The sequence below is a fragment of the Callionymus lyra genome, chromosome 9 (genome assembly GCF_982586985.1).
Source record: "Callionymus lyra chromosome 9, fCalLyr1.hap1.1, whole genome shotgun sequence".
Classification (NCBI taxonomy): Eukaryota; Metazoa; Chordata; class Actinopteri; order Syngnathiformes; family Callionymidae; genus Callionymus; species Callionymus lyra.
The window spans coordinates 26527762-26597113 of record NC_141826.1 but is presented as its reverse complement, the minus strand read 5'-3'; the positions used below and the strand labels follow the sequence as shown (position 1 = coordinate 26597113).

The window sequence follows — 69352 nt, the reverse complement described above, 5'->3', positions numbered from 1 at the left end:
GTGCGTCTCACTATGAAGACTTTAGTGTTTTGTGTGTCTCTCTATGTAGACTTTAGTGTTTTGTGCGTCTCTCTATGAAGACTTTAGTGTTTTGTGCGTCTCTCTGCGAGGACTTTAGTGTTTTGTGCGTCTCTCTATGAAGACTTTAGTTATTTGTGCGTCTCTCTATGAAGACTTTAATGATTTGTGCGTCTCTCTATGAAGACTTTAGTGTTTTGTGCGTCTCTCTATGAAGACTTTAGTGTTTTGTGCGTCTCACTATGAAGACTTTAGTGTTTTTTGTGCGTCTCTCTATGAAGACTTTAGTGTTTTGTGCGTCTCTCTATGAAGACTTTAGTGTTTTGTGCGTCTCTCTGCGAGGACTTTAGTGTTTTGTGCGTCTCTCTGCGAGGACTTTAGTGTTTTGTGCGTCTCTCTGCGAGGACTTTAGTGTTTTGTGCGTCTCTCTATGAAGACTTTAGTGTTTTGTGCGTCTCTCTGCGAGGACTTTAGTGTTTTGTGCGTCTCTCTGCGAGGACTTTAGTGTTTTGTGCGTCTCTCTGCGAGGACTTTAGTGTTTTGTGCGTCCCTCTATGAAGACTTTAGTGTTTTGTGCGTCTCTCTATGAAGACTTTAGTGTTTTGTGCGTCTCTCTATGAAGACTTTAGTGTTTTGTGCGTCTCTCTACGAAGACTTTAGTGTTTTGTGCGTCTCTCTATGAAGACTTTAGTGTTTTGTGCGTCTCTCTACGAAGACTTTAGTGTTTTGTGCATCTCCCTATGAAGACTTTAGTGTTTTGTCCGTCTCTTTATGAAGACTTAAGTGTTTTGTACGTCTCTCTATGAAGACTTTAGTGTTTTGTATGTTTCTCTATGAAGACTTTAGTGTTTTGTACGTCTCTCTATGAAGACTTTAGTGTTTTGTATGATTCTCTATGAAGGCTTTAGTGTTTTGTACGTCTCTCTGTGAAGACTTTACTGTTTTGTCGTCTCTCTATGAAGACTTTAGTTATTTGTACGTCTCTCTATGAAGACTAAATGTTTTGTCCGTCTCTCTATGAAGACTTAAGTGTTTTGTACTTCTCTCTATGAAGACTTTAGTTATTTGTACGTCCCTCTATGAAGACTAAAATGTTTTGTGCGTCTCTCTATGAAGACTTTAGGGTTTTGTACGTCTCTCTATGAAGACTTTAGTGTTTTGTGCGTCTCTCTATGAAGACTTTAGTGTTTTGTACGTCTCCCTATGAAGACTATAGTGTTTTGTACGTCTCTCTTTGAAGACTATAGTGTTTTGTACGTCTCTCTATGAAGACTTTAGTGTTTTGTACGTCTATCTATGAAGACTTTAGTTATTTGTGCGTCTCTCTATGAAGACTTTAGTGATTTGTGCGTCTCTCTATGAAGACTTTAGTGTTTTGTGCGTCTCTCTATGAAGACTTTAGTGTTTTGTGCGTCTCACTATGAAGACTTTAGTGTTTTGTGCATCTCTCTATGTAGACTTTAGTGTTTTGTGCGTCTCTCTATGAAGACTTTAGTGTTTTGTGCGTCTCTCTGCGAGGACTTTAGTGTTTTGTGCGTCTCTCTATGAAGACTTTAGTTATTTGTGCGTCTCTCTATGAAGACTTTAGTGATTTGTGCGTCTCTCTATGAAGACTTTAGTGTTTTGTGCGTCTCTCTATGAAGACTTTAGTGTTTTGTGCGTCTCACTATGAAGACTTTAGTGTTTTGTGCGTCTCTCTATGAAGACTTTAGTGTTTTGTGCGTCTCTCTATGAAGACTTTAGTGTTTTGTGCGTCTCTCTGCGAGGACTTTAGTGTTTTGTGCGTCTCTCTGCGAGGACTTTAGTGTTTTGTGCGTCTCTCTGCGAGGACTTTAGTGTTTTGTGCGTCTCTCTATGAAGACTTTAGTGTTTTGTGCGTCTCTCTGCGAGGACTTTAGTGTTTTGTGCGTCTCTCTGCGAGGACTTTAGTGTTTTGTGCGTCTCTCTGCGAGGACTTTAGTGTTTTGTGCGTCTCTCTGCGAGGACTTTAGTGTTTTGTGTGTCTCTCTATGAAGACTTTAGTGTTTTGTGCGTCTCTCTGCGAGGACTTTAGTGTTTTGTGCGTCTCTCTATGAAGACTTTAGTGTTTTGTGCGTCTCTCTGCGAGGACTTTAGTGTTTTGTGCGTCTCTCTATGAAGACTTTAGTGTTTTGTGCGTCCCTCTATGAAGACTTTAGTGTTTTGTGCGTCTCTCTATGAATACTTTAGTGTTTTGTGCGTCTCTCTATGAAGACTTTAGTGTTTTGTGCGTCTCTCTACGAAGACTTTAGTGTTTTGTGCGTCTCTCTATGAAGACTTTAGTGTTTTGTGCGTCTCTCTGCGAGGACTTTAGTGTTTTGTGCGTCTCTCTATGAAGACTTTAGTGTTTTGTGCGTCTCTCTGCGAGGACTTTAGTGTTTTGTGCGTCTCTCTATGAAGACTTTAGTGTTTTGTACGTCTCTCTATGAAGACTTTAGTGTTTTGTGCGTCTCTCTGCGAGGACTTTAGTGTTTTGTGCGTCTCTCTATGAAGACTTTAGTGTTTTGTGCGTCTCTCTATGAAGACTTTAGTGTTTTGTGCGTCTCTCTATGAAGACTTTAGTGTTTTGTGCGTCTCCCTATGAAGACTTTAGTGTTTTGTGCGTCTCCCTATGAAGACTTTAGTGTTTTGTGCGTCTCTCTGCGAGGACTTTAGTGTTTTGTGCGTCTCTCTGCGAGGACTTTAGTGTTTTGTGCGTCTCTCTGCGAGGACTTTAGTGTTTTGTGCGTCTCTCTGCGAGGACTTTAGTGTTTTGTGCGTCTCTCTATGAAGACTTTAGTGTTTTGTGCGTCTCTCTATGAAGACTTTAGTGTTTTGTGCGTCTCTCTGCGAGGACTTTAGTGTTTTGTGCGTCTCTCTGCGAGGACTTTAGTGATTTGTGCGTCTCCCTATGAAGACTTTAGTGTTTTGTGCGTCTCTCTGCGAGGACTTTAGTGATTTGTGCGTCTCCCTATGAAGACTTTAGTGTTTTGTGCGTCTCTCTGCGAGGACTTTAGTGTTTTGTGCGTCTCTCTGCGAGGACTTTAGTGTTTTGTGCGTCTCTCTGCGAGGACTTTAGTGTTTTGTGCGTCTCTCTGCGAGGACTTTAGTGTTTTGTGCGTCTCTCTGCGAGGACTTTAGTGTTTTGTGCGTCTCTCTATGAAGACTTTAGTGTTTTGTGCGTCTCTCTGCGAGGACTTTAGTGTTTTGTGCGTCTCTCTGCGAGGACTTTAGTGTTTTGTGCGTCTCTCTGCGAGGACTTTAGTGTTTTGTGCGTCTCTCTCTGAAGACTTTAGTGTTTTGTGCGTCTCTCTGCGAGGACTTTAGTGTTTTGTGCGTCTCTCTGCGAGGACTTTAGTGTTTTGTGCGTCTCTCTGCGAGGACGGTTGTTCTGAGGAAGCAGGGAAGCAGAGAACAGCAGCTCAGCGTTCAGGAATGTCTTTGGCTCAATGTGAAGAGCAGGCGCTCAGTGCGGTCGAGGAAACTACCGCCTCTTCCAGGGGCCCCGGGGAAGAAAGTGGGGCGAGAGTGAGATCCAGATCCAGGGTTTCACAGAAAATAACCATTTCTTACGACTCTATGCTGTTTCAGGGAAGTAAACGTATGTTGACGTAAACAAACACATGTTGGAGCTGCTGATCCAATCCACAGATATTACACAGTAATAACAAGTATTAAAATGATGTCGTTTGTATTTAAACACAAGATGATGAAAGATGGTTCAGAGTTTGTTTTTATTTATCATTTTCTGTTCCTTCAGCGGCGATATTTGAACGATCCTACTTTTGATCCCAATTGTGTCACGAGAGACATTATACATTTATTTACTTGTTTAAAACCTGTTTCTGACTTTATTTAGTATTTCTCTAAATATATATTTCTCCATTTCTTTCCTTTTTCTTCTAAAGAAATTGTTTTTTTATGGAATATTGATATTTTTTATATGTTTCTAAACATTACATTTGCATATTTCATTATTTATAACAACCAAAAAAATCACCTGCTTGACGTCAATAATACAAATGATTAGAAGTTTTATTCCAGTTATTTTGTTTTAGGTTAAATTATTTATTCTTTGATTGATTTTGTGTGATTTTCGTTTAAACACATTTAAATCAAACTATTAAATATTGAGACACATTTAAAAAAGTATTGAAACAAATTGAAACACGTGACAGTTTGTGATGAATATTAATATATAAATATTTTCTTTCTCTTTCTCCACATGTTATGAAAAATCTTGTTAAAACAAAACATTTGTAAAAAACAACGTTTTCTAAAATAAAATCTTAATTTCAACATTTGTTGACTTTATTTTTAGAAGAAGACGTTCAGGTTAAAAATCACTAAAACGACCTAAAGTCAGAGAAAACTCTTGAAATCCATCTAAATGTAAAAATACTAAAAATAATGGTGATTAAAATCTTTTTATTTTTGTGAAGAAAATAAAGTTTACTGAAAAGAAAAAGGAAAATTATCAAACATATATTGTAAAGGATTAATACTACAATATTACGTTTTACTTCTAAATAATAATAATAATAATAATAATAATAATAATAAACCTTCACTGAAGTTAGTATTAAATTGAATAATCAATGAAACATTTAAAAAAACAACTAAAATTATATATTAGTATATAATATAAAATATTTTAGTGAAACTGTGAGTAGTTTGTAAACAGTCACAGTTCTAGATCCTCCTGTGGGGTCTCGGGTCTCCCCGGAGGTCTCTACATTCCCCTCTAATCCCTACAAGGAAGGAAGCCACGATCTAACCTGAGTCTCTCAGAGTCGTCGGAGCCGACGCTCCTGGACCAGAACCCCTGAGGTCAAAGGTTGAAGAGGTGAAACTCACAGGAGACACAAGGCGTAGGCTCCGGGGACGGACTCGCTGTCCCTCAGCAGGAAGCTCCCGTCTCTGCCCGCCCGGGCCAGCAGGTCTTCGGCGTGAACTCGGCTGATGTCGCGATGGTACCACGCCGCCGCCGCCATGGCTTCTGGGGCTGCGAGGTGTTCCCGGCGGGCGACGTCCTCATGAGAAGCTCCACGACTGGACGACCGGTCCCTGGACCCGGGTTAGATCCCACATCCTGCTACCAGAATAGACTCCCTTCTGGATGTGAAGTCGGTCCTGGACTCTCGGGTCATTCGTCTGGACTATTTCATTCTGGATCCTCCCGGTGCTCCGAGTCCAAAGTCAGAAGGATCCTCGGAGAGTCCTGAACCTCTTTCCACGACCCCAGAAGAGCGAGTCCACAAACAAGCGCCGCTCACTCGGCGCCGACTCCAGACGGATTCAAACCATTTTCCTGCTGCGCTCCCATATAAGGGAAGCGATCCACCCCTGGAAAAAGAGTTCCTCCTGCAGGTCTCACTTCCAGGCGAGCGTCACGGCGGGTCTCGAGGCTGTCAGAGAAGAACGAGGGAGGAGACGGAGAACAACGGCATCCGACCGCAGGGTAGAGGAGGTGACATTCCAGATGTGAGGGGCTCAACTCCACCAGCGTGAACTCTGGGCTCGCTTCCCTTTTTTTCTTGCTGAGGATTGTTTTTCCTCCAGACTTTTCTCTTCGCTCCTAAAAATAGACGCAACTGAAGAGCTTTGTTTTCACACTATTTTCCTCAAGTCCCTCCCCGTCGTCTCCGGTACTGTCTCAGCAGAACTCTCGCCTGCACATGGTTCTGATCAAGGCATTCTTATTGTTAACCCTCCAGGATCAGGGCCGGTCCTGAACCATGTGGTGTTTGGGTCTGTGTTGTGTTTCTCGTGACTCAGCAGAAAATCTGCCGAGCGTCGAAAACCTCAGTCGCCTCAAAACAAACAGACGTGACGTCAGTTACACTGTGAGATCAAAAGTGTTGACACGAGAGACACAATTTCCACTTCGACACAATGTGTCTGGTACCAACAAGAAGGTGAAGGTGACTTCAAGGACATCAAACTACTTTAGTTATCCTTTGCTACGGTTTGTTCCATCGACTCACATTAAAGTAGTTCATTGTGGTTTTAGTGGCAACAGTCGGCATTTGAAGGTCGACTAAAGTTTGTAAGTGTGTGTGTGTGTGTTGTTGTGATGTGTGACTCTATTGTATCATCAGTGTGTGTGTGTTGTTGTGATGTGTGACTCTATTGTATCATCAGTGTGTGTGTGTTGTTGTGATGTGTGACTCTATTGTATCATCAGTGTGTGTGTTGTTGTGATGTTGGACTTTATTGTATCATCAGTGTGTGTGTGTTGTTGTGATGTGTGACTCTATTGTATCATCAGTGTGTGTGTGTTGTTGTGATGTGTGACTCTATTGTATCATCAGTGTGTGTGTGTGTGTTGTGATGTGTGACTCTATTGTATTATCAGTGTGTGTGTGTGTTGTTGTGATGTGTGACTCTATTGTATCATCAGTGTGTGTGTGTGTTGTTGTGATGTTGGACTTTATTGTATCATCAGTGTTTATGTGTGTGTGTTGTTGTGATGTGTGACTCTATTGTATCATCAGTGTGTATGTGACTGTTGTGATGTGTGACTCTATTGTATCATCAGTGTGTGTGTGTGTGTTGTTGTGATGTGTGACTCTATTGTATCTTCAGTGTGTGTGTGTTGTTGTGATGTGTGACTCTATTGTATCATCAGTGTGTGTGTGTATGTTGTGATGTGTGACTCTATTGTATCATCAGTGTGTGTGTGTTGTTGTGATGTGTGACTCTATTGTATCATCAGTGTGTGTGTGTTGTTGTGATGTGTGACTCTATTGTATCATCAGTGGGTGTGTTGTTGTGATGTGTGACTCTATTGTATCATCAGTGTGTGTGTGTTGTTGTGATGTGTGACTCTATTGTATCATCAGTGTGTGTGTTGTTGTGATGTGTGACTCTATTGTATAATCTGTTTGTGTGTTGTTGTGATGTGTGACTCTATTGTATCATCAGTGTGTGTGTGTTGTTGTGATGTGTGACTCTATTGTATCATCAGTGTGTGTGTTGTTGTGATGTTGGACTTTATTGTATCATCAGTGTGTGTGTGTTGTTGTGATGTGTGACTCTATTGTATCATCAGTGTGTGTGTGTTGTTGTGATGTGTGACTCTATTGTATCATCAGTGTGTGTGTGTATGTTGTGATGTGTGACTCTATTGTATCATCAGTGTGTGTGTGTTGTTGTGATGTGTGACTCTATTGTATCATCAGTGTGTGTGTGTTGTTGTGATGTGTGACTCTATTGTATCATCAGTGGGTGTGTTGTTGTGATGTGTGACTCTATTGTATCATCAGTGTGTGTGTGTTGTTGTGATGTGTGACTCTATTGTATCATCAGTGTGTGTGTGTTGTTGTGATGTGTGACTCTATTGTATAATCTGTTTGTGTGTTGTTGTGATGTGTGACTCTATTGTATCATCAGTGTGTGTGTGTGTGTGTTGTTGTGATGTGTGACTCTATTGTATCATCAGTGTGTGTGTGTGTGCGTTGTTGTGATGTGTGGCTCTATTGTATCATCAGTGTGTATCTGTGTGTGTGTGTTGTTGTGATGTGCGACTCTATTGTATCATCAGTGTGTGTGTTGTTGTGATGTGTGACTCTATTGTATCATCTGTGTGTGTGTGTTGTGGTGATGCGTGACTCTATTGTATCATCAGTGTGTGTGTGTTGTTGTGATGTGTGACTCTATTGTATCATCAGTGTGTGTGTGTTGTTGTGATGTGTGACTCTATTGTATCATCAGTGGGTGTGTTGTTGTGATGTGTGACTCTATTGTATCATCAGTTTGTGTGTGTTGTGTGACTCTATTGTATCATCCGTGTGTGTGTTGTTGTGATGTGTGACTCTATTGTATCATCAGTGTGTGTTGTTGTGATGTGTGACTCTATTGTATCATCCGTGTGTGTGTTGTTGTGATGTGTGACTCTATTGTATCATCAATGTGTGTGTGTTGTTGTGATGTGTAACTCTATTGTATCATCAGTGTGTGTGTGTTGTTGTGATGTGTGACTCTATTGTATCATCAGTGTGTGTGTTGTTGTGATGTGTGACTCTATTGTATCATCCGTGTGTGTGTTGTTGTGATGTGTGACTCTATTGTATCATCAGTGTGTGTGTGTGTGTTGTTGTGATGTGTGACTCTATTGTATCATCAGTGTGTGTGTTGTTGTGATGTGTGACTCTATTGTATCATCTGTGTGTGTGTTGTTGTGATGTGTGACTCTATTGTATCATCAGTGTGTGTGTGTGTGTTGTTGTGATGTGTGACTCTATTGTATCTTCAGTGTGTGTGTGTTGTTGTGATGTGTGACTCTATTGTATCATCAGTGTGTGTGTGTATGTTGTGATGTGTGACTCTATTGTATCATCAGTGTGTGTGTGTTGTTGTGATGTGTGACTCTATTGTATCATCAGTGTGTGTGTGTTGTTGTGATGTGTGACTCTATTGTATCATCAGTGGGTGTGTTGTTGTGATGTGTGACTCTATTGTATCATCAGTGTGTGTGTGTTGTTGTGATGTGTGACTCTATTGTATCATCAGTGTGTGTGTGTTGTTGTGATGTGTGACTCTATTGTATAATCTGTTTGTGTGTTGTTGTGATGTGTGACTATTGTATCATCAGTGTGTGTGTGTGTGTGTTGTTGTGATGTGTGACTCTATTGTATCATCAGTGTGTGTGTGTGTGCGTTGTTGTGATGTGTGGCTCTATTGTATCATCAGTGTGTATCTGTGTGTGTGTGTTGTTGTGATGTGCGACTCTATTGTATCATCAGTGTGTGTGTTGTTGTGATGTGTGACTCTATTGTATCATCTGTGTGTGTGTGTTGTGGTGATGCGTGACTCTATTGTATCATCAGTGTGTGTGTGTTGTTGTGATGTGTGACTCTATTGTATCATCAGTGTGTGTGTGTTGTTGTGATGTGTGACTCTATTGTATCATCAGTGGGTGTGTTGTTGTGATGTGTGACTCTATTGTATCATCAGTGTGTGTGTGTTGTGTGACTCTATTGTATCATCCGTGTGTGTGTTGTTGTGATGTGTGACTCTATTGTATCATCAGTGTGTGTTGTTGTGATGTGTGACTCTATTGTATCATCCGTGTGTGTGTTGTTGTGATGTGTGACTCTATTGTATCATCAATGTGTGTGTGTTGTTGTGATGTGTAACTCTATTGTATCATCAGTGTGTGTGTGTTGTTGTGATGTGTGACTCTATTGTATCATCAGTGTGTGTGTTGTTGTGATGTGTGACTCTATTGTATCATCCGTGTGTGTGTTGTTGTGATGTGTGACTCTATTGTATCATCAGTGTGTGTGTGTGTGTTGTTGTGATGTGTGACTCTATTGTATCATCAGTGTGTGTGTTGTTGTGATGTGTGACTCTATTGTATCATCTGTGTGTGTGTTGTTGTGATGTGTGACTCTATTGTATCATCAGTGTGTGTGTGTGTGTGTGTTGTTGTGATGTGTGACTCTATTGTATCATCAGTGTGTGTTGTTGTGATGTGTGACTCTATTGTATCATCAGTGTGTGTGTGTTGTTGTGATGTGTGACTCTATTGTATCATCAGTGGGTGTGTTGTTGTGATGTGTGACTCTATTGTATCATCAGTGTGTGTGTGTTGTTGTGATGTGTGACTCTATTGTATCATCAGTGTGTGTGTGTTGTTGTGATGTGTGACTCTATTGTATAATCTGTTTGTGTGTTGTTGTGATGTGTGACTCTATTGTATCATCAGTGTGTGTGTGTGTGTGTTGTTGTGATGTGTGACTCTATTGTATCATCAGTGTGTGTGTGTGTGCGTTGTTGTGATGTGTGGCTCTATTGTATCATCAGTGTGTATCTGTGTGTGTGTGTTGTTGTGATGTGCGACTCTATTGTATCATCAGTGTGTGTGTTGTTGTGATGTGTGACTCTATTGTATCATCTGTGTGTGTGTGTTGTGGTGATGCGTGACTCTATTGTATCATCAGTGTGTGTGTGTTGTTGTGATGTGTGACTCTATTGTATCATCAGTGTGTGTGTGTTGTTGTGATGTGTGACTCTATTGTATCATCAGTGGGTGTGTTGTTGTGATGTGTGACTCTATTGTATCATCAGTGTGTGTGTGTGTTGTTGTGATGTGTGACTCTATTGTATCATCCGTGTGTGTGTTGTTGTGATGTGTGACTCTATTGTATCATCAGTGTGTGTTGTTGTGATGTGTGACTCTATTGTATCATCCGTGTGTGTGTTGTTGTGATGTGTGACTCTATTGTATCATCAATGTGTGTGTGTTGTTGTGATGTGTAACTCTATTGTATCATCAGTGTGTGTGTGTTGTTGTGATGTGTGACTCTATTGTATCATCAGTGTGTGTGTTGTTGTGATGTGTGACTCTATTGTATCATCCGTGTGTGTGTTGTTGTGATGTGTGACTCTATTGTATCATCAGTGTGTGTGTGTGTGTTGTTGTGATGTGTGACTCTATTGTATCATCAGTGTGTGTGTTGTTGTGATGTGTGACTCTATTGTATCATCTGTGTGTGTGTTGTTGTGATGTGTGACTCTATTGTATCATCAGTGTGTGTGTGTGTGTGTGTTGTTGTGATGTGTGACTCTATTGTATCATCAGTGTGTGTTGTTGTGATGTGTGAATCTATTGTATCATCCGTGTGTGTGTTGTTGTGATGTGTGACTCTATTTTATCATCAGTGTGTGTGTGTGTTGTTGTGATGTGTGACTCTATTGTATCATCAGTGTTTGTGTGTTGTTGTGATGTGTAACTCTATTGTATCATCAGTGTGTGTGTGTTGTTGTGATGTGTGACTCTATTGTATCATCAGTGTGTGTGTTGTTGTGATGTGTAACTCTATTGTATCATCCGTGTGTGTGTTGTTGTGATGTGTGACTCTATTGTATCATCAGTGTGTGTGTGTTGTTGTGATGTGTGACTCTATTGTATCATCAGTGTGTGTGTGTTGTTGTGATGTGTGACTCTATTGTATAATCCGTTTGTGTGTTGTTGTGATGTGTGACTCTATTGTATCATCAGTGTGTGTGTGTGTTGTTGTGATGTGTGGCTCTATTGTATCATCAGTGTGTGTGTGTTGTTGTGATGTGTGACTCTATTGTATCATCAGTGTGTGTGTTGTTGTGATGTGTGACTCTATTGTATCATCTGTGTGTGTGTGTTGTAGTGATGTGTGACTCTATTGTATCATCAGTGTGTGTGTGTTGTTGTGATGTGTGACTCTATTGTATCATCAATGTGTGTGTGTTGTTGTGATGTGTGACTCTATTGTATCATCAGTGGGTGTGTTGTTGTGATGTGTGACTCTATTGTATCATCAGTGTGTGTGTGTTGTTGTGATGTGTGACTCTATTGTATCATCCGTGTGTGTTGTTGTGATGTGTGACTCTATTGTATCATTAGTGTGTGTTGTTGTGATGTGTGACTCTATTGTATCATCCGTGTGTGTGTTGTTGTGATGTGTGACTCTATTGTATCATCAGTGTGTGTGTGTTGTTGTGATGTGTAACTCTATTGTATCATCAGTGTGTGTGTTGTTGTGATGTGTGACTCTATTGTATCATCAGTGTGTGTGTTGTTGTGATGTGTGACTCTATTGTATCATCTGTGTGTGTGTTGTTGTGATGTGTGACTCTATTGTATCATCAGTGTGTGTGTGTGTGTGTGTTGTTGTGATGTGTGACTCTATTGTATCATCAGTGTGTGTTGTTGTTATGTGTGAATCTATTGTATCATCTGTGTGTGTGTTGTTGTGATGTGTGACTCTATTTTATCATCAGTGTGTGTGTGTGTTGTTGTGATGTGTGACTCTATTGTATCATCAGTGTGTATGTGTTGTTGTGATGTGTAACTCTATTGTATCATCAGTGTGTGTGTGTTGTTGTGATGTGTGACTCTATTGTATCATCAGTGTGTGTGTTGTTGTGATGTGTGACTCTATTGTATCATCCGTGTGTGTGTTGTTGTGATGTGTGACTCTATTGTATCATCAGTGTGTGTGTGTGTGTTGTTGTGATGTGTGACTCTATTGTATCATCAGTGTGTGTTGTTGTGATGTGTGAATCTATTGTATCATCAGTGTGTGTGTGTTGTTGTGATGTGTGACTCTATTGTATCATCAGTGTGTGTGTGTTGTTGTGATGTGTGACTCTATTTTATCATCAGTGTGTGTGTGTTGTTGTGATGTGTGACTCTATTGTATCATCAGTGTGTGTGTTGTTGTGATGTGTGACTCTATTGTATCATCATTGTGTGCGTGTTGTTGTGATGTGTGACTCTATTGTATCACCAGTGTGTGTGTGTTGTTGTGATGTGTGACTCTATTGTATCATCAGTGTGTGTTTGTACAAAACTCTCTTTTCATTGAAATATTGACATTAGAAAATGATCTTAAGCTCCGCCCACTGAAAACACTTTTCTGGAGATTAAATCTTGTTGACCATAACCACACCCACTCTGCTGTGATTGGTCAAGCATTAAGGTTTGTCACTGTGCGTCATCAATGGTCTCCACCTCCAAGGTACTCTTGATTAACAAAGTGTGATTACAGCTGGAGGAGGAGTGAAGCCATTATTACGTCATAATGGACTCTCGTAACCTCTCGTTCGTCCAGATTTCAGAGCAACTTTATAATGTAATGAGTGTAAAACATGGTCATGATGAGAAGTTTTGAAGAACATTCACTACATGTCAGGAGAGTTTGGGGTTTAATTGGTTGTAATCTGATGGACTTTTTTAGTCCGACCAATTACGACGGATTCCGAAAAAGATTCAGAAGCTGCTAAGAGCTAAAAGAAGGAGGAAAACGATGAAGGACCTGCAACTAATCTAAGGATGTAACTTATCAATAGATAGATACAACTCTATTGATCTTGAGATATAATTTAGAAGAAGAAGTCGTGGGTTTAATCCCAACTCCCGACGAGAATGTGTCCCTGAGCAAGACACTTACCCTGACTGTTCCTGATGGTTGAGCTGCTGCACTGGGTCACAGCCTACTCCCATCACTGTGTGATTGTGTGTTTGAATGTGTAACTTCGTGTAAAGTGCTGAATAAGCAAAGAACAAATCTATATAAGTAAGTAAGTAAGTCATTTTTATTCATATAGCGCTTTTCCAGACCAGGGTCAAAAAGCGCTTAAACAATCAAAACGATACTCACTAAAATATATACTTTAAAGGTCAAGAACTGAACAAAAACTGATAACACAACAGGAGTTCCAGAAAATCAAGGAAAAGCCTGAACAAATCAAAGTGGCTTGAGATGTTTCTTGAAGGAGTCAGTAGATCATCAAACACAGAGATGTTTCTTGAAGGAGTCAGTAGATCATCAAACACAGATGTTTCTTGAAGGAGTCAGTAGATCATCAAACACAGATGTTTCTTGAAGGAGTCAGTAGATCATCAAACACTGATGTTTCTTGAAGGAGTCAGTAGATCATCAAACACAGATGTTTCTTGAAGGAGTCAGTAGATCATCAAACACAGATGTTTCTTGAAGGAGTCAGTAGATCATCAAACACAGATGTTTCTTGAAGGAGTCAGTAGATCATCAAACACACATGTTTCTTGAAGGAGTCAGTAGATCATCAAACACAGAGATGGTTCCAAAGCTTAGGAGCAACAGTCTGGAAGGATTTCTCTCCTCTGGTCCAGAACCGTGTGCGTGGAACCATCATTAGATTCTGATCCACAGACCTCAGAGCCCGAGCTGGGGTGTAAGTCTGGATCAGATCACTGATGGAAGGTCTGACCATGAATAGATCTGAAAGTAAGAACCGGAATTTTTAAAATGATCCTGAAAGAAACTGGAAGCCAGTGAAGAGTTTGAAGGAGAAATGTGAGTTCTTCTACTTATACAACACCCAGGTTTCTCAGGCTCAGTTTGACAGACTAATCAAAAAAGCAGTAGAGCTGGATGTCATCAGCAAAAATGTGATAAGAAACATCAGGAAATCTCTGAATGATTTTCCGAGGTGAATCAAGTACAGCAAAAACAATAAAGGACCCAGAACAGAACCTTGAGGGACTCCACACAACAGATCTGCTGATTCAGACCTCATTTGATTGGCAGATACACTAAAACTGCGCCCAGACAGGTAAGATGAGAACCATTCTAACACAGACCCAGACAGTCTTCATCCCTCAGTCTTCTCAGCAGGATCTGGTGATCAACTGTGTCAAAGGCTGAGGACAGATCCAAGAGAACCAGAACAGTGAATTTACCAGTCAGCCGACATCATGATGTCACTGGACACTTTCAGTAAAGCTGTCTCCGTAGAGTGATGTTTACGGAAGCCAGACTGAAACTGCTCATGGATGTCGCTCTGATCCAGGAACAAAGATAGCTGCTCAGACACAACCTTCTCCAAGATCTTGGACAAGAAAGGGAGCTTAGAAATAGGCCTGAAATTACTGAGGTCAGTTGGGTCTAAACCTTCACGGTTCACCATATTGGTAACCCAGGGGCCAATTACACCAAATACTTTAATAAAAAGCCTATAATGAAGGACGTCATCTGAGCAAGAGGAGGGTTTCATCTTGTTCACTAGTGCCAAAATATCACCTAAAGATACAGCAGTGAAGGAAGACCAAGAGGAGGAGAGGGGCTCAGAGACAGTAGGGGTTCCAAACAAAGGGGGAGAGATTTTCTCTTTGATCAATTTAATTTTGTCAATGAAAAACCTCAACAATGCATTGCTCTCAGCCTCACAGAAGACAGGCGTGATTTGAGGAGCAGGAGACACGAGAGAATTAATCGTGTCAAACAACACTTTGGGGTTTTTCCTATTTGCTGCTACCAGTTTTCTGATGTAATCAGATCTAGCAGTTTCCACCATCTCATTGTAAGAAGACATCAGATCCCTGAGGTGAAGTCTGTGCACCTCAAGTTTAGTGGACTTCCAGAGACGCTCAGTTTTTCGACAAAGTCTCTTCAGACTCGTTTTTTAAGTAAGAGATCATCTTTGATCTGGACGTTGGCTCTCACATGACACCTTTTTCTGTGTGACTGGATAAGATTTCAGAGCCCAATCTACTGCTGCTCATCCTCCTCCATGACATCACCAGGATCTACTTTTATTCCTCAAGAAACTCGGGAAACAAGAGGCATAAACTGTCATGTTCTTCAAAACCATGAGTTCAAAGACGGATCCTAGACCTGGTCACTTCCTCTCACCACCTTCATCTCAAGTTTCACGCGTCGTCCTGAGCCGGTGGTCCAGCCTCAAACCGTGGAAGAGTCTTAACGGATGGAATAGAACCGCGGACCGAGCACGCTTGCTGAGTGTCGCCCGGGGTCAGGGGTTAAGCCTCTTTCTCCCCGGCATCCCCCGCCTGGAGGTGGCGGTGGTAAGAAGTGGTAATTCTATGGTGTAACACCAGGAGAAGGTAGCAATCCTCAGATGGTCAGCGTCTATTTACGGAGTGGGACAGAAACAGCAGCAGCTTAACTATAAGGGGCTTATAGGACCATATGTAACCTCACAAGTGAGAATTCAAAGAGTTCATCATAAGAGACTAGAACCAGATTATGAGGAAACAACACAGAAGACGTTACACAACCGCACATCTTTCACCTTCGATGTCGACAAAATGTTGAATATCAGCTTCATTTGTAACGAATGTTTGCGTGTCACGTTCGTCCCGACGACAGCGAGTCGAGCAGAAGCTGCAGTTCATGAAGGTGAAGAACAATCAGAGAAACATCAACAGGCCAAGATGATCCGAATAAAGAAACGAGAAACCTTTGTGGAGAAATAAATGAAGTTCTGGTGATAGACGTGTTAGAAAAGGTTGATAAGGCCACAGTTTTTATTAAGAATCACAATTATTTTTATCCTTTTTTTTTTACTGTTTGTACATTTGTCCTGGATTGTAGTAGTTATTATATGGATGTCTTCAGTCATGGCAAACTGGAGACTTGACATGAATGTTTTTGCACTAAACTTGTAAGTTATTTAAGTAATTTATATTTGAAGAGCACTTTTCTAGACCAGCGTCACAAAGCGCTTAAACAATCCAAATAATACACAGTTAAAATATATACTTAAATGTCAGGATAACACTGAGACAAACACAAGAGTCTCAGAGAATCAAGGAAAAGCTCAAATCAAAGTGTCTTGAGATGTTTCTTGAAGGAGTCAGTAGAACATCAAACACAGATGTTTATTGAAGGAGTCAGTAGATCATCAAACACAGATGTTTCTTGAAGGAGTCAGTAGATCATCAAACACAGATGTTTCTTGAAGGAGTCAGTAGATCATCAAACACAGATGTTTCTTGAAGGAGTCAGTAGATCATCAAACACAGATGTTTCTTGAAGGAGTCAGTAGATCATCAAACACAGATGTTTCTTGAAGGAGTCAGTAGATCATCAAACACAGAGATGGTTCTTGAAGGAGTCAGTAGATCATCAAACACAGATGTTTCTTGAAGGAGTCAGTAGATCATCAAACACAGATGTTTCTTGAAGGAGTCAGTAGATCATCAAACACAGAGATGGTTCTTGAAGGAGTCAGTAGATCATCAAACACAGATGTTTCTTGAAGGAGTCAGTAGATCATCAAACACAGATGTTTCTTGAAGGAGTCAGTAGATCATCAAACACAGATGTTTCTTGAAGGAGTCAGTAGATCATCAAACACAGATGTTTCTTGAAGGATTCAGTAGATCATCAAACACAGATGTTTCTTGAAGGAGTCAGTAGATCATCAAACACAGATGTTTCTTGAAGGAGTCAGCAGATCATCAAACACAGACGTTTCTTGAAGGAGTCAGTAGATCATCAAACACAGATGTTTCTTGAAGGAGTCAGTAGATCATCAAACACAGACGTTTCTTGAAGGAGTCAGTAGATCATCAAACACAGACGTTTCTTGAAGGAGTCAGTAGATCATCAAACACAGATGTTTCTTGAAGGAGTCAGTAGATCATCAAACACAGATGTTTCTTGAATGAGTCAGTAGATCATCAAACACAGATGTTTCTTGAAGGAGTCAGTAGATCATCAAACACAGATGTTTCTTGAAGGAGTCAGTAGATCATCAAACACAGAGATGTTTCTTGAAGGAGTCAGTAGATCATCAAACACAGATGTTTCTTAAAGGAGTCAGTAGATCATCAAACACAGATGTTTCTTGAAGGAGTCAGTAGATCATCAAACACAGATGTTTCTTGAAGGAGTCAGTAGATCATCAAACAAAGAGATGTTTCTTGAAGGAGTCAGTAGATCATCAAACACAGATGTTTCTTGAAGGAGTCAGTAGATCATCAAACACAGATGTTTCTTGAAGGAGTCAGTAGATCATCAAACACAGATGTTTCTTGAAGGAGTCAGTAGATCATCAAACACAGATGTTTCTTGAAGGAGTCAGTAGATCATCAAACACAGAGATGGTTCTTGAAGGAGTCAGTAGATCATCAAACACAGATGTTTCTTGAAGGAGTCAGTAGATCATCAAACACAGATGTTTCTTGAAGGAGTCAGTAGATCATCAAACACAGAGATGGTTCTTGAAGGAGTCAGTAGATCATCAAACACAGATGTTTCTTGAAGGAGTCAGTAGATCATCAAACACAGATGTTTCTTGAAGGAGTCAGTAGATCATCAAACACAGATGTTTCTTGAAGGAGTCAGTAGATCATCAAACACAGAGATGTTTCTTGAAGGAGTCAGTAGATCATCAAACACAGATGTTTCTTAAAGGAGTCAGTAGATCATCAAACACAGATGTTTCTTGAAGGAGTCAGTAGATCATCAAACACAGATGTTTCTTGAAGGAGTCAGTAGATCATCAAACAAAGAGATGTTTCTTGAAGGAGTCAGTAGATCATCAAACACAGATGTTTCTTGAAGGAGTCAGTAGATCATCAAACACAGATGTTTCTTGAAGGAGTCAGTAGATCATCAAACACAGAGATGGTTCTTGAAGGAGTCAGTAGATCATCAAACACAGATGTTTCTTGAATGAGTCAGTAGATCATCAAACACAGATGTTTCTTGAAGGAGTCAGTAGATCATCAAACACAGATGTTTCTTGAAGGAGTCAGTAGATAATCAAACACAGACGTTTCTTGAAGGAGTCAGTAGATCATCAAACACAGATGTTTCTTGAAGGAGTCAGTAGATCATCAAACACAGACGTTTCTTGAAGGAGTCAGTAGATCATCAAACACAGACGTTTCTTGAAGGAGTCAGTAGATCATCAAACACAGATGTTTCTTGAATGAGTCAGTAGATCATCAAACACAGATGTTTCTTGAAGGAGTCAGTAGATCATCAAACACAGATGTTTCTTGAAGGAGTCAGTAGATCATCAAACACAGAGATGTTTCTTGAAGGAGTCAGTAGATCATCAAACACAGATGTTTCTTAAAGGAGTCAGTAGATCATCAAACACAGATGTTTCTTGAAGGAGTCAGTAGATCATCAAACACAGATGTTTCTTGAAGGAGTCAGTAGATCATCAAACAAAGAGATGTTTCTTGAAGGAGTCAGTAGATCATCAAACACAGATGTTTCTTGAAGGAGTCAGTAGATCATCAAACACAGAGATGGTTCCAAAGCTTAGGAGCAACAGTCTGGAAGGATTTCTCTCCTCTGGTCCGGAAGTTCAGGAACCATCAGTAGATTCTGATCCACAGACCTCAGAGCCCAAGCTGGGGTGTAAGTCTGGATCAGATCACTGATGGAAGGTCTGACCATGAATAGATATGAAAGTAAGAACCAGAATTTTAAAATGATCCTGAAAGAAACTGGCAGTCAGTGAAGAGTTTGAAGGAGAAATGTGAGACAAAATAATCTGTTACAATAGTGTAAACGACACAAACACATTATAAGATCCAGATCGTGTTGTGACATCATTTTACTAAGTTTAGAGATTTTTCTCAGTTGAAGTAGTTTTTGGTCAGTTTTGTGCAGTGTTGAACTAGAGACATGTCTTTGTCAAATACTACACCAGGTTTCTCAGTTTGACAGACAAGTCACTCTAGTACTGACTCAACCCTGGAACTTTATCATCAGCAAACGCAAAGTTCAGCCTCTGGGTCTCAGTTGGATCAACAGAGCAGTAGAGCTGGATGTCATCAGCAAACATGTGTAAGAAACATCCAAACTGAATGATTTGACCCAGAGGAATCAAGTACAAACAATAAAGGACCCAGAACAGAACCTTTAGGGACTCCGTACAACAGATCAGTCGATTCAGACACTTTCATTCAAGTACTGGACAATACTACACATATATACTTATTACTACACTATCACAACACCAGAGTCAAATACTCGACAATACTACACATATATACTTGTTACTACACTATCACAACACCAGAGTCATGTACTGGACAATACTACACATATATACTTGTTACTACACTATCACAACACCAGAGTCAAGTACTGGACAATACTACACATATATACTTGTTACTACACTATCACAACACCAGAGTCAAGTACTGGACAATACTACACATATATATCCTTGTTACTACACTATCACTACACCAGAGTCAACTACTGGACAATACTACACATATATACTTGTTACTACACTATCACAACACCAGAGTCAAGTACTGGACAATACTACACATATATACTTGTTACTACACTATCACAACACCAGAGTCAAGTACTGGACAATACTACACATATATACTTGTTACTACACTATCACAACACCAGAGTCAAGTACTGGACAATACTACACATATATACTTGTTACTACACTATCACAACACCAGAGTCAAGTACTGGACAATACTACACATATATACTTGTTACTACACTATCACAACACCAGAGTCAAGTACTGGACAATACTACACATATATACTTGTTACTACACTATCACAATACCAGAGCCAAGTACTGGACAATACTACTGGACAAGAAAATATTTATTGTTCTTCACATTTGTTTTTAAGGGACAACAAAAGTCTTAAAGTGAAGAACAAAGGGCAAATAAAAAGAACAAAGTTCAAATATAAAGAACCTTTATTTCACCTTTAACATGGTTAACTAATCAAAATCTATGTTTGTAAATGAGCTTCTGTTCGATGATAACGTCTGATCTTATCAGCTTTAACAAGATCTTTGGCATCAGAAAAAGATCCAGACATTCACGGGAATGAATCCGATCTCTGATCCTCGACAACACAGTTGTTTCGATCTCCTGCGATGGTGTTTAAATCCTGCCGTCAATCAATCAATTAGACCTGATCCATGGAGTGTGAAGATCCTCAGTAATCCAACGGAATTAAACCCTGGTGTTTCAACACTGACGCTCGTCTCCGCTGGTCGTCAAGGAAACACCAGAACGAAGATCGAGTTAAAAAGCTTTTTATCAAATATTCCTAATAACAAACACATAATATTAATGCTAGTTATATTGTAATTATATTTTCTCTGAGCGGATTTACAATAAATGGTCTTTGATTGAGATCATATACAATTAAAACATAACAACAACAATAATAATAACAATAACAACAACAATAATAATAATAACAACAATAATGATAAAAACAACAATAATAATAACAACAATAATAATAAAAACAACAATAATAATAACAACAACAACAACATATAGTTGAAAATTGTTTGATTATAGTTGAAAATTGTTTGATTATAGTTGAAAATTGTTGATTATAGTTGAAAATTGTTGGATTATAGTTGAAAATTGTTTGATTATAGTTGAAAATTGTTTGATTATAGTTGAAAATTGTTTGATTATAGTTGAAAATTGTTTGATTATAGTTGAAAATTGTCAGATTATAGTTGAAAATTGTTGGATTATAGTTGAAAATTGTCCGATTATAGTTGAAAATTGTTGGATTATAGTTGAAAATTGTTTGATTATAGTTGAAAATTGTTGATTATAGTTGAAAATTGTTGGATTATAGTTGAAAATTGTTTGATTATAGTTGAAAATTGTTTGATTATAGTTGAAATTTGTTTGATTATAGTTGAAAATTGTTTGATTATAGTTGAAAATTGTTTGATTATAGTCGAAAATTGTTTGATTATAGTTGATAATTGTTTGATTACAGTTGAAAATTGTTTGATTATAGTTTAAAATTGTTGGATTATAGTTGAAAATTGTTTGATTATAGTTGAAAATTGTTTGATTATAGTTGATAATTGTTTGATTATAGTTGAAAATTGTCCGATTATAGTTGAAAATTGTTGGATTATAGTTGAAAATTGTTTGATTATAGTTGAAAATTGTTTGATTATAGTTGAAAATTGTCCGATTATAGTTGAAAATTGTTTGATTATAGTTGAAAATTGTTTGATTATAGTTGAAAATTGTCCGATTATAGTTGAAAATTGTTTGATTATAGTTGAAAATTGTTTGATTATAGTTGAAAATTGTTTGATTATAGTTGAAAATTGTCCGATTATAGTTGAAAATTGTTTGATTATAGTTGAAAATTGTTTGATTATAGTTGATAATTGTTTGATTATAGTTGAAAATTGTCCGATTATAGTTGAAAATTGTCCGATTATAGTTGAAAATTGTTGGATTATAGTTGAAAATTGTTTGATTATAGTTGAAAATTGTCCGATTATAGTTGAAAATTGTTTGATTATAGTTGAAAATTGTTTGATTATAGTTGAAAATTGTCCGATTATAGTTGAAAATTGTTTGATTATAGTTGAAAATTGTTTGATTATAGTTGAAAATTGTTTGATTATAGTTGAAAATTGTTTGATTAAAGTTGAAAATTGTCCGATTATAGTTGAAAATTGTTTGATTATAGTTGAAAATTGTTTGATTATAGTTGAAAATTGTTTGATTAAAGTTGAAAATTGTTTGATTAAAGTTGAAAATTGTTTGATTATAGTTGAAAATTGTTTGATTATAGTTGAAAATTGTTTGATTATAGTTGAAAATTGTTTGATTATAATTGAAAATAGTTTGATTACAGTTGAAAATTGTTTGATTATAGTTGAAAATTGTTTGATTATAGTTGAAAATTGTTAGATTATAGTTGAAAATTGTTTGATTATAGTTGAAAATTGTTTGATTATAGTTGAAAATTGTTAGATTATAGTTGAAAATTGTTTGATTATAGTTGAAAATTGTCTGATTATAGTTGAAAATTGTTTGATTATAGTTGAAAATTGTTTGATTTTAGTTGAAAATTGTTTGATTATAGTTGAAAATTGTTTGATTAAAGTTGAAAATTGTTTGATTATAGTTGAAAATTGTTTGATTATAGTTGAAAATTGTTTGATTATAGTTGAAAATTGTCCGATTATAGTTGAAAATTGTTGGATTATAGTTGAAAATTGTTTGATTAAAGTTGAAAATTGTTTGATTATAGTTGAAAATTGTCCGATTATAGTTGAAAATTGTTGGATTATAGTTGAAAATTGTTTGATTAAAGTTGAAAATTGTTTGATTATAGTTGAAAATTGTTTGATTTTAGTTGAAAATTGTCCGATTATAGTTGAAAATTGTTGGATTATAGTTGAAAATTGTTTGATTATAGTTGAAAATTGTTTGATTATAGTTGAAAATTGTTTGATTATAGTTGAAAATTGTTAGATTATCGTTGAAAATTGTTTGATTATAGTTGAAAATTGTTTGATTATAGTTGAAAATTGTTAGATTATAGTTGAAAATTGTTTGATTATAGTTGAAAATTGTCTGATTATAGTTGAAAATTGTTTGATTATAGTTGAAAATTGTTTGATTTTAGTTGAAAATTGTCCGATTATAGTTGAAAATTGTTTGATTAAAGTTGAAAATTGTTTGATTATAGTTGTAAATTGTTTGATTATAGTTGAAAATTGTTTGATTAAAGTTGAAAATTGTTTGATTATAGTTGAAAATTGTTTGATTATAGTTGAAAATTGTTTGATTAAAGTTGAAAATTGTTTGATTATAGTTGAAAATTGTTTGATTATAGTTGAAAATTGTTTGATTATAGTTGAAAATTGTTTGATTATAGTTGAAAATTGTTTGATTTTGGTTGAAAATTGTTTGATTATAGTTGAAAATTGTTTGATTATAGTTGAAAATTGTTTGATTATAGTTGAAAATTGTTTGATTTTGGTTGAAAATTGTTTGATTATAGTTGAAAATTGTTTGATTGTAGTTGAAAATTGTTTGATTATAGTTGAAGATTGTTTGATTATAGTTCTAGTGTAGTGAAGAACATGAAGGTGGATCAAGACTAAAAGGTTCAAAAGTTCCACCAGTTCAGGCGTACAAAGGTAAAAACTAACCCAGGTTAGATCCCACCCACTTATTTTGACTCACACCAGGGACTAACCAGTAGAGTTGTAATCAACTTATCAGATTTTCTCTAAAACAGTCTTCTTTGGACGCCCTGTAAGCTGTCGGCTGAAGGTTGGAAGGTCAGGATATAAGAGAGAGACTCACCTCAGACCCCAACAGAGCAGGATTACTGCAGGTGGAGCCGACTCTCACTGACGGAGCTGACGTGTCCACAACCATCTCAGGTACTTCTGGTTCATCTTTAGTGCAATATTATTGAATTCATTCTGGCGAATTGATATCACAACATTGTGTTCATTGAATGAATTGAAATAAGATGATAATAATATGACGTTTTTGCTACTTTTTCAGGCTGAATCTCAAACCTCAACATGTCAAAGTAAGTTTTTATTTTTTAATATATTTACAGTAACATTTCTTATGATACACAAACTGGATTGTATAGGATGAACATCTGGTTATATTAGAAAGAAACTAAGGATATTAATGAGTAGAGATAAGATAATAATAATAAGATAATAACGTTCGTTTACATGACTGAAGTTAATATTCAACTAAGATTTTCAAAACAAAAGCTCATAATCTGCTGAAAATTGTTTGATTATAGTTGAAAATTGTTTGATTATAGTTGAAAATTGTTTGATTATAGTTGAAAAATTTTTGATTACAGTTGAAATTGTTTGATTATAGTTGAAAATTGTTTGATTATAGTTGAAAAATTTTTGATTACAGTTGAAATTGTTTGATTATAGTTGAAAATTGTTTGATTATAGTTGAAAATTGTTTGATTATAGTTGAAAATTGTTTGATTATAGTTTAAATTGTTTGATTATAGTTGAAAATTGTTTGATTAAAGTTGAAAATTGTTTGATTATAGTTGAAAATTGTTTGATTATAGTTAAAAATTGTTTGATTATAGTTGAAAATTGTTTGATTATAGTTGAAATTGTTTGATTATAGTTGAAAATTGTTTGATTATAGTTGAAAATAGTTTGATTATAGTTGGAAATTGTTTGATTATAGTTGAAAATAGTTTGATTATAGTTGAAATAATAAAGATCTGGTTATAATAGAAAGAATCAAAAGATAGTAACGGTAGAAAGATAATAACGTTTGTTTAAATGATTGAAGTTAATATTCAACTAAGATTTTCAAAACAAAAGCTCATAATCTGCTGCTTGACAAACACACGAAGGAGTTTTCTCGGCTCCAGGACTTATGTTTGTTTGGACGACTTTAAATCTGGATAAGATGGTTTGTGCGGATCTGACCTGGAGGCCAATCAAACTTTTAATTGGATAAGTGTGTGTGTGTGTGTGTGTGTGTGTGTGTGTGTGTGTGTGTGTGTGTGTGTGTGTGTGTGTGTGTGTGTGTGTGTTGAGAGGTTGTTCCAGATTAAGATCAAAGTAATACTTGTTTAAATGAAATAAACGTGGATATTGTTTGTTAGAAAAAAGGGAACATAAGGAAATATCATTTTTCTTTATTACAGAGTTTTCAAGAAAACCGCTGGCCACGGACATGTAAGTCGTTTTTTTTCAATGTTGTCATTACTGGAAACGTTTGTGGCCGCGAGGGTTTCCACTGGTGGAGGTTTTTAAAAATAACCTTCAACTTGATGTTTGTCCTGCAGATCTCCTTGTACTTGGGGAAGAGAGACTTTGTGGACAACGTGGATTCAGTGGAAGTCGTTGGTGCGAGACTTGTTGTTGTTCTCTTGCTTCTGAACATCTGAAGCTAAAGTCTTGTTTCTCTGCAGACGGAATCGTGAAGGTGGATCCGTCTGGTCTCAATGGAAGGAAAGGTATGGTTTCATCAACGATGGGACAAAACTATTCAAAGAGTTTTAGTGTCATAATAATCATATTATCAGTCACTCATCGTCCTGTCCAGGGTGTCCCCTGCCTCTCGCCCGATGAACCTGGGATAGACTCCAGTCTCCCCGCGACCCCCATAAGGGATAAAGCTGTAGAAAATGATGAGATGAATGTTTTAGTTTCATAATATTAATATTATAAATATTAATAATAATGGTTGAATTTAACATTATACATTTTGAAACTTTTAAATTAAATGTTGTTTTTTACGCAAAGAATGTTTGTTTTTTTAATCATTTCTTAAAAGGTTTTCTAGTTATTTTAAATGATTTATTCATTTATTTTTACTAAATTAATTAAATAAATTCTACACATAGAGTTTGAAATTCTTATTAAAATATTTAAAAAATGCTTTTTTCTAAAGTTTACATTTATTGTTATAGACAAAGACAAAAGGATCAAAGTCACCATTGTTCCAACATTTTACATTGAATTTGGAATTCTGTTAATATTTTGACTTTTGATTTGTTTTCAAACAAAAAAGCAAATTCCCCCTTTAATTTTAGAAATGATTATTCATTTATTCAATTATTCAAAATAACGGTTCGAAAATCAAATTCAAATTCAAATTCAAATTCAAATTCAAAATCTAATAATAAATCAATAATTATAACATTTCAATACAGAAGTTATTGTGTTAAATTATTCAAATATGTCAATGTTTAAAAAAATCAACAATTCAATAAACCAGAAACTGATATTAATGAATATCCAAATGTTATCCAGTGTTTGTGTATCTCGCCTGTGCGTTCCGCTACGGCAGCGACGACCTGGACGTCATCGGTCTGTCCTTCAGGAGAGACATCTGGATCCAGCGCGTCCAGGTCTATCCTCCTGAAGGTGCCAGCGCCACGAAGACGCCCATGCAGGAGTCGCTGATAAAGAAAGTGGGCGAGCACGGGTACCCCTTCAGCTTCCAGGTAACCTCCCCCCCCGTCGAGGTCAGACTCGCTGATACTGACCTTGGTTTTGGTTGAACGTCCAGATGCCCACGGACCTGCCCTGCTCCGTGTCCCTGCAGCCTGGACCCGGAGACTCTGGGAAGGTAAGACCTTCTCACTCCCGACTGACGGATCCTTTCATCGTCCGTTGATTTGACCTCTGACCCTCAGGCCTGTGGGGTCGACTTCGAGGTCAAAGCCTACGTCGCCAAAGAAAAACTCAACGCGGATGAAGTGATTGAAAAGAAGTACGTGTGCAGACGTTATCGCTCTGAAGTTTGAAGTATATTTGAAGTATACTTGAAGTATATTTGAAGTATATTTGAAGTATATTTGAAGTATATTTGAAGTATATTTGTCTTTATTGAAGGACACGTCGAGAGTCTTCATGTCTTTACATCTCATTTCAATTCAACTTTATTTAAAGTCTCAAATCATCCGAAGAAACGTGACAGTTTAATCTAAATAAGAGAAAAACAGATCCCAGTAAAAAAAAAAAATTAACACGCAGAAACCTGGAGCAGAACCAGACTCAGACAGGGAAGAAGTGATTGAAAAGAAGTACGTGTGCAGACATTATCTCTCGGTAGTTTGAAGTATATTTGAAGTATATTTTACTTCCTTGAAGGACACGTGGACAGTCTTTATGTCTTTACATCTCATTTCAATTCAACTTTATTTAAAGTCTCAAATCATCCGAAGAAACGTGACAGTTTAACCTAAAGAAAAAGAAAACTTGAATTTTAACAGGCAGAAACCTGGAGCAGAACCAGACTCAGACAGTGAAGATGTCATTTGAGCTGCTTGAGTTTATTTGAGAGGAGATTGAAAATGACGATAAGTACTTATACGTAGTGGGATGGTTGGATCTAAGTGTAGTAGAATAAAAGTAGAAAAACGTTTATTTTGATATTGTTACATACAACAAGTTTTTTAAGAAATGATCTCAGAATAAAACTTGAAAAGAAATGTTTAGTAAAGCAGATCAAACATGGAAATTGATCCTTCAAACATACTGTTCACGACCTTGACCTCAAAAACAGTTTGACCCCTTGTGTGACTGACCCCCTGGATTAAAACTGGCACCAGATGGTCACGAATCAAGCGACTTAAAAGAAGAATTTTGTGGTGTTTTGAATATTGATTATTAACAGACGTTTATTTCGATCATAAAAACTATTTAACAACATTTTCTGGATGAAAAGAAAGTTTTTTTATGGAACTATTTGTTGTTGTTTCAGGGACACTTGTCGCCTCATGATCAAGAAGATCCAGTTCGCTCCTTCAGGGAACAAACCCGGACCCAAAGCCGAGGTCAACAAGCAGTTCATGATGAACGACAAGCCCGTCCACCTGGAGGCGGCGCTGGAGAAGGAGGTTCGTTCACACGACCTACGACCCCCTCGCTTTAATCCTCGACTTGAAAAATATATACTTCTACGTCTCAGATCTACTACCACGGCGAGTCCATCACCGTCAAGGTCCAGGTCAACAACGAGACCAGCAAGACGGTGAAGAAGATCAGCGTCTCAGGTGAGAGAAGGTCACGACCTTTAAACGTGTGGTCGGCGTATGAAACGAACTTTCTCTTCCCTGCAGTGGAACAGTTGACGAACGTCGTGCTTTACTCGTCCGACACGTACACCAAGCCCGTCGCCTCCGAGGAGTTTGGGTAAGAACTTGGAACTCAAGTCACCGAAAAGTATGGAAGTGAATCCGTGTAATATTACGTAACATTAACGTAACATTAATGTAACATTAATGTAACATTAATGTAACATTAACATAACATTAATGTAACATTAATGTAACATTAACGTAACATTAATGTAACATTAATGTAACATTAACATAACATTAATGTAACATTAACGTAACATTAACATAACATTAATGTAACATTAATGTAACATTAACGTAACATTAACGTAACATTAATGTAACATTAACGTAACATTAATGTAACATTAATGTAACATTAACATAACATTAATGTAACATTAACGTAACGTTAACTTAACATTAACATAACATTTACGTAACATTAACGTAACATTAATGTAACATTAACATAACATTAATGTAACATTAATGTAACATTAACGTAACATTAACATAACATTAATGTAACATTAACGTAACGTTAACTTAACATTAACATAACATTTACGTAACATTAACATAACATTAATGTAACATTAACGTAACGTTAACTTAACATTAACATAACATTTACGTAACATTAACGTAACATTAATGTAACATTAACATAACATTAATGTAACATTAATGTAACATTAACGTAACATTAATGTAACATTAATGTAACATTTACCTAACATTAACATAACATTTACGTAACATTAACGTAACATTAATGTAACATTAACATAACATTAATGTAACATTAATGTAACATTAACGTAACATTAATGTAACATTAATGTAACATTTACCTAACATTAACATAACATTTACGTAACATTAATGTAACATTAATGTAACGTATTCAAAGTCAACTTTGTAAGCATTTCTATATTTGGATTAAATCAGCTATTTAAAGTATTTTCCTTTATTCATTTATTCATTCATTAAAAGTACTTCTAATATTTGTATTATTCTAGCATTCAAACATTTAAAAAAAATTCTAAATTCAATATGTTTTAACTCATCGTCTTTTGAATTAAAAATTAAAATGTAAACAATATGTAACAGTGCTCCAGACGTTACCAAAATAGTAATAAACTACTTGATCAAACTTGAATCATGTGTATTTGACACGCGAGTCGTCACATGACCATCTACGTGTCGCGTGATTGGCTGACAGTTCGATCGTTATTATATTGAATTTAAAAGGCTATGAATTCAAAAATATTGAATTTAGAAAATGTTTTTTTGAATTATTGGGATAACAATATTAGACTCTATGTGTAAAAAAAATATATATTAAAATATTTGTAATTAATTATGTTTTTTAATGACTAACTCACTTTACAAGTCGTTAAATAAAATAAAAAGAAATAAATAAATCTCATTTTTAACATTTTAAAAGTTACATCTTCAATATTCTAAAGATGACGAGCATCTCCTCGTTGTCACAGTGAGACGATCAACGCCAACGAGAAATTCGAGAAGTCCTTCACGTTGACCCCGACGCTGGCCAGCAACAAGGAGAAGAGAGGCATCTCCGTGGACGGACGTCTGAAGGACGAGGACACACACCTGGCGTCCACCACCTTGTGAGCTTCCATCCTCTTACCTCAGGGTCGACGTCTCACTCATGTCTGAGTCGACTCTTCCTCCCGCAGGAGTCAAGGCGAGAAGGAGATGCAGGGAATCATGGTGACCTACAAGGTCAAGGTCACGCTGATGGTTGCTGGCGGAGGGTGAGAAACGTTCTGACAGAACCATGTTCCTCGAGACACAAAAGTAACATTTGTTTGGTGTGTTTTTTGAAGCCTGCTCGGAGGCCTCACATCCAGGTAGATATGTTATATTGACTGGATTCTTTCACAGCAGGAAGGTTGCTCGTTCACTTCCAGGTCAACTCGTGACCTTTCTGTGTGTAGTTGGTATGTTCTCCCCGTGTTGTGTAGGTTTACTCCGGACACTCCGGTTTCCTCCCACAGTCCAAAAACATACAGAGGTTGATTGAGAACTTGAGGGAAATTGTCCGTAGATATGAGTGTGTGTGTGAATGGTTGTCTGTCTTTGTGTGTCCTGAGACAAACTGGCGTCCTGTCCAGGGTGTCCCCTGCCTCTCGCCCTATGAAACTGGGATAGACTCCAGTCTCCCTCATAAGGGATAAAGCAGTAGAAAATGACTGAATGTATATTTTTTCCTTCTCTATCTCGCGATGTTACATTTGTTTCATGGATTCTTTGCAGTGACGTCACAGTGGAGCTGCCGTTGACCCTCATGTCCCCCAAACCTGCAGGTGAGTTCGTTGAGACACGTTGAGTTAAAAGTTCAGTTTTAACTCCTTCTGCTCTTGTATTCGTCGCTGCTGAAACACCACAGAAGTGTAAGTATAGTCAGTGTGTTGACCTGCGTTGATGGTGAAACGATGCTGATGATCTTCTTTTGTTACTAATCACAGCGTTTTGGACTAAAGATCTCTTTAGTTGAGGTGAGGTCACGAACCCAAGTCTATGGTTTTACAAGTTTTTTTACCACGTTCACCTCAGAAATGTGTTAAAATTTCAAATTCTCCAACATAAAAATGTTCCATTAAATCATAACTTTGTTGATCATAGTTGATCTTTTTTTGTTGATCAATCAATCGAGTCGTAAATATATAAACAAATGCTTTTTTATTACAGAACTGACATAGCACTGGAGTCTGTGGACGCGTGAGGCGACGACACGATCAAGAGAGGAACTGTGAACAGAGGAACTCAGAATATCTTGTGACACATCATGACGACAACAGGATATAAACCATCAAACCTTCTAGACTAGAAACGTTTTTATTTTGAAAAGAAATGATGTCATAGTCGAATCATGAGATATTTTTTCTGAGACAAACTTGTTTGCATGTTTTAAATAAAAATAAAGTTGATGTTGACTCCCAAAGTTTTTGTTTGACAACTATATGCATCAATGTGAATAAAAATGATGTTTTCGTTTATTTCCTTTTTTTTATCTCCAAGTTTAATCATTAATAAAATAGTAATTAGAGATTTTATTGTCACAGTTGACAACATAACTCTATAGAAACTACTGGATTTAAATGTATTGTATAAAGTGCTAAACAAAATTTAATTTATGTCTTCAAGTACAGTATTTTGTACACCGTTTCTTAAAAGCCACAAAACCCTGTAATACAAATGTTTTCCTTTGTAATGAACTTTGAATAATATAATTGGAGAAGCATGAAATATTTCACTGGATCTAAATAACATTTTTACTTGATTTTAATGACCAAAGTCTTGTTTTTTGTTGGACAAACAAATATAAATGATACACAATGATTTTGTAAACACAGCTTGTTTTTTTAAATGAGAGCGTTTGTTAATATTAATATAATAAATATAGATAACATAACAGTAGACCAATGAAATATTTAGTCTGAATCCAAATGAAAAGTGAGACAAACTTTGTGTTTAAAAAAAAAATGCTGTTTATTCCAATATTTGGTTTATTTTTTGATGGATAAATGTGAATAAAAATGATAGACACACAAGTGTCTGTTTAGTTTTTACTACTTCACGTTTAAGTAACGAATAAAATAACAATTTCAGATTCTATTTTCACACCAAAAAATACTGGATAAAAAAATAATTTAGTAAGATATCGACAATGTACAACTGGACGTGCGTCGCTTATTTAAAACATATTGAATCTTGAAATTAAAACCTTTTTTTCTGTGAATAAATATAGCTAATATAATAGTAGAACCAGCAAATGTTTTATCTGAATATAAATGACAATTGAGGTTGAAGTGTTTTAATTATAAATATTTGCTTTTAATTTAGAAATTATTGTTTTTTTATTGGACGTATAAATGCATAAATGTTTATAATAAAAAAAATGATACATTCAACGTGCAGTAAAACTATATTTGTTTTATTTATCTTACTACAAGTTCAAGAACTAATAAAAGAAGGATTATAGATTCTATGTATAGTTTATTCGATTTTATTAGACGATAAAAAACTAGCGGGTTACACCTGCGCGTCCACGAGAGGCCTCGCGGTGGCGCTGTTTCCTCTGAGGCGGTTTGAAGAGACGCTGCTCACACTCGCTCCTCCAGTCTAGACGTCAACTAGCACAGCTTCGCTAACTCGCCGTTTACCATTTGACACAAAATGTCAACCACAACTGGCGGCGGAGAATTTGGTAATCCTCTCCGAAAGTTCAAGCTCGTCTTCCTGGGCGAACAGAGTGGTAAGTTAGTGGTTTATGTTAGTAAATAGATGAAGTTGGGACGATGATGCTAACGCTTGGCTACAAGCTAACCAGTCCATTCAGTTCGCTGGATTCTAAATGAGAGAATGTCTTAAAATATGTCGAGCGGGTTGTAGTTAAAGTTAAGTGTAGCTTATCTGTGATGTAGTTGTACTAAGAATACATGTGTGATAGTAGTTTTAATTTATTTATCTTTTGAAATACGATGATGTCATTGCTTAGCATGCTAGCGGTAGAAGCTAATGCTAGCAAACCAGAACATCATCGCTGTCTTCGTGGAAACGTTGTTTTGAGAATAGCTTTGATTTGGGAGGTTAAACGGATCCGAGATGAACAAAAAAATGTCAAGAATTGTTGCCTTTAGGTGAGTGTTTTTATTAGAATCTGAACGACGGAACCAGCCTGGACTTGCTAGCCAGGATCAGCTTCGATTCTGTTGTCAATGTTGTTCTGTTCAAACACACCGAGAGGATGTTCTGGATCTACTTTAAATCTCTCATGAAGTCTGTGTAACGAGTAGAAACAGATCAAACTAAGCTGTCAGTCTTGAATGGCAGCATCTCTCGAAGCCACGTCGACCAGCTGATCGGAACCATTCGGCCTTTTTCGTCTACGTTTACAGAGATAAACATTTCTTCATTGTCACTATGTGCCTACAAAAGTAATACGGTTTTAATTCTTCACGATCTTTACGTTCTAAGACGATCTTTTTTCGAGATTGTTACACGTCTTCAGTTTGGCCTCAGATGTTGTGGCTCCACCCATACTGCCAGCTCAGCGTGTGGGTTCATGGAGTCCAGGCTGGTGATGCCTTCAAGTCCTGACGACGAACGTGGAGATTTAACGAGAGAAAAACATCATCTTATGCTGTCATTTCAACTGGTTTAACGTTGACACAGACTCCTGAATAAAAAATGTTTTGTTTCTGCCTACAGTTGGGAAGACCTCACTCATCACCAGGTTCATGTACGACAGCTTCGACAACACTTATCAGGTACATTCAAACCCAGCATGGTTTCATCTTCTTGGAGATATTAAAGACATGTGACTGTTGAAGCATTAGATTCACATACATTAATGTCATCTAAACTTGGGTGGGGGGTTTTAAAGGTGTAAATTACTTCCGCAGATGGTTATTACAGTGTTTGGAAAGTTCCCTTTCTATGTGAACTAGTTCAGTTCATCATTCATAACTCATTGTTCAAATGTTTACAGCTCAATCGATGAACTAGTTCGTAGTTCTCTTTTTCTATATGTCACTACAAGCTCTTCTTATTCAAAAGCATATATGGAATCAAAGTTTGCAATTTGTATATCTTTTTTACATTTAAAAGAGATTTCACATGTCTTTTCAGAAACAATAAAAGTACACAGAGATAAACAACAAATGAATGCATTTGTTGTTATGGATTGCAGAAAAAATGGAATGAATTAAATAAATGCAAATACAATCAAATCAGTGACTCCTACATTAAAGTGGGCGTATAAAAATAAAATCAACAGAGAGTGAGACTTTCACTGAAGTGTTCATCAGGGTAAATACACTACGTTCACTTCACTTATGGCCAATTTATGAACTAGTTGATGAACTATCGTTCAATGAACTCCTGGGTAATTATTTACCATCATCTACTTATTTATGTATTGCATCTGAACTGGACAGCGCCTGTAATAAAACATTTATAGAAATACATTTCTCTAAACGCAATGTTTAAGAAACGCTGATTTTCATACAAAACTTTTTAAGCTTTTATCTGATATAGAAAAACGTTTGCAGGGTATTTTCATAAATAATAATAATAATAATAATAATCTCTATTTATATAGCGCTTTCTAGACCAGGGTCACAAAGCGCTTTGACAGCCATTCACACACACTGATGTCTTTATTCCAAGGAATCCCTCTGATAAATGTAACTGTTGGTTTTACACTTATTAGATTTAACAATGGGATATGATTTAGTGAGTCCGTTAATATTCTTGAGTCGCATAGTTATATTTGTTCTTCAAAGCTTTATAATCCGTTAATACTCACAATGTGCAATGTTTGTCTAAAAAAAGCTTCAAATATGTGGTACAACGTTCTAAATCACAATGTTGATTCAATATAAAATATTGAATTACAGTTTTGACCAAAATGGCTAGTGGAACATTTGTTCAAAAATACATTTTAAGTTGGTTTCATGGATTTCTAAGGGAAAATATTCATTTATTTTCAGCATTAATTCTCCACATATTCTCTTTGTCTGCAGTTGTCTCCCATAAATAAAATAAGTGTTACTATTTTCCCTTGTTTAGATGTGAAATGCTTCTGTCACTAAATGTTTTAAAACATTTTCTCTCCCGTAGGCAACCATTGGGATTGACTTTCTGTCTAAAACCATGTATTTAGAAGATCGCACGGTGAGTGTGTTTTATAATCATTTCAATCAAAAACTGTCAACACTTGCTCCAGCTCTCCATGTTACACCCACCTTCTGATCCACCATTTAATATCATTTTCGTGTATTTGAAGTTCTTCCTCTCCTCATGTTTTGGTTTGCATCATTTTTGTTTCTTTCATCCCCTTCATGGTCATAAACGCTTCTTCTCCCGCGCACATTTTCACGGCTGGCCACAGATCCGGCTGCAGCTCTGGGACACGGCCGGGCAGGAGCGTTTCCGCAGCCTCATCCCCAGTTACATCCGCGACTCAGCTGCTGCTGTCGTGGTTTATGACATAGCCAGTAGGTATCATAGTTTTGCCTGAACACTAGTGCAAGGGCATGAAAAAGGTTTGATTTCTCTGCTCACTATGATCCATGCAGACATAGTTGCATATGTTTGCCACATCCCGGGTGATACTAACGCTGAGTGGGCTCCCTGGTCTCTCGTTTCAAGGGACTAACTCTTCCTGGGCACAGAATAGGCAAATGTCAAAAGAATGAATCAGCGAGGTCTTCTTTAAAATCCCTCCGTGTTGCTCATCTTCCACTCTGCTGCATCGCAGTGATTTCCCTCATCCTCCATCAACAGTCACCTTCATCTCCACTGCTTAGCTCGCAGTTCCTTTATGTGTCGTCCAGTTTCCACTTTTAAAAACCTGCCTGTCACCTCTTTATCTCCAAATCCTTTTTTTCTTCTGCTCCGTTCCACTCCTCAGGTCCGACTCCAGCTGTGGGACACTGCTGGACAGGAGCGTTTTCGTAGCCTTATTCCCAGCTACATCCGCGACTCTACCATTGCAGTGGTAGTTTATGACATCACCAGTGAGTCAGGGATGAACTTTCTTCTAGATTAGTCTTAGGTCTAGAGGGGGGATGATATGAAAACCTATTTTTTTTATCAAGTCTGTGCCTGTTCTTTCCTTTACACTTTTGATTGCTGACCAGTTTCCTACTAACACACAAGTAATGTTCAAGTTGTGTGAAACACTAAAATGCTCATTAAACTGAACTGAAAACACCAGGAACGGCGGCGTTTTGACACCTTTTTCTTTTGTTTGGATCTGCAGATTTAAATTCATTCCAACAAACGTCAAAGTGGATTGATGATGTCAGAACAGAGAGGGGAAGTGATGTCATTATCATGCTCGTCGGAAACAAAACGGACCTGGCAGATAAGAGGTACGTTGTCACACGTGTTGTCGTTCATGTACGACTAGAGACACGTCAGACATGTTACATCCTCACAGAATGTTCGTTCTGTTCCTAACCAACCTGTTCCTAAACCCTGATCCTGGTCCGTTTGGTTGAACAAACTCTTTAAAAAGGTCACTGAACAGTAAACAATAGAACGTGAAGTTGTCAAGTTAAGCTACTGTCAGTTCTTTCAGTTACAGTTAATCTACCCATGAGTTGACTTTCTGTCCTCACTTCCTCATTCGATCACTTTCTCAAGTCACTGTCGATGTGTAGACGTGTGGTGTGATCTGAAGGAGCCGCGACGACTCTTGCATTTAACAAGAGGTTCTCCTTTAATACGTCAGTGTTGTTTTACCTTAACGTATGTGTTTTAAAGGAACTGTTATTGAATACTTAAGTATTGAATATTAGTGAAGATGACTTGTGAATGTGGATTTTAAAAAGATGTATTTGACAGTAATGTGCATGATTAAGTAAATCAAATCAGAAAAACACACTTATTGTTTTAAAACATTTGAATGTTGTCAAAAACGTTCTTGTAACATTACGTTTTAAACTCTGAATTCATTTCTCAGTTTTCCATTTTCCTCTGTTCATGTGTAAATATTCCATTGTCGCATTTTAAAATAACACAAAAGGCACCTAAATCATTGTAGTTGTTTTTATACTGCACTTATTTTCCTTAATTTTCTTTTGAGTGTCTTCTCCTAATCCATTTTCTCCGTGTCATTTTGATTTATTTTGTTATTTGTTTACGTGTCTTTCCTTCATTTCATCACTCCCTTCCCCGGGACCCCGGCAGGCAAGTGTCTGTTGAGGCGGCAGAGAGGAAAGCTCGCGAGCTCAATGTGATGTACATAGAGACGAGTGCCAAGGCTGGTTATAACGTCAAACAGGTTGGTGTCTAGACGCAGCAGGCGTTCTCTGGGAAACTAGTCCTATATATCTATCTATCTATATGTATCTATACATGGGTCAGAGGTCATGTGTAGGTCAGGAAGGTCCAGCTCCTCCATGCTGTCGTGATGTGAGCGACTGGTTTGAATGATCTCTCTTTCCTTTCATCCTTCTCTTCGATCCACCTTCAGCGTCGATTATAACTTCACTAACACTTTTCTTTTCTCTCACCAAAAGACGATTTAAACGTTGAGCAAACCTCTGCTTCTCTCTTCCTCCTCCTCCTCTGTCGGCTCCTTCCATACCTGTCTGTTCGTCCCTCTCTGCCTTCACCTGAGCAGACAGATCACCACGGAGGAGGGCGAGCAGAGAGCTAAGGAACTGAATGTCATGTTCATTGAAACCAGCGCAAAGACTGGCTACAATGTCAAACAGGTAGAGACTCTGCTGTTCACGGTAGTTGAGTGTGTGTGTGTGTGTGTGTGTGTGTGTGTGTGTGTGTGTGTGTGTGTCGGCCTCGCCTCTCTCACTTCTCTTGGCCGCCCCGGGTCAACCGATCTGATGATCTTCCATCTGCATGTAGAAGATTCATGTTGGATTTATGTGGAACTGTTCACGTTTGAATGCTCTAGTCTTCTGTCCAGTTGTATCAAAGCTTCTTGTCTTTGTTCGCTGTGTTACAAACATACAGCAGTTACACTTGAACACAACAACATCATTTAGAGAGAGAACTACTACACACAACTTACTTATCGTGCAACAAAACGGTGAACTCCCATGATGCCTTTCTCCACACCGATCTATTTAATGACAACCGGACGCTACAATCATTTTTTTTAATTCTATGTTGCTATGTCAGGATTGATCGACAGCTGTGATTGGTCGGCTGGGCGGCAAAGCGTTGTGGGAGCTGTTCAGGTCACTGTTACTGAGAAAGTTATTGATTTTTGCAAGTTGAAATAAAAGTTCTTAATTTAAAGAAGTAAAAAATTAAGGTTTTTGGAACGTAACCCCCGGAATAAACACCACTGTGTAGATGTTCTTCACGTCACCAGCTCTGACTGCATGAAAACGTTTATACATGATTTAAAACGCTCTAGTCTCGCCTCCGTGGCTTGTTTTGTTTAGTCTTTCTCTGAAAAGAAACACTTTGACGTGGATCTCACAGAAATCCTCAACTAGAGTTGTTTGTTTCATCATCAAGTGGTTAAATACGGTTCAAAATCGGGCGTAAATCTACACCGTTTGATAGTTATGTCCATCTTTCTGGTAAAAACAAATGCATGAAAGTATGTTTTCTACCCGGTATGTGAACTCGATGAACTCTCACAGTGTTTGCTTCTAATGATAAATTCTGAATCTGCTTCAACAAAGTCTTCATGAGAATCATTTGAGTCGAGCACCTTAAGTCCACGTGTTCCAAACATAGTGTTTCTCTTTTCTCAAGCTAGAAACGTTTGAGTCGTGAAAGTATCATAGATTTTCTAAAAGTCGATTGTGTTCGCAGCTGTTCCGCCGAGTCGCTGCTGCTCTGCCGGGGATGGACAACGCACCAGAGAAGAGCAAAGAGGACAGTATCCTTTCTTTAGAGTCTTTAAATGACTCACGATCATCACTCTCTTCTTTACGGTTCTTTCACTCCAGCAGCGTTACTTCATCGCAAATACATATATTTAAAAACATTTAAATGCCAACATCAATGTCTGGAGATGAATTGTTTCACATAAATCCCAACAAAAGTTAATTAGTAAATCAAACATGATTAAAACTAATAAATCTTCTCAAGACGTTTAAGTGTTTTTAGGATAATCTTTATTTTCATTGTAATAATGTCCTCAATTATGTTTCTAGAGCCTCTTCATGTTTAAAATCATCTTCAACTGAGGAACTACAAAGATGTTCATTCAATTAAAGGACGGATAATAATTATAATAATAATAATAATAATGTAATAATAATAATAGGAACAACAATATATTGTTTGTTTAAAATCATTTATTTGTACAAAAACAATCCTCGGTAAACATTCGACGCAGTTACATCTTAATATCAGACAAATTAGATGAACACGAGTAAAAGTCCAGATTTCAAACTGCAGATCAGAGACTCATGTTACTTTCTTACGAGTCTCATCGACGCGTCACTGATGAAACCAAACATCAGCTTCAGAAGCTGCTGGAGTTTCTTTCTGGGTTTGTTGTCGCAAGGTTTTAATCACGGCACACAAATGAATAAACACTTTGAGTATTTGACTGTTAATTGTTCATTTAAAAAAAAAATGGAATGATTTTAAAACACAAACCATATAATTACTATGAATAAAAATGTCAAAAGAAAATAAATACACTTTTGTTAAATATCGATACAGAGCTGTTGGCTTTTGATATCTTGGGGGGGAAAAGATATCGCAATAATTTGAATTAAACCAAAAGATTGTTATAATTTAACAAAAGGGGGGGAAAAGGATTATAATTTAATGTTTGCGTTTATTTGTCTCATCCTTTTATGACGAGCATCGACGGTAATAAACTATAAAATGACTATAAAGCGACTTCAAACATCAGGAACACAGTTTACACTGAGAGAAGCTGAAAAAGTTACTAATAAAGTCTAAAGTGTTGAAATAATCCTTGAAATGTTTGTGACGTCGTCGAGTCATCTTTCCTGACCGACCCTCCAGTGATCGACATCAAACTAGAGAAGCAGCCCGAGATGACGGTGACGGAGAGCAGCTGCTCGTGCTAGTCCAGCTCGCCTCCCCCCCGCCCGCCAACAGCTTGTCTCTCAGTGGCCACTCTCTCGCTCCTCCCCCTCCTCCCCCCTCCTCACCCTCCACTCAGTGACTTCTCGGAGTAACCGTGCTGATGTGCATCACCGTCTTCAAAAATAACCGTCACACGTTGCCACGGCGATCGTCCTCCGGCTGCATGGCATCATCATCATCATCATCATCGACGCTCGCCGACTGAATTAACGCTTCCGGGTTTATTTGCACACATTCTTAGTGACGTTGTCAATATTGTTATAGCGTGAGATGATCTCGTTTCCTTCAGAGCGCGCTTGCGTCGTACGTGGAGGAGGCGACGCTTCTAGGCGCTTCTAGGCGCTTCTAGGCGCTTCTAGACGCTTCTAGGCGCTTCTAGACGCTTCTAGGCGCTTCTAGACACTTCTAGACGCTTCTAGGCGCTTCTAGACGGTTCTAGACGGTTCTAGACGCTTCTAGACACTTCTAGGCGCTTCTAGGCGCTTCTAGACGCTTCTAGATGCTTCTAGGCGCTTCTAGGCGCTTCTAGGCGCTTCTAGGCGCTTCTAGATGCTTCTAGGCGCTTCTAGGCGCTTCTAGGCGCTTCTAGATGCTTCTAGGCGCTTCTAGACGCTTCTAGGCGCTTCTAGACGGTTCTAGACGCTTCTAGGCGCTTCTAGACACTTCTAGACACTTCTAGCCGGGACGACCACTTCGCTGACCCGAACATATCTGTAGTCGTAGATGTTGACTCGTTGACTCCGGCGAGGACTCGTCCCTCGGTTCATTGATCCCTCACTAGAACTAGAACAGCATGCTCCCCCTGCACACTGGGACAACAACACAGATGCCTTGTTGGTTGAGGGAATCGAGAGAGAGAACACCCGCTTCTTGGTTCCGAGAGCCGCCGACTAACACTCCTGCTGTACAAACATCGCAGATACTTTTGCTTGTTTGGGTTTTATGTGTTTATTTATTTTGTTACTCGACATATAAATAACATTGTACGCTTGACCAAAAATCCATGAGATGCATGTCTTTGTTTTGATTTGGTATCTGCTGGGCCACGATGTTTTCTTGTCTTATAAGTTTGTGCGATCAGTCACACGCACACACACCTACACACACACTTACACACACACTTACACACACACACACACACTAACCTGCCAACCATGTGCTGCAGCTTAGTTAGACTTACAAGGTGATTTTAACTATTTAATTACTGCACATTTTAACCGCTCTTCTCAGCCTCCAGACTTAAATTCTTTGTTATTCTGGATCGTGTCCATTTCAAAGAAGAAAACAACAACTGCTGTCTACTCGTGTTTGTGTTCAACTATTATCTGATGTTTAAAAGGAGAGTCAGTGAAACACGACTGTAGGCCTGTCACATGGAACAAATAAAGATATTTCACCAACGTTGAATGGTGTCAATCATCTGTGACGACACTGGCTCGAGTGAAACTGCTGATGTAACACGTATTTCAACATGAACGACGAGTCGCATTCTTTGTGTCCACGTGGTTTGAAAAACACCTTCTTGAGCATTATTTCTGTTACTGAACGTTTATTCAAACAATCTATTACCACATTGACCAGTACGGTGGCTCGGGAGTTCAAAATCAAATGTACACACTTTTTAGACACATTTACAAACTTTTCAGACACAGTTAAAATCTATTAAATAAAATGAACAAACTTTAGACACATTTAGAAACTCTTGACACACTTTTACAAACTTGAATCAAATTTACAAACTTTAGACACATTTACAAACTCTTGAAGCAAATTTACAAACTTTTTAGACACAGTTACAATCTATTAAATCAAATTAACAAACTTTAGACACATTTACAAACTCTTGAAACACATTTACAAACTTTTTAGACACAGTTACAATATATTTAAATCAAATTAACAAACTTTAGACACTTTTCCACCTCTTGAATCAAATTTACAAACTTTTTAGACACATTTACAAACTCTTGACACATTTACAAACTCTTGAAACACATTTAAAAACTTTTCAGACACAGTTACAATCTATTAAATTAACAAACTTTAGACACATTTACAAACTCGAATCAAATTTACAAACTTTTTAGAGACATTTACAAACTCTTGAAACACTTTTACAGACTCTTGAAACACATTTACAAACTTTTTAGACACAGTTACAATCTATTAAATCAAATTAACAAACTTTAGACACATTTACAAACTCGAATCAAATTTACAAACTTTTTAGACACATTTACAAACTCTTGAAACATTTACAAACTCTTGAAACACATTTAAAAACTTTTCAGACACAGTTACAATCTATTAAATTAACAAACTTTAGACACATTTACAAACTCGAATCAAATTTACAAACTTTTTAGAGACATTTACAAACTCTTGAAACACTTTTACAGACTCTTGAAACACATTTACAAACTTTTTAGACACAGTTACAATCTATTAAATCAAATTAACAAACTTTAGACACATTTACAAACTCGAATCAAATTTACAAACTTTTTAGACACATTTACAAACTCTTGAAACATTTACAAACTCTTGAAACACATTTAAAAACTTTTCAGACACAGTTACAATCTATTAAATTGACAAACTTTAGACACATTTACAAACTCGAATCAAATTTACAAACTTTTTAGAGACATTTACAAACTCTTGAAACACTTTTACAGACTCTTGAAACACATTTACAAACTTTTTAGACACAGTTACAATCTATTAAATCAAATTAACAAACTTTAGACACATTTACAAACTCGAATCAAATTTACAAACTTTTTAGACACATTTACAAACTCTTGAAACACATTTAAAAACTTTTCAGACACAGTTACAATCTATTAAATTAACAAACTTTAGACACATTTACAAACTCGAATCAAATTTACAAACTTTTTAGAGACATTTACAAACTCTTGAAACACTTTTACAGACTCTTGAAACACATTTACAAACTTTTTAGACACAGTTACAATCTATTAAATCAAATTAACAAACTTTAGACACATTTACAAACTCGAATCAAATTTACAAACTTTTTAGAGACATTTACAAACTCTTGAAACACTTTTACAGACTCTTGAAACACATTTACAAACTTTTTAGACACAGTTACAATCTATTAAATCAAATTAACAAACTTTAGACACATTTACAAACTCGAATCAAATTTACAAACTTTTTAGACACATTTACAAACTCTTGAAACACATTTAAAAACTTTTCAGACACAGTTACAATCTATTAAATTAACAAACTTTAGACACATTTACAAACTCGAATCAAATTTACAAACTTTTTAGAGACATTTACAAACTCTTGAAACACTTTTACAGACTCTTGAAACACATTTACAAACTTTTTAGACACAGTTACAATCTATTAAATCAAATTAACAAACTTTAGACACATTTACAAACTCGAATCAAATTTACAAACTTTTTAGACACATTTACAAACTCTTGAAACATTTACAAACTCTTGAAACACATTTAAAAACTTTTCAGACACAGTTACAATCTATTAAATTAACAAACTTTAGACACATTTACAAACTCTTGAAACACTTTTACAGACTCTTGAAACACATTTACAAACTTTTTAGACACAGTTACAATCTATTAAATCAAATTAACAAACTTTAGACACATTTACAAACTCGAATCAAATTTACAAACTTTTTAGAGACATTTACAAACTCTTGAAACACTTTTACAGACTCTTGAAACACATTTACAAACTTTTTAGACACAGTTACAATCTATTAAATCAAATTAACAAACTTTAGACACATTTACAAACTCGAATCAAATTTACAAACTTTTTAGACACATTTACAAACTCTTGAAACATTTACAAACTCTTGAAACACATTTAAAAACTTTTCAGACACAGTTACAATCTATTAAATTAACAAACTTTAGACACATTTACAAACTCGAATCAAATTTACAAACTTTTTAGAGACATTTACAAACTCTTGAAACACTTTTACAGACTCTTGAAACACATTTACAAACTTTTTAGACACAGTTACAATCTATTAAATCAAATTAACAAACTTTAGACACATTTACAAACTCGAATCAAATTTACAAACTTTTTAGACACATTTACAAACTCTTGAAACACATTTAAAAACTTTTCAGACACAGTTACAATCTATTAAATTAACAAACTTTAGACACATTTACAAACTCAAATCAAATTTACAAACTTTTTAGAGACATTTACAAACTCTTGAAACACTTTTACAGACTCTTGAAACACATTTACAAACTTTTTAGACACAGTTACAATCTATTAAATCAAATTAACAAACTTTAGACACATTTACAAACTCGAATCAAATTTACAAACTTTTTAGACACATTTACAAACTCTTGAAACATTTACAAACTCTTGAAACACATTTAAAAACTTTTCAGACACAGTTACAATCTATTAAATTAACAAACTTTAGACACATTTACAAACTCTTGAAACACTTTTACAGACTCTTGAAACACATTTACAAACTTTTTAGACACAGTTACAATCTATTAAATCAAATTAACAAACTTTAGACACATTTACAAACTCGAATCAAATTTACAAACTTTTTAGACACATGTACAAATCGAAGCAAATTTACAAACTTTTTAGAGACATTTACAAACTCTTGAAACACTTTTACAGACTCTTGAAACACATTTACAAACTTTTTAGACACAGTTACAATCTATTAAATCAAATTAACAAACTTTAGACACATTTACAAACTCGAATCAAATTTACAAACTTTTTAGACACATTTACAAACTCTTGAAACACATTTAAAAACTTTTCAGACACAGTTACAATCTATTAAATTAACAAACTTTAGACACATTTACAAACTCGAATCAAATTTACAAACTTTTTAGAGACATTTACAAACTCTTGAAACACTTTTACAGACTCTTGAAACACATTTACAAACTTTTTAGACACAGTTACAATCTATTAAATCAAATTAACAAACTTTAGACACATTTACAAACTCGAATCAAATTTACAAACTTTTTAGACACATTTACAAACTCTTGAAACATTTACAAACTCTTGAAACACATTTAAAAACTTTTCAGACACAGTTACAATCTTAAATTAACAAACTTTAGACACATTTACAAACTCGAATCAAATTTACAAACTTTTTAGAGACATTTACAAAATCTTGAAACACTTTTACAGACTCTTGAAACACATTTACAAACTTTTTAGACACAGTTACAATCTATTAAATCAAATTAACAAACTTTAGACACATTTACAAACTCTTGAAAAACTTTTACAAACTCTTGAATCAAATTTACAAACTTTTTAGACCCAGTTACAATCTATTACATCAAATTAACAAACTTTAAACACATTTACAAACTCTTTAAGCAAATTGTACATTTCTTTCAGAGTTTGTAAATGTGTTTCGCACTTCTGAGCCACAATCATGTCGGACTGAAGATGCAACATCTGTGAGAAAATATCTTCTTTTTGTTTGACGTTGGTCTTCGAAGATCTGAGAACAAACTTGAGCTACTTTGACCTTGAACCAGGAGAAACACTCTGTTTAATCTGATCTTCATCTTATCTTCAACGCTGACATCTTTGTAGGTGAAGATTTCACAACAAGTGCCTCGTGTGTCAAAGGTGCATCTGAGATGTTGTTGCAATTTTTCAGAAACAACATTTTGAATTATTATTAAACTTATTTTTAATTTCAACTGTTGGATCGACTTCACTTTTTATTGGTGGTGAATAAAAAATAGACCCGAGAGGTTTTGTAGACATTTGTAAACTGATCTTCTTCCTCTCATGTCAACAAAGTTACCTCAACAAACACTTGACTTTCTTCTACACTTAACAAATAAACTATGATATTCTGCTACTTTATTTGTTTATGTTTATATGTATTTATATTTAATACGTTTCTTACGAAATCAAACAACTTTGAAGTTTCCATGAAGATAAAAACAACTAGTTTTGTAAATGGTAACATAGAACATGCAGTATTTGACAACTGAGCAACAAGGAGTTTGCAACATTGCAGTTACACTGTTCTGACTGTCGGGGGAGCAAGAAACAATATTTTCAATCTTGCGTTTTGCTGCTTTAGCGACAAAAAGACAAGTTTATGAGGATGTGTTAAATGTTGTGACGTTTTCAAAGTGACCAAATTACTGTTTATACTTTATTCTTATCTAGATTCATCGATTATACTTTTCTTTAATCATTTTACTGTGTATTAATCTAATATACAATTTAATAAACTAGAATTTCTATTGTCTTTTATCACATTGTTGTTACTATTGTTTTGTTTTTTTAATTAATATCTTTCGTTTTTATGTAAAGCATGTTCTGAAACTAAAGAAAATCATTATAAATTATAATATAATAATATTATATATTATATATTTATATTATATATTAATATAATAATTATATAATTAAAAAGCAGAAGTTTGATAAACACTTTGTAACAGATACTAACACACAAAACGTGATGGATTAAGTTCAGTCAGTGACGTCATCAACGCACAGGTTTTGAAACGTCACTATGACTCACACACGTGACCACGCCCACCGACACACACTCGCATCAAAGTTGTGTTCGTGACAAAGTAACACAATCGAAAGTGTGTTTTTGACACAAACACAACTTTCGTGAACACCGTGTTTGTTTAAACACGCGCGTGAGTCTCGCTCCAGGCTCGCGGCTCACCTGTCGACAGGAAGTGCCGTGACGTGACGTCACCGGGAGACGTGGTTTCAGGAATGGACTCAGGAATTCGACAGAAACGAATCCTGCTGAACCGGATCGGCGACCCGAGCCTTTATAACCGTCGCCTCGCAGCGGAACCGAACCACACACACCTGTGACACCAACTCTCGGAACCGCACTTACCTGAGCAGGTGAAGCCACAGCAACATGTCGGTCAAGAGCATTCTCCCGGACGACGAGGACTTCCGGACCTTCAGGCATCAGTGCGTGAACGTGGACAACTGGACCAAGAAGTTCGACGAGGACGGGATGCAGGTGTGGGCGGAAGTGGTGAAGAACAAGAAGAACTCCTCCAAGATCCACAAGATCAAGGTCGGTCCTTCAACAGCACTTTTGAAAAAAACGTCGAGATTTATTAACGTTTGTTTTTTAATTAATTTAGTGTAAAATGACGATCAACGACGTTTCGGCCGCGACCATGTATGACGTCATCCACGATGGACGGTACCGAAAGGAATGGGATCCAACGACCGGCGACAGTTTTGACATCGCCAGGCTTTCTACTAATGCTGACGTGGGATATTATTCATGTGAGTCTCTTTTAATACAAAATAATAATGTTTATTGCGTTAAAAACACGAAATGATTGAATCAATTGTCAACGACGGCGTCTCGCTCGATCCAAAAAGCTATTGTAGCTCATTGTTAACTATAAAAACTCTTCGTTTATTGAAAAGGTTGGTTTAAAAAATGTGATCAAACATTAAAAACCCACACAATTGTTGTTTTAAATGAACACATCTGTGTGTAATGAATGTATAGTTCAGTTCTACACGATTTATGTGTCAACAAAATGGCGAGTAAACGTTAAAAAAGTACATATTTTAGTGAGTTTTTCAATAGTTATTTTTAATCGAGTACATTTATTAGTGGAAATAACTTGTTTAAAAGACAAAGAAAAACGAATAGTTCCCGTTTGTATTGACTTGTTAGCATTAGCATTAGCATTGTAATAATGTAATAATAATGATGCCTTCAAGTACAAACAAAGCAATGTTGTGACACGACAAACAATGTTGTGATAAGATCTCAGGAAAACAACTTTCTAACAACATTTTCAAATGTTTTTATCAATGTTTCTCTCGTAAAAGTTGGAGTTTGAAGTGAAATAATTTAAGCGTCAGGTTGTAAACAAGTGTAAACAAGTGTAAACAAGTGTAAACAAGTGTAAACAAGTGTCGACACACAGTTTTAATTCACAATCTTAAAGGGTTCTACAGGTGCATAGCGGGAAGTCAAAACAAATATTAATCAAGATAACGACTGTTAATCTCGTATCTCAGTGAAATAATATTGAACTAAAAGTTAAATCATCTACTGAAACTATTTCTGACGTAAACAAAACCATTTTTACTTTTATTCTAGTGTTATTTAGAATGAGGGGGTGACGGGAAAACTTTAGAGTTTGACTTTAAAAGAAAGTGAAGTTTCTTAATTCAAGTTTCACTGCGATGATGATGAATCTATTATCTCCTCAAGTTAAAGTAAGACTCGAGATGTCGTTGTGTTGAATCCACACGATGACGTTGAGCTTCAAATGAAACCCTTTGTTTTGTTTTTTATCCTCCATTTTTAAACTTGTGTTGTTGTTGGACTCGGGGCGTCGAGGGACTCGGCCTCGAGGGAGAGAGAGAGTCTCTGAGCTATTTATTATCATAACAAGGTCAGACTCACAGACAGGCTTCGAGGATCTGTTTTCACGCGACTCACGCCTGGTTTTTAATGTTTTTATGCTGTGGCTCCTGAGGGATCAATAAAGTTCTACCTAACCTAACCTAATGAGAAATGTGAAGGAAAAACACTTTTTTAGAAACGCAAACCTGGCTTTGTTTTACTGCGTCTTCACATGAATCCATAGTGAAAAATCTTCTTTGACTTAAAACACATTTATGTTCTTAACCTTCAACAAAAATCATGACAAGATGATGAAAATTATATTGTATAATTTCAAATCTTGTCCTATTAAATCAATAGGTCAGGGTCTGAAACCATTTATTAATATTATCCTGAATTTTACTTACTTTGTATAAAACATTACATTTATAGTCATATAAATGTTTTTTATATTAAGTAATGATGTTGAAATGTTGCGTATAAAGTCACATATTGACACAATAATAATAGTGTAACTAGAAAGAGTGTATTTCCAGAAGAAAATGTAGTGTGAATGTTGAACCTGCTGTGCTGAAGATGAAGTAGTAGTAGTTGGTAGTTAAAGTAGAAGAAGTGGAATTAGAAGTATTAGAAACGTAAAAGTAGTAGTAGAATTAGTAGTAAAAGTAGAAGTAGTAGTAGTAGAAGTAGTAGTGGAAGTATTAGTGGAATTAGTAGTTAATGTAGAAGAAGTGGAATAAGTATTAGTAGAATTAGTAGTAGTAGTATTGGTAGTAGAAGTAGTGGTGCAAGTATGATTCGAATTAGTAGTTAATGTAGAAGAAGTGGAATAAGTATTAGTAGTATTAGTAGTAGTGGTGGAAGTATTAGTGGAATTAGTAGTTAATGTAGAAGAAGTGGAATAAGTAGTAGTAGAATTAGTAGTAGTAGTATTGGTAGTAGAATTAGTGGTGCAAGTATTATTCGAATTAGTAGTTAATGTAGAAGAAGTGGAATAAGTATTAGTAGTATTAGTAGTTGTGGTGGAAGTATTAGTGGAATTAGTAGTTAATGTAGAAGAAGTGGAATAAGTAGTAGTAGAATTAGTAGTAGTAGTATTGGTAGTAGAATTAGTGGTGCAAGTATTATTCGAATTAGTAGTTAATGTAGAAGAAGTGGAATAAGTAGTAGTAGTATTAGTAGTAGTGGTGGAAGTATTAGTGGAATTAGTAGTTAATGTAGAAGAAGTGGAATAAGTAGTAGTAGTATTGGTAGTAGAAGTAGTGGTGGAAGTATTAGTGGAATTAGTAGTTAATGTAGAAGAAGTGGAATAAGTAGTAGTAGTATTAGTAGTAGTGGTGGAAGTATTAGTGGAATTAGTAGTTAAAGTAGAAGAAGTGGAATTGCTAGTAATAGTAGAAGTATTAGAACATTAAAAGTAATAGTAGAATTAGCAGTAGAAGTAGTAGTGGAATAAGTAGGTCAGAGTGGAAGGAGTTGAAACATGAGTTAAAGATTTTCCCCATTGAAATGAATGGGGTAGAAAAAGAGGAATAGAAGAAAGGGTGGAAGAGATTAAAGAAAGATAAAACATAGCCCGCATTTCGGAAACAAGTTGAATTGATCAAAGATTAGGTCAGAAGAAAACATGATCTCTATTTTTTGTCTTTTTGTGAACGCTTCCCAGCATTCACACAATTATCTTTTTGTAAAGTTTATTTATTCATAAGGTCTTAATGTGAAGATGCGTCAACATGAATCTGCTCAATTAAAAATACTGTGTAGCGTCTAATAATAAATAATAAAACGCTTTTGCATGATGTGTTTCTACAGGGTTGTGTCCGAACCCGATCACGAACAGAGACGTCGTGACGCTGCGATCATGGCAGGCAACGGACGAGGAATATACCATCATCAACTTCTCCGTCAAGCACCCGGTAAAACACACACACACACACACACACACACACACACACACACACTAATATAATTATATTATTATTATAATGATCATATAATTACTCATTATAAACCGACACAGTGAACTTCTACAATTACAAAACAATCTTGATCTTCTTCAATAAAAACTCTTTTCTTTCCCCAAATATTATAAAAGACATTTTCTTTGTCCCACGTTCAGTAACTAGTCGTGTGTGTTTGTCTGTTGCTTAATAACTAGTCGTGTGTGTTTGTCTGTTGCTTAATAACTAGTCGTGTGTATTTGTCTGTTGCTTAATAACTAGTCGTGTGTGTTTGTCTGTTGCTTAATATCTAGTCGTGTGTATTTGTCTGTTGCTTAATAACTTGTCCTGTGTGTTTGTCTGTTGCTTAATAACTAGTCGTGTGTGTTTGTCTGTTGCTTAATAACTAGTCGTGTGTGTTTGTCTGTTGCTTAATAACTAGTCGTGTGTGTTTGTCTGTTGCTTAATAACTAGTCGTGTGTGTTTGTCTGTTGCTTAATAACTAGTCGTGTGTATTTGTCTGTTGCTTAATAACTAGTCGTGTGTGTTTGTCTGTTGCTTAATATCTAGTCGTGTGTATTTGTCTGTTGCTTAATAACTTGTCCTGTGTGTTTGTCTGTTGCTTAATAACTAGTCGTGTGTGTTTGTCTGTTGCTTAATAACTAGTCGTGTGTGTTTGTCTGTTGCTTAATAACTAGTCGTGTGTGTTTGTCTGTTGCTTAATAACTAGTCGTGTGTGTTTGTCTGTTGCTTAAAAACTAGTCGTGTGTATTTGTCTGTTGCTTAATAACTTGTCGTGTGTGTTTGTCTGTTGCTTAATAACTAGTCGTGTGTGTTTGTCTGTTTCTTAATAACTAGTCGTGTGTGTTTGTCTGTTGCTTAAAAACTAGTCGTGTGTATTTGTCTGTTGCTTAATAACTTGTCGTGTGTGTTTGTCTGTTGCTTAATAACTAGTCGTGTGTGTTTGTCTGTTGCTTAATAACTAGTCGTGTGTATTTGTCTGTTGCTTAATAACTAGTCGTGTGTGTTTGTCTGTTGCTTAATAACTAGTCATGTGTGTTTGTCTGTTGCTTAATAACTAGTTGTGTGTATTTGTCTGTTGCTTAATAACTAGTCGTGTGTGTTTGTCTGTTGCTTAATAACTAGTTGTGTGTATTTGTCTGTTGCTTAATAACTAGTCGTGTGTATTTGTCTGTTGCTTAATAACTAGTCGTGTGTGTTTGTCTGTTGCTTAATAACTAGTCGTGTGTGTTTGTCTGTTGCTTAATAACTAGTCATGTGTGTTTGTCTGTTGCTTAATAACTAGTTGTGTGTATTTGTCTGTTGCTTAATAACTAGTCGTGTGTGTTTGTCTGTTGCTTAATAACTAGTTGTGTGTATTTGTCTGTTGCTTAATAACTAGTCGTGTGTATTTGTCTGTTGCTTAATAACTAGTCGTGTGTGTTTGTCTGTTGCTTAATAACTAGTCGTGTGTGTTTGTCTGTTGCTTAATAACTAGTCGTGTGTGTTTGTCTGTTGCTTAATAACTAGTCGTGTGTATTTGTCTGTTGCTTAATAACTAGTCGTGTGTGTTTGTCTGTTGCTTAATAACTAGTCGTGTGTGTTTGTCTGTTGCTTAATAACTAGTCGTGTGTGTTTGTCTGTTGCTTAATAACTAGTCGTGTGTGTTTGTCTGTTGCTTAATAACTAGTCGTGTGTGTTTGTCTGTTGCTTAATAACTAGTCGTGTGTATTTGTCTGTTGCTTAATAACTAGTCGTGTGTGTTTGTCTGTTGCTTAATAACTAGTCGTGTGTATTTGTCTGTTTCTTAATAACTAGTCGTGTGTGTTTGTCTGTTCCTTAATAACTAGTCGTGTGTGTTTGTCTGTTGCTTAATAACTAGTCGTGTGTGTTTGTCTGTTGCTTAATAACTAGTCGTGTGTGTTTGTCTGTTGCTTAATAACTAGTCGTGTGTGTTTGTCTGTTGCTTAATAACTAGTCGTGTGTGTTTGTCTGTTGCTTTATAACTAGTCGTGTGTGTTTGTCTGTTGCTTAATAACTAGTCGTGTGTGTTTGTCTGTTGCTTAATAACTAGTCGTGTGTATTTGTCTGTTGCTTAATAACTAGTCGTGTGTGTTTGTCTGTTGCTTTATAACTAGTCGTGTGTGTTTGTCTGTTGCTTAATAACTAGTCGTGTGTGTTTGTCTGTTGCTTAATAACTAGTCGTGTGTGTTTGTCTGTTGCTTAATAACTAGTCGTGTGTGTTTGTCTGTTGCTTAATAACTAGTCGTGTGTGTTTGTCTGTTGCTTAATAACTAGTCGTGTGTGTTTGTCTGTTGCTTAATAACTAGTCGTGTGTGTTTGTCTGTTGCTTAATAACTAGTCGTGTGTGTTTGTCTGTTGCTTAATAACTAGTCGTGTGTGTTTGTCTGTTGCTTAATAACTAGTCGTGTGTGTTTGTCTGTTGCTTAATAACTAGTCGTGTGTGTTTGTCTGTTGCTGATGTTCCTGGAGTCACTTCTGTGTTTCAGGCAGTTTTTGAAGGATTTTTCGTTTGTTTCTTGTTTACAATTAAATATGGAAAAAAGACAAAAAAACCCTGAGTTATGATCATAATCCCAGGTTCTACGAATGGGTGCTGCGCCCTCTAACCGCTTCGCTATTGGTTTAGAGACGATGAAGGGCCTCGAGGATGAACCAATAGCGAAGCGGTTAGAGGGCGCAGCACCAAATGAAGTAGAACTTTACTTTTCAAACACAACGAGACACGAAAAGAAATGTTTGTGAAAAAAGATTCTGTTGTTTTGTTTCTGCGTTCGTGTCTTTTAAATGTTTTTGATTCAAATTTTACTTTAGAATATTTTTGTTCACTTGTAATTATCAAGTAAAATCAAAAGTAAAGTAAAAATATCTCAACTTGCTAAAGACAAAAGTCTCCATAAGTCATCGCAGGACATTTGCATCCATGAGTGAAAAAGTTGATCAAATATTTAACTAAATGATTGGTTTTAAAAATACTGGGACAATGGTGGGACACCCTGGAAAGGTGGTCGTGTGGTTTATTCATTTGTATTTCATCTCCTCAGGATTTCCCTCCGACCAAAGGCCTGGTCCGAGCCATCTCCATCATCACGGGCTACTACATCAAGCCTCTGGGCCCCAACAGATGCACCTTCATCTACCTGTCGCAGGCCGACCCTAAAGGTGAAGGTCAAAGGTCACGGCCCTCAGAGGGACTTCATTGAAACTTAACTTCTTCTTCTTCAATGTTCAGGAAATCTTCCCAAGTGGCTGGTCAACAAGGCGTCGCACGTCCTGGCTCCCAAGGTGAGGTGTGTGTGTGTGTGTGTGTGTGTGTGAGGGGTGTGTGTGTGAGGGGTGTGTGTGTGAGGGGTGTGTGTGTGAGGGGTGTGAGGTGTGTGTGTATCAAGGCGTGTGAGCTCTGTTGTGTGCGAGGACAATGGCAGCCATAGAAACACCAGAGCAGGGAGAGTTGCTGACGAAGTCTCAGTGGAACTGGTCGAACCTGTTTCTCTGTTTCTTCGTGAAACTTCAAGTGTGACTCGACAAATACTCGCCATTGTTTTATTCACGACTCGAATGATGTTCAAGTCGCCGAGACTCGAGAGTTTGTGAACTTAAATCAAACGAAGAGAAAAACGTTATTTTTAACCAGAAGTAAAAGTGTTTTATTATCTTTTCACTCAAACTAACTTCATTATCTATGAGTTTGTTTTTCTTTCACCAAACACTTGAATTGAACTCAATTTAACTATTATTGTTGACGTTAGCTAATCTCTGTTCCTTATCTTATCTTAAACTCTTGACATGTTTACAGTTCAACATGAACATCTACTTAGAGTTCTATCGATTATTAATGTCTGAACGACATCAGCGACTCTTGACTCGTCGACTTTACTCTTGAAATAAACTGTAAACTCGTGAAAACGAGTGAAAAACGAATCATTTATCGCGACTGTTTTCATCCGACGGTCGTTCCTTCAAGACGACATTAGTGAAAAAAACGAATGAACTTAATGTTAAAATAAGTGAAAATGTTTCTACTTTAAATCTTTGTTAATGTAAAAAATCTCACTAAAATATCAACTTTAAGACGCATGGAAAATAAAATAGCAGTTTTTTAAACTAGTTTGTTAAATAAAACACATCCTTAAAAAACATCATAAAAATACTTTTATAAACAAGATAAACGACTACGAATAAATGTTTACGAGTCGAGATCATCGAGTCGTTTATTTTGACTCGCGATATTAATTAAAGGGTAAAAATTCCCAATAATGTTGTTTTTCTTTGATCTGTTTTTTTGCCTTAAATTTAGAATAATTATAATAATATAATTATTGTTATTAATTAAAATAACAATAATTATTAAGTCAAAATAAGGGTTTATTATTCATGAAAATCCAACTTTCAATCCCTAACTTAACTTGTTGTGTTGACTCTTTAGTGCTGGAGTTGTGGGTGTGAAACCGCTGGTCGGTCACTTGCTGTCGTTATCGTGGATTTGTCTGGTTTATGGTTGAATTTTTTATTCACGTGTTGACTTCACTGAAGCAGAACCTGCTGCTCAAAGTGAACCTCGAGAGTCAAACACATTATAAAAAAACGACCAGAACTGCATCAGTTCATGCTCGACCCGGGGTCGGGTCGCGGGGGCAGCGTCTTTAGTGTCCCAGCTTCCCGGGGTCTCACCGGTGAGGATTCCTAATCGATGCCCACGTGTTGCTGCAGTGATGAATGTTGTCGTGAGGATGGAAGTCGTTTGTTTAAAGTCGTACTTTAGAAACGTCCGATGATGTGACGGGTCAAAGGTCGTGACCTCAAGTCTAGGATCAGAACGCTCAGTCCTCGGGGAAAGTTCTGGAACATTTGTTTGATGCCAAACGTCCCGGAGGACGAAGCTGTCGTGACCCGGTTCTGTCAACACCGGAGGAGAAAAGTTCTGATGGACTCGACTGGATCGTGACGTTAAAGTCCACGAGTTCCATCGTTGCTCACATGTGACCCGTGAGTCCGGTTCTGGTAGAACTTCAGCGTCAGATGTTTCACTTTAAAATGTTGACTTTTTATTTTTATTGAAAGAAAATTAAGATTTAATTCATTTTATATAATAAATGTTTAATTTGTTTTAATTAAATAATTAAAATCAGTAATTTCTAAAGGTTGAAAATGTTTTAAAAATAATTTCATTAATTCATTTCTATATTGATTTGTTTTTATTGAATAATTTTATTCAGATTTAAATCAATATTTTCTGTATTGAAAGTTTTAACTTTATTAAATAATTTAATAACAAGGATTCGAATATTTTCAGAAATAAACCTTTATTTTCTACAAAGTTTGACGATTTAATTCTATTCATTTTAAAATATTTTTTTCTAAATTGAATTTATTTTAATTCATAATCTTTTAAATTGAATATAAAATCGTCAGATTTTCTTTTTTTGCATTAAATACATTTATCTATATTTAAAGATTTTGTATTTAGAAAAAGTATATTTTTGTATTATTATTTTAACGTATCATGTGTATGTTTTTTTATTTTTACAATTAAAAAAAATATTCAAAAGGTTATAAAAATAAAATTTAACCTTTTAAAATATTATATATATATACATTTTCTTTTTTCTTTTTTTAATAAAAAAAAATGCTTCAAAACAATGTTTCATTAGACAAATAAAACCAGTTTCAACATTTAAAATGTTAAATAAAAGATTCTGGCACTGATTAAACTCCATATTATAATGTTATATACATTTTTTATTGCTATATTATAATATTATTATAACTTATTATTATTATACTATATTGCTGACTCATGTCAAGGGCGTGTCGTGACCTCCTGGACTCACTCTCTCTCTCTCTCTCTCTCTCTCTCTCTCTCTCTCTCTCGCTCAGGTGATGCGATGCGTCCACAAGGCGGGTCAGAACTACCCGGAGTGGAAGCAGCAGAACTCTCCGGACCAGAAGCCGTGGCTGAACCCGGAGCAGAACATGCTGCCCATGATGGACCCGGCGGATCTGTCGGTGCAGAGAGGAGACTCGCTGGAGAACGTGGACGAGAGCTGCAAGAACGAGCAGGAGTGAAGGAGGAGGAGATGAAGAAGAAGATGAAGAGGATGATGAAGATGATGATGATGAAGAAGAGACTTTAAATGAAGTAGTGCCATGAGGGGGGGGGGGAGCGTCCGAACACGTGGTCACAACACACACACTCGCTCGATGCTGAACTAGAACCTCGTCAGTGTTTCAGTGAAGATTTTATAACGTTTTAAAGTCACATTTTTAATTCTGCTCAAAGTTTTCGGTGACATTGTTGTTGAAGGTTTTTGTGTTTTTGACACGTCTGTTGTTTGTTTACCTGAAAACACACAAAAGTCCAGATATTTATTCAGATTTAAATCCATTTTTGTAATTTATTTATTTTAGACTTTAATGAAGGTTTTGTCGGCGCCTGATGAAGTTTTTCTTCTTATGTCCAGTTTTTGCTTCAAAGTTTTTTTTCCAGCAAAAATAAACGACATATTTTTCAACATCTCGCCTCGTTTTCAAACCACGAAGATCTGCAGGAGAACGAGAAGAACCGGTCGCTCGGGGTTCAAGCCTCAGTTACACAACAGTTGTCGACACTTTTCTCGTCTGACGCACAAACATCTTGACAACTGGACCAAGTTTGTACAAAGAAATGATTTATGACAGTTTGACATGTTTGTATCAACATCTTTACAGGTTTAAATAAAGTTTGTCTTCAAACACAACGCGTTCATTTCCTGACTCTTCAAACAAAATCATTCAATATCTGAAGTTAAACTGAAGACTGTGTTTCCATGGCAACCGTGTGCCGAGGCTGAACTTGGACTCAATAAGTGATGGTCGTGACTTTATGTCGTTAAATAAAACAAAAAAACATCTGAGAATTAATGAACCATGACATCATCTGGAATATTATACGCGTGTCCGTCATCAGTCAAGATGAAGGTGACGCGACAGGATGGATCAGGCGCGTGGGAGGAGGAGGAGGAGGAGGAAGATGGACGTTATAGGATGTGATGCTGCCCCCTAGTGGACGGTCCGCTCCTTCTGCCTTTGATAGTCTTAAGAGAAAAACAGAAGAATCAAGTGAGATATTGTTTTTCTAACGATATTTATCATTTAATTAAATCCATAAAACATGATATTTTAAATTTATAAAACAAGGTTATAAATATTTATGGTAAGCATTTTTTAAAATAATTAATTCATTATATTTAATTATTTTGTCTTTTTTAATTAAATATTAACTGTTATAATAAATCCATTATTGGCTTATTTTCAATTTAGATATATTTTGCTTCAATTATTACATAATAATCCAATGCAACATTGTCAATACATAATAAATGACTTGGTGTTGTGATATTGTAATACCAAGTATATGTGTAGTATTTTCAAGTACTTGACTCTGGTGTTGTGATAGTGTAGTAACAAGTATATATGTGTAGTATTTTCAAGTACTTGACTCTGGTGTTGTGATAGTGTAGTAACAAGTATATATGTGTAGTATTTTCAAGTACTTGACTCTGGTGTTGTGATAGTATAGTAACAAGTATATATGTGTAGTATTTTCAAGTACTTGACTCTGGTGTTGTGATAGTGTAGTAACAAGTATATATGTGTAGTATTTTCAAGTACTTGACTCTGGTGTTGTGATAGTGTAGTAACAAGTATATATGTGTAGTATTGTCCAGTACTTGACTCTGGTGTTGTGATAGTGTAGTAACAAGTATATATGTGTAGTATTGTCCAGTACTTGACTCTGGTGTTGTGATTGTGTAGTAACAAGTATATATGTGTAGTATTGTCCAGTACTTGACTCTGGTGTTGTGATAGTGTAGTAACAAGTATATATATGTGTAGTATTGTCCAGTACTTGACTCTGGTGTTGTGATAGTGTAGTAACAAGTATATATGTGTATTCTTGTCCAGTACTTGACTCTGGTGTTGTGATAGTGTAGTAACAAGTATATATGTGTAGTATTTTCAAGTACTTGACTCTGGTGTTGTGATAGTGTAGTAACAAGTATATATGTGTAGTATTTTCAAGTACTTGACTCTGGTGTTGTGATAGTATAGTAACAAGTATATATGTGTAGTATTTTCAAGTACTTGACTCTGGTGTTGTGATAGTGTAGTAACAAGTATATATGTGTAGTATTTTCAAGTACTTGACTCTGGTGTTGTGATAGTGTAGTAACAAGTATATATGTGTAGTATTGTCCAGTACTTGACTCTGGTGTTGTGATAGTGTAGTAACAAGTATATATGTGTAGTATTGTCCAGTACTTGACTCTGGTGTTGTGATTGTGTAGTAACAAGTATATATGTGTAGTATTGTCCAGTACTTGACTCTGGTGTTGTGATAGTGTAGTAACAAGTATATATATGTGTAGTATTGTCCAGTACTTGACTCTGGTGTTGTGATAGTGTAGTAACAAGTATATATGTGTATTCTTGTCCAGTACTTGACTCTGGTGTTGTGATAGTGTAGTAACAAGTATATATGTGTAGTATTTTCAAGTTTTTGACTCTGGTGTTGTGATAGTGTAGTAACAAGTATATATGTGTGTAGTATTGTCCAGTACTTGACTCTGGTGTTGTGATAGTGTAGTAACAAGTATATATGTGTAGTATTGTCCAGTACTTGACTCTGGTGTTGTGATAGTGTAGTAACAAGTATATATGTGTAGTATTGTCCAGTACTTGACTCTGGTGTTGTGATAGTGTAGTAACAAGTATATATGTGTAGTATTTTCAAGTACTTGACTCTGGTGTTGTGATAGTGTAGTAACAAGTATATATGTGTAGTATTTTCAAGTACTTTACTCTGGTGTTGTGATAGTGTAGTAACAAGTATATATGTGTAGTATTTTCAAGTACTTGACTCTGGTGTTGTGATAGTGTAGTAACAAGTATATATGTGTAGTATTTTCAAGTACTTGACTCTGGTGTTGTGATAGTGTAGTAACAAGTATATATGTGTAGTATTGTCCAGTACTTGACTCTGGTGTTGTGATAGTGTAGTAACAAGTATATATGTGTAGTATTGTCCAGTACTTGACTCTGGTGTTGTGATTGTGTAGTAACAAGTATATATGTGTAGTATTGTCCAGTACTTGACTCTGGTGTTGTGATTGTGTAGTAACAAGTATATATGTGTAGTATTGTCCAGTACTTGACTCTGGTGTTGTGATAGTGTAGTAACAAGTATATATATGTGTAGTATTGTCCAGTACTTGACTCTGGTGTTGTGATAGTGTAGTAACAAGTATATATGTGTAGTATTGTCCAGTACTTGACTCTGGTGTTGTGATAGTGTAGTAACAAGTATATATGTGTAGTATTGTCCAGTACTTGACTCTGGTGTTGTGATAGTGTAGTAACAAGTATATATGTGTAGTATTGTCCAGTACTTGACTCTGGTGTTGTGATAGTGTAGTAACAAGTATATATGTGTAGTATTGTCCAGTACTTGACTCTGGTGTTGTGATAGTGTAATACCAAGTATATGTGTAGTATTTTCAAGTACTTGACTCTGGTGTTGTGATAGTGTAGTAACAAGTATATATGTGTAGTATTTTCAAGTACTTGACTCTGGTGTTGTGATAGTGTAGTAACAAGTATATATGTGTAGTATTTTCAAGTACTTGACTCTGGTGTTGTGATAGTATAGTAACAAGTATATATGTGTAGTATTTTCAAGTACTTGACTCTGGTGTTGTGATAGTGTAGTAACAAGTATATATGTGTAGTATTTTCAAGTACTTGACTCTGGTGTTGTGATAGTGTAGTAACAAGTATATATGTGTAGTATTGTCCAGTACTTGACTCTGGTGTTGTGATAGTGTAGTAACAAGTATATATGTGTAGTATTGTCCAGTACTTGACTCTGGTGTTGTGATTGTGTAGTAACAAGTATATATGTGTAGTATTGTCCAGTACTTGACTCTGGTGTTGTGATAGTGTAGTAACAAGTATATATATGTGTAGTATTGTCCAGTACTTGACTCTGGTGTTGTGATAGTGTAGTAACAAGTATATATGTGTATTCTTGTCCAGTACTTGACTCTGGTGTTGTGATAGTGTAGTAACAAGTATATATGTGTAGTATTTTCAAGTTTTTGACTCTGGTGTTGTGATAGTGTAGTAACAAGTATATATGTGTGTAGTATTGTCCAGTACTTGACTCTGGTGTTGTGATAGTGTAGTAACAAGTATATATGTGTAGTATTGTCCAGTACTTGACTCTGGTGTTGTGATAGTGTAGTAACAAGTATATATGTGTAGTATTGTCCAGTACTTGACTCTGGTGTTGTGATAGTGTAGTAACAAGTATATATGTGTAGTATTTTCAAGTACTTGACTCTGGTGTTGTGATAGTGTAGTAACAAGTATATATGTGTAGTATTTTCAAGTACTTTACTCTGGTGTTGTGATAGTGTAGTAACAAGTATATATGTGTAGTATTTTCAAGTACTTGACTCTGGTGTTGTGATAGTGTAGTAACAAGTATATATGTGTAGTATTTTCAAGTACTTGACTCTGGTGTTGTGATAGTGTAGTAACAAGTATATATGTGTAGTATTGTCCAGTACTTGACTCTGGTGTTGTGATAGTGTAGTAACAAGTATATATGTGTAGTATTGTCCAGTACTTGACTCTGGTGTTGTGATTGTGTAGTAACAAGTATATATGTGTAGTATTGTCCAGTACTTGACTCTGGTGTTGTGATTGTGTAGTAACAAGTATATATGTGTAGTATTGTCCAGTACTTGACTCTGGTGTTGTGATAGTGTAGTAACAAGTATATATATGTGTAGTATTGTCCAGTACTTGACTCTGGTGTTGTGATAGTGTAGTAACAAGTATATATGTGTAGTATTGTCCAGTACTTGACTCTGGTGTTGTGATAGTGTAGTAACAAGTATATATGTGTAGTATTGTCCAGTACTTGACTCTGGTGTTGTGATAGTGTAGTAACAAGTATATATGTGTAGTATTGTCCAGTACTTGACTCTGGTGTTGTGATAGTGTAGTAACAAGTATATATGTGTAGTATTGTCCAGTACTTGACTCTGGTGTTGTGATAGTGTAGTAACAAGTATATATGTGTAGTATTTTCAAGTACTTGACTCTGGTGTTGTGATAGTGTAGTAACAAGTATATATGTGTAGTATTTTCAAGTACTTGACTCTGGTGTTGTGATAGTGTAGTAACAAGTATATATGTGTAGTATTTTCAAGTACTTGACTCTGGTGTTGTGATAGTGTAGTAACAAGTATATATGTGTAGTATTTTCAAGTACTTGACTCTGGTGTTGTGATAGTATAGTAACAAGTATATATGTGTAGTATTTTCAAGTACTTGACTCTGGTGTTGTGATAGTGTAGTAACAAGTATATATGTGTAGTATTTTCAAGTACTTGACTCTGGTGTTGTGATAGTGTAGTAACAAGTATATATGTGTAGTATTGTCCAGTACTTGACTCTGGTGTTGTGATAGTGTAGTAACAAGTATATATGTGTAGTATTGTCCAGTACTTGACTCTGGTGTTGTGATTGTGTAGTAACAAGTATATATGTGTAGTATTGTCCAGTACTTGACTCTGGTGTTGTGATAGTGTAGTAACAAGTATATATATGTGTAGTATTGTCCAGTACTTGACTCTGGTGTTGTGATAGTGTAGTAACAAGTATATATGTGTATTCTTGTCCAGTACTTGACTCTGGTGTTGTGATAGTGTAGTAACAAGTATATATGTGTAGTATTTTCAAGTTTTTGACTCTGGTGTTGTGATAGTGTAGTAACAAGTATATATGTGTGTAGTATTGTCCAGTACTTGACTCTGGTGTTGTGATAGTGTAGTAACAAGTATATATGTGTAGTATTGTCCAGTACTTGACTCTGGTGTTGTGATAGTGTAGTAACAAGTATATATGTGTAGTATTGTCCAGTACTTGACTCTGGTGTTGTGATAGTGTAGTAACAAGTATATATGTGTAGTATTTTCAAGTACTTGACTCTGGTGTTGTGATAGTGTAGTAACAAGTATATATGTGTAGTATTTTCAAGTACTTGACTCTGGTGTTGTGATAGTGTAGTAACAAGTATATATGTGTAGTATTGTCCAGTACTTGACTCTGGTGTTGTGATAGTGTAGTAACAAGTATATATGTGTAGTATTGTCCAGTACTTGACTCTGGTGTTGTGATTGTGTAGTAACAAGTATATATGTGTAGTATTGTCCAGTACTTGACTCTGGTGTTGTGATTGTGTAGTAACAAGTATATATGTGTAGTATTGTCCAGTACTTGACTCTGGTGTTGTGATAGTGTAGTAACAAGTATATATGTGTAGTATTGTCCAGTACTTGACTCTGGTGTTGTGATAGTGTAGTAACAAGTATATATGTGTAGTATTGTCCAGTACTTGACTCTGGTGTTGTGATAGTGTAGTAACAAGTATATATGTGTAGTATTGTCCAGTACTTGACTCTGGTGTTGTGATAGTGTAGTAACAAGTATATATGTGTAGTATTGTCCAGTACTTGACTCTGGTGTTGTGATAGTGTAGTAACAAGTATATATGTGTAGTATTGTCCAGTACTTGACTCTGGTGTTGTGATAGTGTAGTAACAAGTATATATGTGTAGTATTGTCCAGTACTTGACTCTGGTGTTGTGATAGTGTAGTAACAAGTATATATGTGTAGTATTGTCCAGTACTTGACTCTGGTGTTGTGATAGTGTAGTAACAAGTATATATGTGTAGTATTGTCCAGTACTTGACTCTGGTGTTGTGATAGTGTAGTAACAAGTATATATGTGTAGTATTGTCCAGTACTTGACTCTGGTGTTGTGATAGTGTAGTAACAAGTATATATGTGTAGTATTGTCCAGTACTTGACTCTGGTGTTGTGATAGTGTAGTAACAAGTATATATATGTGTAGTATTGTCCAGTACTTGACTCTGGTGTTGTGATAGTGTAGTAACAAGTATATATGTGTAGTATTGTCCAGTACTTGACTCTGGTGTTGTGATAGTGTAGTAACAAGTATATATGTGTAGTATTGTCCAGTACTTGACTCTGGTGTTGTGATAGTGTAGTAACAAGTATATATGTGTAGTATTGTCCAGTACTTGACTCTGGTGTTGTGATAGTGTAGTAACAAGTATATATGTGTAGTATTGTCCAGTACTTGACTCTGGTGTTGTGATAGTGTAGTAACAAGTATATATATGTGTAGTATTGTCCAGTACTTGACTCTGGTGTTGTGATAGTGTAGTAACAAGTATATATGTGTAGTATTGTCCAGTACTTGACTCTGGTGTTGTGATAGTGTAGTAACAAGTATATATGTGTAGTATTGTCCAGTACTTGACTCTGGTGTTGTGATAGTGTAGTAACAAGTATATATGTGTAGTATTGTCCAGTACTTGACTCTGGTGTTGTGATAGTGTAGTAACAAGTATATATGTGTAGTATTGTCCAGTACTTGACTCTGATGTTGTGATAGTGTAGTAACAAGTATATATGTGTAGTATTGTCCAGTACTTGACTCTGATGTTGTGATAGTGTAGTAACAAGTATATATGTGTAGTATTGTCCAGTACTTGACTCTGGTGTTGTGATAGTGTAGTAACAAGTATATATGTGTAGTATTGTCCAGTACTTGACTCTGGTGTTGTGATAGTGTAGTAACAAGTATATATGTGTAGTATTGTCCAGTACTTGACTCTGGTGTTGTGATAGTGTAGTAACAAGTATATATGTGTAGTATTGTCCAGTACTTGACTCTGGTGTTGTGATAGTGTAGTAACAAGTATATATGTGTAGTATTGTCCAGTACTTGACTCTGGTGTTGTGATAGTGTAGTAACAAGTATATATGTGTAGTATTGTCCAGTACTTGACTCTGATGTTGTGATAGTGTAGTAACAAGTATATATGTGTAGTATTGTCCAGTACTTGACTCTGATGTTGTGATAGTGTAGTAACAAGTATATATGTGTAGTATTGTCCAGTACTTGACTCTGGTGTTGTGATAGTGTAGTAACAAGTATATATGTGTAGTATTGTCCAGTACTTGACTCTGATGTTGTGATAGTGTAGTAACAAGTATATATGTGTAGTATTGTCCAGTACTTGACTCTGGTGTTGAGATAGTGTAGTAACAAGTATATATGTGTAGTATTGTCCAGTACTTGACTCTGGTGTTGTGATAGTGTAGTAACAAGTATATATGTGTAGTATTGTCCAGTACTTGACTCTGGTGTTGTGATAGTGTAGTAACAAGTATATATGTGTAGTATTGTCCAGTACTTGACTCTGGTGTTGCAGAGTCTACAGACCAAATAACGTTGGTCTTGGAAGATCTGAGTATAAACTTGAGCTACTTTGACCTTGAACCAGGAGAAATACTGTGTTTAATCTGATCTTCATCTTATCTTCAACGCTGACATCTTTGCAGGTGAGATGAGCCTCATGTGTCAAAGGTGCATCTGAGATGTGGTTGCAATTTTCAGAAACAACATTTTTAAATCTTATTTTGAATTTCAACTGGTGGTGAATAAAAAAATAGACCCGAGAGGTTTTGAAGACATTTGTAAACTGATCTTCTCTCACGTCAACAATTCTACTTTAAATTCAACGACACTATATTGACTACTGGATACAAAGTTAAATCAACAAACACTTGACTTTCTTCTACACTTATGTAACAAAGTTTAAATGGTTATTTTATTTAATTAATTGTTAGTTTGTGTTTGTATTCTATTTTTGTATTAATCTATGAATTTGTATCATAATAAGTTAATATATTTTCGTGACATTGTTTCATTTAAATTTCTGTTACTTTACTTTCCGCTATTGAGACGTAACTTCCACTGGTCCCTAATGTACACATGTATTAAGTCAAGTTCTTTTATTGTCAAATACACATGTATTAAGTCAAGTTCTTTTATTGTCAAATACACATGTATTAAGTCAAGTTATGTTATTGTCAAATACACATGTATTAAGTCAAGTTCTTCTATTGTCAAATACACATGTATTAAGTCAAGTTCTTTTATTGTCAAATACACATGTATTAAGTCAAGTTCTTTTATTGTCAAATACACATGTATTAAGTCAAGTTCTTTTATTGTCAAATACACATGTATTAAGTCAAGTTCTTTTATTGTCAAATACACATGTATTAATTCAAGTTCTTTTATTGTCAAATACACATGTATTAAGTCAAGTTCTTCTATTGTCAAATACACATGTATTAAGTCAAGTTCTTTTATTGTCAAATACACATGTATTAAGTCAAGTTCTTTTATTGTCAAATACACATGTATTAATTCAAGTTCTTTTATTGTCAAATACACATGTATTAAGTCAAGTTCTTTTATTGTCAAATACACATGTATTAAGTCAAGTTCTTCTCTTGTCAAATACACATGTATTAAGTCAAGTTCTTTTATTGTCAAATACACATGTATTAATTCAAGTTCTTTTATTGTTAAATACACATGTATTAAGTCAAGTTCTTTTATTGTCAAATACACATGTATTAATTCAAGTTCTTCTATTGTCAAATACACATGTATTAAGTCAAGTTCTTTTATTGTTAAATACACATGTATTAAGTCAAGTTCTTTTATTGTCAAATACACATGTATTAAGTCAAGTTCTTCTATTGTCAAATACACATGTATTAAGTCAAGTTCTTCTATTGTCAAATACACATGTATTAAGTCAAGTTCTTCTATTGTCAAATACACATGTATTAAGTCAAGTTCTTCTATTGTCAAATACACATGTATTAAGTCAAGTTCTTCTATTGTCAAATACACATGTATTAAGTCAAGTTCTTCTATTGTCAAATACACATGTATTAAGTCAAGTTCTTCTATTGTCAAATACACATGTATTAAGTCAAGTTCTTCTATTGTCAAATACACATGTATTAAGTCAAGTTCTTTTATTGTCAAATACACATGTATTAGGTCAAGTTCTTCTATTGTCAAATACACATGTATTAAGTCAAGTTCTTCTATTGTCAAATACACATGTATTAAGTCAAGTTCTTTTATTGTCAAATACACATGTATTAAGTCAAGTTCTTCTATCGTCAAATACACATGTATTAAGTCAAGTTCTTCTATTGTCAAATACACATGTATTAAGTCAAGTTTTTCTATCGTCAAATACACATGTATTAAGTCAAGTTCTTTTATTGTCAAAAACACATGTATTAAGTCAAGTTCTTCTATTGTCAAATACACATGTATTAAGTCAAGTTCTTCTATTGTCAAATACACATGTATTAAGTCAAGTTCTTCTATTGTCAAATACACATGTATTAAGTCAAGTTCTTCTATTGTCAAATACACATGTATTAAGTCAAGTTCTTCTATTGTCAAATACACATGTATTAAGTCAAGTTCTTTTATTGTCAAAAACACATGTATTAAGTCAAGTTCTTCTATTGTCAAATACACATGTATTAAGTCAAGTTCTTTTATTGTCAAAAACACATGTATTTAGTCAAGTTCTTCTATTGTCAAATACACATGTATTAAGTCAAGTTCTTCTATTGTCAAATACACATGTATTAAGTCAAGTTTTTCTATTGTCAAATACACATGTATTAAGTCAAGTTCTTCTATTGTCAAATACACATGTATTAAGTCAAGTTCTTCTATTGTCAAATACACATGTATTAAGTCAAGTTCTTCTATTGTCAAATACACATGTATTAAGTCAAGTTTTTCTATTGTCAAATACACATGTATTAAGTCAAGTTCTTCTATTGTCAAATACACATGTATTAAGTCAAGTTCTTCTATCGTCAAATACACATGTATTAAGTCAAGTTCTTCTATTGTCAAATACACATGTATTAAGTCAAGTTCTTTTATTGTCAAAAACACATGTATTTAGTCAAGTTCTTCTATTGTCAAATACACATGTATTAAGTCAAGTTCTTTTATTGTCAAATACACATGTATTAAGTCAAGTTCTTCTATTGTCAAATACACATGTATTAAGTCAAGTTTTTCTATTGTCAAATACACATGTATTAAGTCAAGTTCTTCTATTGTCAAATACACATGTATTAAGTCAAGTTCTTCTATTGTCAAATACACATGTATTAAGTCAAGTTCTTTTATTGTCAAAAACACATGTATTTAGTCAAGTTCTTCTATTGTCAAATACACATGTATTAAGTCAAGTTCTTCTATTGTCAAATACACATGTATTCGTCAAATACACATGTATTAAGTCAAGTTCTTCTATTGTCAAATACACATGTATTAAGTCAAGTTCTTCTATTGTCAAATACACATGTATTAAGTCAAGTTCTTTTATTGTCAAAAACACATGTATTAAGTCAAGTTCTTCTATTGTCAAATACACATGTATTAAGTCAAGTTCTTTTATTGTCAAAAACACATGTATTTAGTCAAGTTCTTCTATTGTCAAATACACATGTATTAAGTCAAGTTCTTCTATTGTCAAATACACATATATTAAGTCAAGTTCTTCTATTGTAAAATACACATGTATTAAGTCAAGTTCTTTTATTGTCAAATACACATGTATTAAGTCAAGTTCTTCTATTGTCAAATACACATGTATTAAGTCAAGTTCTTCTATTGTCAAATACACATGTATTAAGTCAAGTTCTTCTATTGTCAAATACACATGTATTAAGTCAAGTTCTTTTATTGTCAAATACACATGTATTAAGTCAAGTTCTTCTATTGTCAAATACACATGTATTAAGTCAAGTTCTTCTATTGTCACTATACACATGTATTAAGTCAAGTTCTTCTATTGTCAAATACACATGTATTAAGTCAAGTTCTTCTATTGTCAAATACACATGTATTAAGTCAAGTTCTTTTATTGTCAAATACACATGTATTAAGTCAAGTTCTTCTATTGTCAAATACACATGTATTAAGTCAAGTTCTTTTATTGTCAAATACACATGTATTAAGTCAAGTTCTTTTATTGTCAAATACACATGTATTAAGTCAAGTTCTTCTATTGTCAAATACACATGTATTAAGTCAAGTTCTTTTATTGTCAAAAACACATGTATTAAGTCAAGTTCTTCTATTGTCAAATACACATGTATTAAGTCAAGTTCTTTTATTGTCAAAAACACATGTATTTAGTCAAGTTCTTCTATTGTCAAATACACATGTATTAAGTCAAGTTCTTCTATTGTCAAATACACATATATTAAGTCAAGTTCTTCTATTGTAAAATACACATGTATTAAGTCAAGTTCTTTTATTGTCAAATACACATGTATTAAGTCAAGTTCTTCTATTGTAAAATACACATGTATTAAGTCAAGTTCTTTTATTGTCAAATACACATGTATTAAGTCAAGTTCTTCTATTGTCAAATACACATGTATTAAGTCAAGTTCTTCTATTGTCAAATACACATGTATTAAGTCAAGTTCTTCTATTGTCAAATACACATGTATTAAGTCAAGTTCTTTTATTGTCAAATACACATGTATTAAGTCAAGTTCTTCTATTGTCAAATACACATGTATTAAGTCAAGTTCTTCTATTGTCACTATACACATGTATTAAGTCAAGTTCTTCTATTGTCAAATACACATGTATTAAGTCAAGTTCTTCTATTGTCAAATACACATGTATTAAGTCAAGTTCTTTTATTGTCAAATACACATGTATTAAGTCAAGTTCTTCTATTGTCAAATACACATGTATTAAGTCAAGTTCTTTTATTGTCAAATACACATGTATTAAGTCAAGTTATTTTATTGTCAAATACACATGTATTAAGTCAAGTTCTTCTATTGTCAAATACACATGTATTAAGTCAAGTTCTTCTATTGTCAAATACACATGTATTAAGTCAAGTTCTTCTATTGTCAAATACACATGTATTAAGTCAAGTTCTTCTATTGTCAAATACACATGTATTAAGTCAAGTTCTTCTATTGTCAAATACACATGTATTAAGTCAAGTTCTTTTATTGTCAAATACACATGTATTAAGTCAAGTTCTTTTATTGTCAAATACACATTTATTAAGTCAAGTTCTTTTATTGTCAAATACACATGTATTAAGTCAAGTTCTTCTATTGTCAAATACACATGTATTAAGTCAAGTTCTTTTATTGTCAAATACACATGTATTAAGTCAAGTTCTTTTATTGTCAAATACACATTTATTAAGTCAAGTTCTTTTATTGTCAAATACACATGTATTAATTCAAGTTCTTCTATTGTCAAATACACATGTATTAAGTCAAGTTCTTCTATTGTCAAATACACATGTATTAAGTCAAGTTCTTCTATTGTCAAATACACATGTATTAAGTCAAGTTCTTCTATTGTCAAATACACATGTATTAAGTCAAGTTCTTCTATTGTCAAATACACATGTATTAAGACATACAGCATAAATAAAAGTGTGATCTTCTCTGACACACGATGCAAAACATTAAAGACATTAAACACTTAAAACACTTTAAGACTTAAACAGACATTAATTAAGACATTCAAGAAAATAAATAAAAAATAAATAACCAGCAAAAGGAAACTGTGGGACGAGTGAGTGGAGTCACCAGTGATCCTGATGCTGGTGATGTGGTTTTTATAAATGTCCAGGAGGAGAGAGAGACCAATGATCTTCTCAAGC

General features: G+C 35.5%; 4 protein-coding genes across 8 annotated transcripts in view; 3 read left to right on the top strand and 1 right to left on the bottom strand.

The window, feature by feature from the left end:
* Positions 1–5658, bottom strand: part of inppl1b (inositol polyphosphate phosphatase-like 1b) — a 57699-nt gene extending 52041 nt beyond the window's left edge. The window contains exon 1 of the mRNA XM_087799846.1: positions 4873–5658. Within this exon, the coding sequence (XP_087655972.1) occupies positions 4873–5009 (137 nt within the window). The 5' untranslated portion in view covers positions 5010–5658. The remainder of the gene's footprint in view (positions 1–4872) is intronic.
* A 9478-nt stretch (positions 5659–15136) lies between these two features.
* arr3b (arrestin 3b, retinal (X-arrestin)) lies at positions 15137–30523 on the top strand. Its single transcript, XM_087798683.1, has 18 exons — positions 15137–15352; positions 15657–15715; positions 23374–23486; positions 24730–24785; positions 24896–24956; positions 25022–25066; positions 25866–26059; positions 26125–26184; positions 26252–26328; positions 27322–27457; positions 27529–27613; positions 27680–27752; positions 29182–29319; positions 29389–29466; positions 29539–29562; positions 29969–30022; positions 30181–30210; positions 30404–30523. Exons 1-17 carry the CDS (start codon positions 15137–15139, stop codon positions 30191–30193), a joined length of 1482 nt encoding a protein of 493 aa, XP_087654809.1. The 3' UTR covers positions 30194–30210; positions 30404–30523.
* A 1288-nt stretch (positions 30524–31811) lies between these two features.
* Positions 31812–40681, top strand: rab41 (RAB41, member RAS oncogene family). 5 transcript variants are annotated; one of them, XR_015712868.1, is made up of 9 exons: positions 31812–31970; positions 32927–32985; positions 34340–34393; positions 35133–35238; positions 35484–35595; positions 36416–36509; positions 36852–36945; positions 38018–38084; positions 39191–39269. XR_015712868.1 is itself a non-coding variant. In XM_087799595.1 (8 exons), the coding sequence occupies exons 1-8, from the start codon at positions 31892–31894 to the stop codon at positions 39253–39255; spliced, it is 636 nt and encodes a 211-aa protein (XP_087655721.1). In that variant the 5' UTR covers positions 31812–31891; the 3' UTR covers positions 39256–40681. The 5 variants fall into 5 exon arrangements, 4 of the variants coding, with proteins under 4 accessions (XP_087655721.1, XP_087655722.1, XP_087655723.1 ...); XM_087799595.1 differs by lacking the exon at positions 36416–36509 and having other exon boundaries at positions 39191–40681; XM_087799596.1 differs by lacking the exon at positions 36852–36945 and having other exon boundaries at positions 39191–40681.
* Positions 40682–46100: 5419 nt separating this feature from the next.
* On the top strand, positions 46101–56391 carry stard14 (START domain containing 14). The gene is made up of 6 exons (XM_087799594.1): positions 46101–46391; positions 46462–46609; positions 49506–49609; positions 52699–52816; positions 52887–52939; positions 55532–56391. Exons 1-6 carry the CDS (start codon positions 46227–46229, stop codon positions 55718–55720), a joined length of 777 nt encoding a protein of 258 aa, XP_087655720.1. The 5' UTR covers positions 46101–46226; the 3' UTR covers positions 55721–56391.
* The last annotated feature ends 12961 nt before the right edge of the window (positions 56392–69352 follow it).

What these genes read in the sequence shown, in the direction of transcription:
- rab41 (XM_087799595.1), top strand. Translation starts at nt 31,892, where the DNA reads ATGTCAACCACAACTGGCGGCGGAGAATTTGGTAATCCTCTCCGAAAG. An exon ending in GCTTCGACAACACTTATCAG is followed by an intron (nt 32,986 to 34,339) that starts GTACATTCAAAC and finishes TCTCTCCCGTAG; the next exon opens with GCAACCATTGGGATTGACTT. An exon ending in CTGGCTACAATGTCAAACAG is followed by an intron (nt 36,946 to 38,017) that starts GTAGAGACTCTG and finishes TTGTGTTCGCAG; the next exon opens with CTGTTCCGCCGAGTCGCTGC.
- stard14 (XM_087799594.1), top strand. Translation starts at nt 46,227, where the DNA reads ATGTCGGTCAAGAGCATTCTCCCGGACGACGAGGACTTCCGGACCTTC. An exon ending in CCAAGATCCACAAGATCAAG is followed by an intron (nt 46,392 to 46,461) that starts GTCGGTCCTTCA and finishes TAATTAATTTAG; the next exon opens with TGTAAAATGACGATCAACGA. An exon ending in GTCGCAGGCCGACCCTAAAG is followed by an intron (nt 52,817 to 52,886) that starts GTGAAGGTCAAA and finishes TTCAATGTTCAG; the next exon opens with GAAATCTTCCCAAGTGGCTG.
- arr3b (XM_087798683.1), top strand. Translation starts at nt 15,137, where the DNA reads ATGAGTTCAAAGACGGATCCTAGACCTGGTCACTTCCTCTCACCACCT. An exon ending in AATCAGAGAAACATCAACAG is followed by an intron (nt 15,716 to 23,373) that starts GCCAAGATGATC and finishes TGTCGGCTGAAG; the next exon opens with GTTGGAAGGTCAGGATATAA. An exon ending in AAACCGCTGGCCACGGACAT is followed by an intron (nt 24,786 to 24,895) that starts GTAAGTCGTTTT and finishes TTTGTCCTGCAG; the next exon opens with ATCTCCTTGTACTTGGGGAA.